The sequence below is a fragment of the Hakea prostrata genome, chromosome 8 (assembly GCF_041222555.1).
Source record: "Hakea prostrata isolate BN-2017 chromosome 8, UWA_Hpros_2, whole genome shotgun sequence".
NCBI classification, from domain to species: Eukaryota; Viridiplantae; Streptophyta; class Magnoliopsida; order Proteales; family Proteaceae; genus Hakea; species Hakea prostrata.
In genome coordinates, this window is record NC_142607.1 from 34,039,427 (window position 1) to 34,100,374 (window position 60,948).

At 38.5% G+C, this 60,948-nt stretch overlaps 1 protein-coding gene and 1 long non-coding RNA gene across 2 annotated transcripts; both read right to left on the reverse strand.

Annotated features, from left to right (window-relative positions):
- Positions 1 to 35,750: 35,750 nt before the first annotated feature.
- Positions 35,751 to 38,770, reverse strand: LOC149007630 (uncharacterized). Its single transcript, XR_016175229.1, has 3 exons — positions 38,650 to 38,770; positions 36,528 to 37,049; positions 35,751 to 36,427 (listed from the first exon to the last, which is right to left on the reverse strand). It is a non-coding gene; the product is annotated as an uncharacterized LOC149007630 (long non-coding RNA).
- A 7,592-nt stretch (positions 38,771 to 46,362) lies between these two features.
- Positions 46,363 to 53,153, reverse strand: LOC149007631 (uncharacterized). Its single transcript, XM_089166164.1, has 2 exons — positions 52,913 to 53,153; positions 46,363 to 52,203 (listed from the first exon to the last, which is right to left on the reverse strand). Exons 1-2 carry the CDS (start codon positions 52,932 to 52,934, stop codon positions 50,666 to 50,668), a joined length of 1,560 nt encoding a protein of 519 aa, XP_089022290.1. The 5' UTR covers positions 52,935 to 53,153; the 3' UTR covers positions 46,363 to 50,665.
- Between the last annotated feature and the right edge of the window lie 7,795 nt (positions 53,154 to 60,948).

Consider the following 60,948-nt stretch of genomic DNA (forward strand, 5'->3'; position numbering starts at 1 on the left):
TCCTCAAAAGGAAAGGAGAGAAAATACTCACAAAATTGTGAGTTTTGTGAGTAGAGAAGCATTAAAGAAAACTAACCTTTCGTAATGATTTTGCGAAGATTCGGATCACAGACACCTTCGGAAGAATGGAAATCGCTCCTCTCTTTTGTTTCTCCTTTTCTCCAAAGCCTCCGCCTCTTTCTAGCCTCCAAAAATGCGTTTACGGATGAGATAAAACATAAATAGGGTTTAAAAATCCGAATTTCCAATTTTGCCCCTAAATAGAAAATAGGGATGGGGGGTTGGTTCACCTAAGCGGCTCAAACTTCTGGCTCATGGTTGGACCCCCAAACGAACTCCGATTTTGATGATTTTTGGCTCGTTGGAAAGGTCTTTCGACGATCTTTGATTTGATATCTTATTTACGTCAATCAGATTCTCCTTCACTGATCTACAAATATTCCAAAATTACCCTTTTTACACTATCGAGACTAAACTTCTCTCTTCACTTAAACTCTAGGAGAGTTTTGAGTCATTATAAGGGTCATCTACCAACATTTGTTTAATTTCCAATCCTTCGGGCTCGAATTGAATGGTCCACAATTGTCGCCGAATCAAGGCCCAGGTTCTCGGTCTTAAAACCACGGGTTAAAGGGGTAGAAATCTAGGGGATTTCACAGCTGCTGTTAGATTGTCATAGGATTGCAAAGTACTGATGCCATAAGATTGATCATCTAACTCATACTTTTTGCAAAAACCCGATTGATGGGTAATCTTCCCACATTTGACACAGAGAACATTGACTTCATATTTAACATCAATATTTAGCTTTACCCAACGATGTGAAGGAGGACAAACCTTGTTGAGGTCTATATAATCCGTACACATTCTCAACTTCCAACTGGCCTTTTTTACCATTACCAAGTTACCTAACCACCTAGGGCATTCAATTGGCAAGATGAACCCAAATTTTGCAAGCTTTTCTGTTTCTATCTGAATTGCTTGCTACTTTTCAGTGGAGAAGTTTCTTCTCTTCTGAATCACTGGGGTTGCCCCCTTGTTGATCCATAAGTGATGCTCAACAATGTTGCAATTGATTCTTGGCATGTTTTCAGTAGACCATGCGAATACATCTGCATTTTGGGTCAAGAAAATTACCAACTCCTTCTTGAAGTCTTCTTGCTACTCCAAACCAATATTGGTTTCTCGCTCTAGTTACATAAGACTCAAAGGAACCTTCTGCAATTTTTCAACCAGTTCTCCTCATTGCATTTGGCTCTCATCCCTGTAGTCACACACTTCAACAGTGAGAGTTATTCCTTCAAGTGGAGTTGCTAGCTGTTTCCTGATGAAATTAAGGTAACATGTCCTAAACTATTTCTGATCAGTCTTATAGACTCCAACGCCTTCGGCTGTTGGGAATTTCATCATCATATGCCTGGGAGAAATTACTGCTCCCATTGCAGTTAGCGTTGGGCGATCGAGGATAATGTTATAAGCTGACAAGTTAAGCACAACCATGAACATGGTGGGCAAAGTCACTTGTTAGGGAAAAGTTCCCATAGTTAAATCCAATTGCATATTCCCTTCTACAATGGTGGAACTTCCCACAAAGCCATAGAGCAAAGCTGCGGTTCGTTTGAGTGCCTCATGATCGATCTTAAGTGGTCGGAAAGCATCCAGAGATAGGATGTCTGCTAATCATCCAGTATCGACCCAGACTGTAGATCATGTAATTTGCCAACCTAACCTTGATCATGATGGCATCCTCACGTGGAGTATAAATATCCACTTGCTCCTTTTCAGCAAAAGTGATTGGTTCACTTTGAACAAAGTGTGTTACTGTTGAGGGTTCAACGGCGCCTATGACATGTGTTCCTTGCTTCATTTGCCTTAAAGACTCAAAAGTGGGCCTCTTGAATATAGTATTTATTCTGGCTCATCCCTTGGTGCCATTGGAGCCTTTCCCCTTGACTCTGTTCTATCTTGGGGTGGGTTCTGCTACGCCTTCTTGACAAAGGTGAGGCTTCACCACTGTAAGTGGCCTTTACATGCTGATTTAGGTGCCCTCTGGCAATCAATTTCTCAATTTCCACCTTCAACATGCGGCAGTCATTAGTATGATGCCCTCTGTCTTTGTGGTATTAACAGTAGTTGGACATTTCAGCCCTATTTTGGGGTGGCGCATGTAATCCAAGGAATCTTCAACAATCCTGAGTCTTCAGAGTCTGGAATCTACATCAGGACAGTAGATTGTGACTTTTTCAGAGGGGTAAATGCTTCTTCATCCTCTTCCTTCACCTACTTGCCACCATTCTTGCTTGGGCTTTGGATCCCTCCTTGGGAAGCGTGGCTTAGAACTTTATTCAGGAGTCTTCCGAATGGTAGGCCTATTCTGATCTTTGAAGTGGCTACGATTTGCTTCCAAAACTTCTTCTACTATGGCCATCTCATACCCCAAGTCCAACAACTCAGCTAAAGTCTTGGATTTCTTCTCAACAATAAAGGTAACCAACTTTTCGTTAGTTACAGCTCTTTTGAAGGCTATAAAAGCCACTTTATCATCTAGGTCCTTGATAAGGATAGAGATGTTGTTGAAGCAGGTGATGAAGTCTCTGATAGACTCTGAACGTCCTTGCTTAAGAGCCAACAAGTTGTCCTTTGTCTTATCCTTCTTAATTCCACTCTTAAATCTGGCCACAAAGGCATAACCCAGTTCTTTAAAATTGTGAATGGAGTGTTTGGGTAACCAGGAGAACCAGATTGTGGCTGGTCCTGTAACAACCCCCGTGTTTCTAACCCGGGATCCGTATTGCAGGTCCAAGAACCCGAAGGTCTAGCTAGGTAAATCTGTGGAGTGTCCAGATAGAAGTCCATGATCCATACCCTGAACCTTGCTTGGTAGTTGGACTTCTGAAAGGCAAGTAATGTCTGGAGATGTCTGGAATGAAGGTAAGACTTCTCCCATGCCTTCATTTGGGTTAGGATTTACTTGGACATCAACCCCCTGAGCAAAGCATCCTTGTATAGCAATATACTTGGGGGCGGTTGCTAGTGGCGGTTGATTAAACCAAGCGACCACCTTGAGCGACCGCCTGATCCTAGTTGCGGGGTTTTGCCCTATTTTGCCCCTTGACTCCTATAAATAGTAACCCTTGCCTATTTTGCCCTATTTTGCCCTATTTTGCCCTATTTTGCCCCTTGACTCCTATAAATAGTAGCCCTTGCCTATTTTACGCATATTATATTCGGGATTACGATTTTTGGAGGTTAGACGGATGTGGAGACGTGCTAGAAGCAGATCTGAAGTGTTGAAGAGTCCAAGAAGGTTCTATTGTCATTCATAGTTGATCTGGTTGAGGTAAGTGATTCCCTGTTCACTCATGCTTCACCACTTGCTATGATAAAAGTAGATTAGTGTTTCCCTTCGGTTGTTCTTGATCCTTCTATTGCACTGCCTACCTTTTTTGATGATCTTGGTGAGATCATATCCAAAAACGAAACCCTACTTTCATGAAAAGGGCTGATCTAATCAAGAGGGAGGATTCTAGATAACCAATTTGATGTCTTTGGTTAGGTTTTGTATCACCCGTGGTTATGGGAGTGATAGATTTGAGATTTGGACTATGATCATTCAAAATTCGGATTGAAATCGGGTGATCGAAGCCCTGAGTTTCGGATTGAAAACTCTCTGTTTTGGGGCGGTCACTAGTGGTGGTCGCTCAACTTAAGAGACCAGCCCGAGCGACCGCCTGGTTTCCAATGACCAAATGACTTTTGGTTTTAATCCGATTTGATTCATTCGACTTATACCTTATTGTAACCCTGTATATAGGTATTCTCTATTTCAAATAAAAGTCTTATAATAGTTTCTGGATTGCAAGTTAGAGGAATTATGCATAACTACAAGTAAGGACATACAATCCTATCTTTATGAAATGACTTAAACATGCTAGTCCAGTGTCTGTTATTACTGTTCTTTCATTTCATATATTGTTGTAACCTTGTTTAGCATACTGATCTTGTTATATGCTTGTTGTTTGTACTGTCATTATACTTTGTTGATCATGAATGTGTTTTACTGATGTTGGATTGGTTTGTGGTTCTGATGGAAGGGGTATTCCATTGGGATATCTTAGCTTGGGATATCAAAGAGTTGTGGTATCGGACACATGCTCGCTGATGTCTCTAGCACTATCATAACTATTGGATGACATACCTAGGTAGAGTCTAAAGTTGCATGGCTAGGTACCCCACATGCTACTACCCTTTCGGTAGGGGAATTGAAGCCGGATGACCCGTGATGACAGTGATGTGATGTTGGTCCATTGTTGGTCATATAAATGGTAGGGTTGCATTTGTTAGGGTTGGGCTCATGGACGTCTAAGGAACGGACTGGGTGTCTTGAGGAGTCATGAGAGCATTCCGCCCCAACAATATGTGGATGACCATAGGGTTATGGAATGGAGTCCAATAACGGTAGCCAGTCCGTGAGGGTTCTCATTCTTAGGTTTAGAAGGATATTGAACCGGGTTGGTTGGTGCCATAGGGGATGTATCTGGACTTCATGTAGTATGTTACCATTATGACCTGCATTGGATTAGAAACCCCGACATGCGCCAGTACTCATGCCAATGGTCATGGTGAGAGAGTGTTGACTTAACCCCAGCCATGGTTTGAGAGCCAGGTGTGGACTTTCCATTTTACCCAGGATCCCTACAGAGGTAACCAGTCCTTGCCGGATTAGAGTGACTAGACCTACCCAGAGGAGGGATGGTGTATATCTTAAAGCATGCCAACTGTTAGAGACTTGCATGGTTAGATCTTAGCAATATTCATATTTTGCATTCATACATATCATATATGCATTTCTGATTGGTTTGACATATGGATGGGAATCATTGTTTGTTCTTACTAAGTTCTCCAGAACTCATTCCTTTATTTGTCTATGTTTTATTAGCTTGTACAGATGGAGGAAATATGCAGGAAGATGGATTGGTTTCCTATGAAGGAACCTTCCCGTATGAAGATGTGGCATCAGCAATGAGAAATGGAGATAGCCTGTGCGGGAGCTCCTACGAGTGCATGGAATGCGCTTATAGCACCCATTGATGGTCGGAGGAGACAGGTTACCAGGCAGTTTGCTCACCGTATGGAGAAGAACTGGAGGACCCCATTTCTAGAAATTCACGAAAAACATTATTTAGCTTTAGAGAAGGAAACTGAAAAGAAAATCATAAAACTCTTTTTGAATTGCTTCCACTGAACTCATTGACATTTTGATTATTTATTATTTCTTTGATTATTTTATTGGAGTATTTGGAATCCTGTAATCCTTTTGTTTAATTATTGAACTATTCTTGATCATGATTGTCTTTACTTGCATTTATTATTATAGATAGACTAGAACCATGGATCTTGTGACGGATCGCTCCCACGGGTTGTTGGGTGGGTAACCGAGACCAGCAGGTGAGGTGTGACCGGTCTAGTTAATGAATATAGAAAGAATCTACACCTGATGGGTTCTCCTCCCCCGCACATAGTCATGACAGATGTGAAGTGACTGAAGTGCGCCATGGGATCTATTGTCCAATTATAAGACGTAAAAACGGGGGTATGGAAACCTACTGATAAAGGTGTTGCCATTATCTCAAGTACAAAGGGACCCTGACTCAACACAAGCTGAACTTTATCAGGGACATTTTTGTCTAGCTGATACAAACGTTCGTTCATGTCCTATACCTAACAATACAGACTCTCATCACGAAATGATATTGAAGCCTTATAGACTAAATCATATTGAAGCCTTATAGACTATATCATCAAGTAATGGACCTTTGGACTCAACCACACGCTCCTTCTGCGTTTGTCGAGGCTTTGAAACATGAGGCAATTTTGTCCCGATTCCAGGAAAAGAGTGTCTGTCTACATGGGCTCCTAATCTATCAAAGACAGATTTGTTTCCACCTTCATCCATTACTTTGGCCTTTCCCTTGATTTGACATTTTTGCCCACTGAGCGTGAAGAGTGTTTGCTTCGTCTCCCTGGGCCCTATCATTGTGATTAACAAGGAAAGGATTTATGGTTCCTAGAAAAACAGTAGCAGGAATGGAAGAAGGTAGGAGCTAACTCCATTGGTCCACCATTGACTGGAAGGAACCCATCATTTCAAACATCTTTTGTTGTAAATCCATCAACTGTACAGGATCTAGGGTGTAAGTGGAGTAACTCCCTATGCAGGGAGATCTACATGCACCTTTGTTGTTGTTGGAAGGCGCTCACGTACTAAAAGAGCTTGCATGTCTTTAGAGGTTCCTCCTTTGCGGTTAATCCCCTTTTTCTTGACGCGGGGATTCTCCTAAAATTCGGAACCATGATCTCCTGAGTTTTCTCCAGCCATATCTCGCACAACTATAAGAAGCACTAAAAGAGAGGAAAAGCTACATAACTTTTTGTTAGTGCTTCCCACAGATGGTTCCAAATGTTGTTACAAAACCTGACTTCGCTCCACCTAGTTCGTTCCAAGAGTGAACCCGGTTCTTCAAATCCTGGGAAAAACAAGGAAAGTGAGAGTAGGCCGCCTCTCAGGACAAAAAACAACCTCCAATGGTTAAGTCAGGTCCTGCTGAACATAAATCCTCACAAGAAGAAGTAAATTCTCTCTGAAGACGAAGGAATGTCTCCTTGGATTGTTCGTCTGAGATTTATGAACCAGAGTAAATGTTCTTGAAAAACTTACTTTTTGTATTGAGTGTTCACATATTTATTCTCCTCATACCTCAGTGATAGTGAAGATGTTGTTCAGCAATTTGATTAGTGGATTCTGAAAGGAGGGTGGCAATCATTTGGAGGCATGGCTTGATTAGCAAGTCAAACCTCAATCTTCCCCAAGAAGCTTTCACAGCTGTACATAATCCCACCAAATAAGGAGGTCAGGTCATCAATGACGTTGAAGTGATGGCAAGAACACCTTTTGGAAAACAAAATGGTATGATGTGGTATTCGAGTAAGAGGTGGGTGAATGAGAAGCTTCCTAGCTATCAATGTCCATTTAATGGGTCTCAACGCATTCAATGTTGAATTTAATGCGACGATTGACGTTTAAGAGATATGTGCAGAGTTCTCTACTAACGTTACTTCATCTGAGAAACGGCTTGTCAGGTGACCACCAAGAGGTTAGTCGAGATGCTTCTCAGGACAACTTGTCACATCCACCCAGCCAGTACCCTATCTGGCATACATGAGTGTGTGATCCACAACCCTAAAGATCAGTATCGAGGAAATCAACCTCCCACATTTACAATAATATAATCAAGAACAAGACTAAATCAATGTTATACTATATTAACTGAAAGATCAAGATACATGTATAACCAAAGTTTGCAAAAATAATGATACCAATATGATAATCCAATGTAGAGTTTGGCGGAAAAATCACTTCACAATACAGCGGAAATGTAGATCGAAATCTAAAAAGAAAGATTACAATTGATTCCCAAATAAAAGGAAAGGAAAAGAAGTAATCAAAACTAAACTAGTGTCTCTTCAAGTCTAAAAATAAAGTATCCATAAATAAAAGAGATGATGTCCCATCGTCGACACACAAGCACTAGAGTCGGACTAATCTTGATAAACTCCAGCTTCGTACTGGTAGTCTTCACCGTCGTAGTCACCGTAGCCAGAACCTTGGGTGTAGTATGCGTCATCCGCTTGGGCTTCATAATACTGGCCTTCATTGTCATCAGTACCTGCAAATAAGTCTAACAAAGATGTTTGCAAAAAGGAGTGAGTTCAAAAGAACTCAGCAAGGCAGTTTATTCCATAATAACATAATAAGACATGATAGCAGATCAATAAAGGATGCAAGATGATATGAAATAGACATATATGTATGATTCTAACACTAGTTATGCTGGTCTCTATGGGTAGACATGATTTAAGTCATAGCACCATACTCCTCTAGGTAAGTCTCAAATCACTCTCCCTCAACCATCTCAGTATCTTGGGCTCTCTAGTGGTAATTGGGTCCTGCATCCCTCTCGAACATTCCTTGGTTGGGGTTTAGGTCACCGCTCTCCCACATCACCATTGTTCTGAGTATTGGCACATATCAAGGTTAAGCCTAGGCCAATGCAAGTCTTCTACTTAGTTATATCAAGTCAGGGTCAGATACTTCCATTCCTTGCCTCTCACGATCCTTTCCGGTATCTTTCTCACTAGATTCAGCGTATCCTATGGCTACAACCAACTCGGGCTACGGACTCATCAACCCTATTGGTCATCCACAAATAGTAAATGGGAAGCTCTCATGTCCTCTCACGAGTTGGTTACCGGTCTTGAATGCCCATAAGTCCAAGTCTACTACTACAACCCTACCAACGAATGGCCCCTCACAATGTGATTCAGCGCCCACAAACCCCCATTGCTGCCACGGGTTACTCGGTTTCAATACCCTTCCGAATCAGGTCTGATATAACAGGGACATCCTAGCTAAACACTGCTAGACAAGCCCTAGGTATGTCAACCAATAATCTAGGAAAGAGTCTAGGGGCACCATAGGAAATATCCCTACCACTTCCACTATGTCCAAAGACAAAAACATCATAAGGACATTCCCCATTCCCAAATTATACTTAAGCAATCACAGACCCAAATCAATCATTCACATGCACAACTGACAATTCAATACATATAAAGATAATCATTCATACATGATCAACTAAATAAAAGAATCACATGAACAAGACCTACTGTAGTTGAAGACATTACAACAGTAATATAATTATAAGAAAACTAACACAATAGTAGTATGATCATGCAAATCCGATTCATAAACCAAAGATCATGCATTCTAGGTTATTAGAGAATCAACTATCCTTACATTAAATAACTTCAAATAATTTCGGAGGAGCAACGAGGGTAGGTCCAAGGTTAGTAAACAAACCCTAAACAAGCATAATTCAATCATTAGGAACAAACCCTAGAAGATTAGAAGTCAAATGAAGCAAGACGGACCAATAACCAATTGATGTCAGCTTGGGCTGATTGGCTGGGTTGATTGGTCCAATCGACCCAAGCAGTCGACCCAATGAACAGTATGCAACAGAATTCTGAATTTTGATTTGAAACTCATCTTCCCGAATTCAAAACACTTTAAAAATTTCAAAGGAACTTTAGGAACAGTAATCTAAGATTAACTAGCATAGATTAGACATCAACAATGATCACAATAGTAGAATTATAAATTGATCAAAAACAAGGTTTTCATAGAAAACAATCTATAGATTCAATGGAGAGGCTAGAGAGAATGAGAACTCACTCTAGAAGAATAAGAATAACAACAGTATATCATTGATGAAAACTAACATAAGAACATATCTAACATGCTTTAGAAATCAACACATTGGAATGATCACACATTAATGAAGATATCACATGATCTCTTCGTAAAATCCAACTGTGTAGATTATAAAAGTATTGGAATGAATGGAGATTCACTCACAACTCTAGAGATTGAAGAAGAGGTGTTTGCTGCAAGGATGCATAACCATCTTCATACTCACAGCAATGAGAATAAATCAATACAAGAGTAAATCAATAGAAGATTAGGAAAGATTACTAACCTTAATGAGGAACAAACAATGAAGAACTTAAGAATTTGCAAATAGATCTTCCACAACACCAAGAGAGGGCTTGAGAGAGGTTCTCCATGTTCTCCAGAGGTTTTAGAAACAAAAGTGGCTGAAAAACACGTAGTCTCATTAAATAAAGCATCAAAACCCTAAATAGAAGATCTCATTCAGATCCTCTCACTGTGGGTCGATTGGTTGGGTCAATTGGCCCAGTCAACCCAAGCAATCGACCCAGGCTGTCAGCAAGCCCAATTCAGGGAATTGAAGCTCCAAACCTTAAAATTTTCAATGGGGCTTCTCCCAACTCAAGAAACAACTCGCCTAGCATTGAGGGATACCTTCAAACAATGTCCAACTAGGCTTTAAGGTTATCAACCAAGCTCTTCTTCATCAAGGTGCAATTTGTTCTCCAACTCTGACAAGGTTTCCAAGTATGGAACTCCATCATCAATCTCCATGGGTTCTAGGTCAAACACCATGTCTTCCATTGAGATGGCCCATAGTTGCCTTCTACCTTCACTTCGGACCTACAAACAATAGGGTTTCCAGGTTAGGATTAGGGCTGGATTTCACACAACTGGCTGCCACTAGAAGGCGTTTTCCTCAACAGCATTCTCTGCTGAGAAGTGTCTCACTAAGAAGTGTTGTATGAGGCCAACAAACCTAGGTTTTTAATGAACCAGGACCAAACCAAGGTGCTGGTTTGGTTGGTCTCCTGGATCCAGGGGTCTGAGCCAAATATCCGTAATAGTATGAAATACCAAGCTTGAACATGTTTGTTTGGTTTCCATTTGAGTTATTTTGTCAACTGATATAGTATCCTGTAATATGACTGGCAATTTCTGTTGTGAGGTTCTAATTCACTTGTTGCACTAAAAGAGCCTCCAACCTCAAAATAAAACATCTGAAGAGTTATTTGTATCCGTATGCATGTTAAACGTAATGAATTGTTGTTTTCAACATAAAATACAGGACATAGGAAAGAATATTTTTAACGGGCATCTAAGGCTGCACATGATCAGATCAGATGAGGCTGATCAACATATGAAATTTCTAACAAATCTGAGCCAAGTGGGAGAAAAGATACTGAAAATTGGGACTGACAAGAAATTGCATGGGACTAGAATGAAGTGATGTAGCAAAAACCAAAAAGTGTGTAAGTCTCTCTCCCTCTAAACATTTGAATCGAATCCATTTGGTTTAGCTAACCTACCTTACCACCTGGGATGAGAAATCCAAGTTAAGGGCTTTTTATTGGAGCCTCTAACTGAGATTTCATTTGACCTATGATTTCGATTAATGGAGCCTCAATTGGAATGTTGGTTTAATGGGAAAGAATGAGATTGGTTGCTGTTGGTTTTTTATATTGCCAGTAATAGAGAATACATAATAGATTGTACACTTGAATCTAATCCATTGCAAGGATTCACCTGATTTCTTTAACAGTATTCTTTTTACTCACAGTTCACCGGCCCCTATATATTCATGCAGATGAGCAAAATAGTATACCCAATTAATGCAAGACGAACAACACTATTTGGAAAAATGGTTCCTTCAGAGGGAGTATAGCCCTAACAAGAAGAAAGTGAAGGCAGATCGCCCAAGTGCCAAATTTGTGTCTTGTTTTTTCCTTCTCTTATTGGTGTTCAATTAACAATGTAACATCAAGTAGAGTACTACATGTAGCTTTTGTATATTTTTACACAACTTGATTTGATTAATATGTATTTTGTATTTATTTTTCTTAAATTTTTTTCTTTGAATACTTTTAGCTTTCTTGGATTTTTTTGTATCCATGTATTTGTATTGTCTTTCAGGAATAAATGTAATAAATGCAACAAATAGGGGATTTTTTCTTTTTTAAATTCACCTAATTGGTGACGGTTTTTTACTAACTATATTAAAATCAATATAGGGTATTATTTTTTAAAAAAGAAAATTCAATCTCACTGGTGGCAGTACCTACTAAACCACCACTAATTGTGAACTAAATTCGTGGCCGATTCAAAAAAACCTTCACTAAATAGGCTTAGTTGACACCTAACATGTTTATTCCTACTTTTAGTGGCGGTTTTTCTAAACCACCACTATTTACACGTTATATGCGCGGTGCCAAAGACCGCCACCAATTAATTAGTGGCATTTTTTTGGCACTATTAGTGGCTGATAAAACCGCCAATAATACTGATTTTTTTTGTAGTGTCACCTCGCAAGCTTAAATGAATAGGGGGAGATTCAATTCAGCAGTGACTCCATGCCTCCTGCACTTTCTGACTTAGGTATAGATGATACAAAGGGGAAAGTCTATTATTTTACGCACCACCCATATGCTATTGGACTTACTCAAATACCCTGGATGTGATTCACAGCCTCACAAGGATCCAGTTTACGGCCAATTCATAGCCACACACAATAACATAATAACAGAGCATGAATTAAGGGTATAATTACTTATTACACTTTTTCATGAGTTAAGAGTCAACATAGTATTAATTATTATAGTTTTCTATGAGTTAGAGTCAACAGAGGGCAATTGCAAGAGTAACAAATGAAAGGTTTAAAGTGTTAAGAAGTGTAATTTGTTCAATTGTTCAATTTCCCAAATTAACTAGATGAAGTTCACAATCAAACTCCATGACGTCCGTAAATATAACCACACGACGATCAAAAGGGTTGAAGGCTATAAGAGCACTCCATGCGTGGACACAAGCTGCAATGTGCCTCCATGTCCTCACTCATCAATATGTCGTATGGCTCTACTAACATCAATTACTCCGGGATGCGGGGGTCCTCATAACTGGTATAAGAATCTTAATTTAAAAATTTTAAAAAATAAAAATAAAAGAGAGAAAGAAAGAAAGAAAGAGATAAATGAACTTAGCAGGATCAGCAATATCATATACCACACATTCAACACAAGTATAAAGCTATGAAATGCAAACAAAATATAAAGGTGTAATGTAGAACACATGTTTCTATGAATCTAACCATGCTAGTCTCTATCTATGTAGATGTACATTAAGATACAACAATAACCTCCTTTGGGAAGTCTCAGACAGACTCCAATGGTTCTAATTGGACTAAGCATGATGACTAAGGTATAGGAATAACAGTCCAATCATCAACCATGGCTGGGGATTAGGGTCACACTCTCTCACCACGACAATTGGCATGAGAACTGGCGCATGTGAAGAAACTTCCTAGCCTAATGCAAGAAAACATCTACTCAATCATGTCATACTAGGTTTGAATATCCTTCCTATGGCACCAACCAACTTGGTTAGTGATGCGTCCAAAATCTGCTCAGCCCTTGATAGTTTACGTCTACCAGTGTGTATGTGAATCTGAGTCCCCCCTTACCTCGTAGGTAAGTAAGGTTTATATAGAGTGTACCTTCAAATCTTCTTCGTTGGATGTACTCGAGCCTTCTTCGGATAGTCGTTGGATCTTAACAGTTAGATCCGTTGAGCGATAGACTTCTACTAGTTTGGACTAGTAGAGGACTCCTGAGATAACCTTTAGGTTATGTGATGATTATCCCCTCAATAATGATAAGCAACAGCCGTTAATTTGTGTCTGCCATCATTAGGGTAATTAACCTAATCCATAAGTTGGATTAGGGCGTGCGTGTAGCTGAATTAGTTTTCTTCCTCAGCAAGCTATCTTCTGAATCCGGTTCGCTCGGGAGCGAGTCGATTCCTTCCGTCTCGACCGGGGTTGAGGGTCAAACCAAGTATGAACCCGGTTCGATCATATTTTCTCCATATCACGAGCCCCCCAGACCAAGTGTTCGGTCAAGCCCGAGGGCTTGGTTTTTAACTGGGTTCTTCGTCAAGCAATAGTCTCTGTGTGTTCCATTAAATGTCATATCGCATTTAATGCGGTGGTCACTTTTCCTCGAGCGTTGTGAGGTCAATGCCACATGTCTCCGCAGTCGATCTGTCGTGGCTCACGTAACCCAAGCGACGGTTTCCGAACGCCTGTTTTGGATTCGTGAGTTCAAACTTTCAAAACGTCTTCTAATCTCGACCGTCGATGTTGAATCCATCTTGATCGTTCGGATTCCCGAACACTAGTGCGGGTGTTTTAAAAGCGGTTCGTTGTCTTCGTAGGTTTCATTCTTCTTGTCTGGAGTTTGAACCTTCGTCGTCTACTTCGCGCCTTCTTGCTCTCGAGCTTTTGCCTCACTGAATCAGTAAGTTTACTGGTTTTTTCTTTTTGTACCTTACTGAAACTAGTAATGGCAGATAATAGGGTTTCTCTGGTACCCAGTGCCAGTAATAGCAGTGGTAACGAAGCTTTTGCTTCCCTTCCTTCCGAACAGTCGGATAGTGATAACAAAACCCTAACTGTCCTCTGGCGCGAATTTGCTGAAGTTTCCCAAAAAAGTTTAGAGAGAAGAACCGAAACTCCTTCTGTCCTTCCTGAGTCTGGATCTTCCAAGACTCCTAGGGTAACTACCGAGTCTTCTAGGCAACCTCAAACTTCCAGGTCTGACGGCGGTCCTGGCTCTGTCCCCTCCGTTTTCAAGGAGGAAACCCTTCTTTCAGCAATCCAAGATTTTGATTTTCCTTCTTCTTATCAGGTTAGGGCTTCCCATCCTGATGAGAGGGTTGATTCAACCCTTTCGGGTGAGTTTTCCCTGTATATAGATGCACTGGAAAGCGGAGTTCGCTTTCCCTTTTTTAATCCTTTGTTCTCAGCCGTTATGAATCACTAGGACATTTGCCCTGGAATGCTCCTTCCCAATAGCTGGCGTCTCATCGTCGGCTTCTTGGGTTTGTGTTTTGAACTTGGCGTTACGCCATCTCTTTCTCTTTTTGTGCACTTTCATATTCTTTCTATCTCCCATCCTCCCATGTGGGTTTTTCTGTCCAAACGCAATAAGGCTGAACTTGATTGGAGGGGCAGCATTCTTGCCAAAGGAACTTGCCCTTCCAACCACAAAAGATGGCGTGAATGATACTTTTTCTGTCGAGCGCCTCCATCAGATCTCAACTTCCCGACCATCTGGAAGCGGTGTACTTCTTATTCTGAGAATAATCGGGGCCTTCCCTTATCCAAAGAAGACAAGGCGGCCATCAGGAAGATCAAATCCATCCCATGGTATCAAGAGATACATGGGCTTGAGGTGAAGTATAATTCCATCCTTCAGTACTGGGGCTTGTCTCATTGTGAGCTTCTAACCATCATCCTTTAATTTTACTGAAGTGATACGTCTTTAATTCTGACTCTTGTTCTTCTTTGTAGTGCCTCCAAGAATGAACCCCTAGAACCTGCGAGTGAAGGCCGCTAGGGCCGTTGTAACAGCTGAGCAACGCTCGCCTAGAGCCTTAACAGTTGACCAAGAGGCTTTTGTTCCCTCTCCCGACCCTTCTTACAGGGGTATCAGGAATATCAGGCCCGTGGCTGATGCTTCAGGTAAAGGGAAGATGCCGATTGTGGAGAGGTCAAATGTCTCCTCCTCCGCTCGAACCAAAAGGAGGCATGATACAGTTGATGCTTCCTCCCATAAAAAATCCAAAAATTCTAAGGATTGTGAGGAGGTCTTTACCCCTCAGTGGACCCTAAAGTTGACCGATAGGGTGACACAAGACCCTGAGAAAGCTGCAGAGTGGAGCTCCCTCAGTCTTATACCTTCTGATCGTCGGGAATTTGAAGCCCTGAATGATGATGCCCTTGTTAGTCAGTCCACAAGGTACCGATCTTCCTGCTTGTTTATTTTTTCATAATCTCTCATGACTTCTTCTGATAATCTCTGCCTTCCCAGGAATGTTGTGTTGAGCTTCTATCAGCACAAGGAAGCATTGAGCCGGGTTGGCCGCAACGGCTCCTTGAGCAGACCTATGAAGAGAATTTGGCCAAGGACAATTCTGAGATAGACCGGCTGACGGCAGCTGCTAAGGAGCTGCAAAGAAAGCATGAAGAGGAGATGAACTCCCTTAAGGAGGCCCTCAATTCTTCAACGGCTCCCGCTGTTGCTGCCGAGTGAGAGGCCAAGAAGCAGAAAGAAGATGCCACGTTGTTCGGTGACAGACTAGAATTTAAGTGTGCGGAGAACGAAAGATACTTGAAGTTGGCGATTCCTAGCAAGCCCGAGCATATCAAGCCAGAGCTTCGAAAGGATTGTGTTTGAAAATATCTGAACAGTGTACTTTCTCCAAACTGGTGGGTGCCTTCAACATCCAAGCTTACCGTTTGGGGCAAAATGATGTTTGGGAAAAATTTCTTGAATCCATCCCTTCCTTCGATAAAGCTCCCTTTCGTGAGGTGTGCCACAAAGAGGTCTTCGGGAAATTAGGCATGGATCTCCCAGACTAGGCCCGGGAAGAGGATGATCCTTTTCCTGCTGACCCAGAATATGAGGAATATCTTGCTGACGAACCGCCACTCCAAGAGGAAAAATCACAAGCCGAGTCACAAGCTGCTGATGAAGAGGACTCTGACAACAACAATCTTGAGAAGAATCCTGAGGAAGGCTCTTCTCAGGATCCTGAGAAAAGTTCTCTTGTACAGGGCTCCTCGGGCAACAATGAGGAAGAGGCTTAGGGAGTTATCTTTTTTTTTTTTGTAAAGATTGACCTCCTTGTTAATAAATAGACACTTCTTCCATGTTTGCCTTACTATTTCCTCGTCTCCTATCGAAATCTTGTCTTGAAAAATATAAATGATAAAACTTATCACTTAACTTCACATTTCTCGACGAATGATAATCTTGTAAAGATATTATGAAGATATGTTTTGGAAAGATGCCTTAATCTTCCCCACTCCTTCATTTATTGCAAAGTCCACACGTTTCCCTTCTGGTACCTGCGAAGTCCAAAAGTTTTCTTGCTTTGGTGTACCATTCACTGTTTCCAATAAATTGGTAATACATCCATTATCACAATGGCGGTGCGACGGTTGGAGGTATTCTCGCATTAGGTGCTCGTTTCCACGTGGCCTCCTTTAGACCGTCGATCTTGCTTGTTGTGGATTTCAAAGCGTCTTTTCGATCTGGGCCATTGGTTGTCTTTGGCTGTCAACCGTCGTCTCAATACCTGAGGCTATTTAAAGCCTTCGTGGGTACTCTCCATCTATCCTACTATCTGCAAGTTAGATTTGCAAAAGTGACATTCCGTCCTCCTGCCTGCGCCCGTATTCCTCGTACTCCAACAATAACTCTATCAGCTTCTGAATCAAGTGAGCTTTTTGTTATCACCCATCTCTTCCCCTTTCCCCCTTTAGTAAACTGCACAATAGTAATACTTGGGGTTTATTTAATGGGTATTTCGAGTATGCATATCTGATAGAGAACTAGGGTTTTTCCTCGTTTCTTTTGTTGTGGCTTTTTTATTGATACGGCTTTTTCTTTGTATACAGTGGCTCCCAGAATCGATCCGAACTTTATCAGAGCGAAATCTTGTAAGAAAATCGTTCCATCGGCGGTGGTTGGGGCCAGTGAGGTGGTTTCAGCTGGTGAATCCTCTAAGCGTAAGGCGACTGCTGTTGGTGAATCTTCAAGTCAGATTCCCACAGTTTCTATTGATGCCACCCCTACGCCTCTTCTGCCTGAAGTGATCACTCGTTCTTCCCAGGAAGATCTTGATCACTCCATTGTTGATGGCGCTGCTGACCCCCCTGCTGCAGAGACTGTTCGTGCATCCTCGAAGGAGACTCTTTGGGCATCTGAGCCAACTATGTTGGCATCTGATGAAGGTGCGGTCCCAGCAGGTGCTGCTTCTATTTCCAACTCTAGAGCTTGTTTGGCATCCTCTTCCTCTCCTTTGGAGTTGGAGGATTTTGCCACCAGGAAGCGTCGTCGGTTGGCAAGTGATGCAGCTCATCCTTCTCTTGATGTAGCTCATCATTCTCATCCTTCGCCTGAATTAGTGTCAAACGAGTTTGACAAAGCGTTGGAATGGTGCACTGCTGCTCGAATGACTTCTGAGAGCGCAGTTCTTTCCAAACTTTCAGACGAGGTCTTTATGAAGTCAATGGTGATGTAAGTCTTTCTTCATTATCTTTTGATTCTGAATATTACTCTTCTGCTCCTTTTTAACTCGGAAGTCGTTTGCAGGAGTCTTACTGGTAACTTCCACAACCAAGTGGAAGCAGCCTCTAGGCTCAGTAGGTTGAGCAATGAAGTTTCCAGGCTTCAAGAAATCTCTGAAGCTAAAGACGCTGAGATTGCTCGCCTTAGAAAGCTAGCTTGGGAGGTTGCAGGAGAAAAGAATTCGGTGATCGATCGTCTCCGGTCAGACTTGGATGATGCCAGGGAGAAGATCCGGCAACTAGAGCAAGGAGTTGGTAAGTCAGGAGCCAAAGGATCTGAAGCGTTACCTCAAAGGCAAGCTGTCATTCCTTTGCCCGAATCCCTTCCAACTGTCGTTCGCAGAGCCTGCGTTTTCAAGTATTTACACAGTAAGCCCTTTGTTGATATGCTGAATGCTTATAACTTGCAGGCGTACCGGGATGGTGAGAACGAAGTATGGGAATCAATACTAAGGAAGGATCCTCATTTTGATACGACTCCCTACAATGCTGTTTGCCATCCTGAAGTATTTTCCAACCTAGGTCTTCCTTCTCCTGACTGGACCAAAAATAAGATTGATCCTCTGCCTTCTGATCCAGATATTATGCATTATCTGGAAGATTCTCCTGTTTATTCTCCCCTGGAAGGATTCAATTATGACGAGCTCGCCTTGAATGCAAGTTTGGTCGAGGACCATACTTCTCCTAGACAAGCTGGACAAAGAGTATGAAATTGCGGAAGATTTTATACATACTGAAATGTTTGTTGTAATCCTCATTTATCCTCTTCTTTTTCTTTAATCCATATCGATGCTTGACTCATGTGTTTGTTCTACCAAAGTTGTGCCGATCTTGTATGACATCTTAATGATCACAAATTATGACTTTCTTTTTTTACCGAAGATTGTATCCAGCTCTTGTAATCTTATGTTTTGATATAAAGACTGGCCTCTTTTGGTCTTTTGAAGAAATAAGAAGTTAACTTCATCTTGAACTTTGCTAGTCACTTGAATCGCTGTGTCTTAATTGTTTAGAACAATGCCTTTACTTTAAGATTTTTGGAGAAATACAATAAGTCTGAGAAGGAACTCACTCGGGTTGTAAACCGATGCCTTGTAGAAGGAACTCACTCGGGTTTTAAACCGATGCCTTTACTTAAGAATATTTCGAAAATTCAATAAGTCTTGAAGGAACATACTCGGGTTTCAAACCAACGCCTTGCGGAAGGAACTCACTCGGATTTTCATCCGATGCCTTGACTTAAGAAATTCCGAAAAAATTCCATAAGTGTTGAAGGACCCACACGAATTTTCATCCGATGCCTTATAGTTGGATCTTGTTCTTGAATGTGGTGTATGATGCCCCCCAATCAAAAGATAATTTGTTGAAAGCCAATAATTGCATTGATTGAGTTGAAAATGTTTACATCACGAACAAAATTGAAATCATCATCAAGGATAAAAAAATTTGAGATGCCTAGCGTTCCACGAACGATCCAACTCTTTCTGGGTGTTGATGTTCTTTAGCCTGTAAGCCCCTGAACCGACTAGTTTTACAACCATATAAGGTCCTTCCCAGGACGGGTCCAATTTTCTTTGGTGGCGTGGGTCTGAAGCTAAGGTGTTTCTCAACACCAAATCTCCGACTAAAGACCGACGATTCTTCACTCGGGTATTATAATGAGACGCTATCCTTCTTTGATAATGTTGAGTTCGTGCTATTGCCTTTGCCCGAACTTCATCCAACAAATCAAGACTATCAAACAGTCCTTGCTCGTTCGCTTTTTCCTCGAACTCTCGATCCCGTAATGTCCCCGCCATTATCTCCACAGGTGCCAATGCTTCGGACCCGTATGCTAACCTGAATGGAGTTTCTCCTGTGGGTGTTCGAACCGTAGTTCTATAAGCCCACAATACATTATGAAGTTCTTCGACCCATAAAGCCTTGTCAGCTTCAAGTCTTCTCTTTATCCCTTCCAGTAGCGTTCGGTTAGTAACTTCTACTTGTCCATTGCTCTGGGGGTATGCCACTGAGGACATACGATGCTCGATCATATAAGTTCCACAAAATTGCTCAAATTGTGGACAGTCAAACTGAATACCATGGTCAGTGACAATAATCTTTGGAATCCCAAAACGATATATGATTGACTCAAGCACGAATTTCTCCACTTTTTTCTCAGTAATTGTTGCCAGGGCGCTGGCTTCAACCCATTTCGTGAAGTAATCAATTGCTACTATCAGATATTCCCGTCCGCCGGACGCCTTGGTGAATTTACCCATGATATCAATTCCCCACATCGCAAAGGGGATGGGATCTAGAATTGAAGTCATGGTTTCCGCTGGGTGCTTCGATACTGTAGCATGAATTTGACAATTGCTACATCAACGAACATACTCCATAGCAGCCTCTTGGATCTTAGGCCAATATAAACCAAGTCTTAGAATTTTGTGTGCCAGGGCTCGTCCACCCATGTGAGCACCACAAATTCCTTCATGAACTTCAGCCAAAGCTGATTTTTCTCCTTCGGGACCTATACATCTCATAAGGGGTCCAGAATAAGATCTTTTGTATAGTCTCCCATTCTGAATGACAAATCTTGCTGATCGTATCTTGATCAATCTTGCCTCTTTCGGATCCTCAGGTAATTTGTCATCTCTCAGATACTCGATTATCGGATCCATCCAGCAACGCTCTGCTTCAATATAAGAAATTTCTTTCTCATGATAACTTGGAAATGTTATCTCTTCAATATAGACCGAAGGGTCTAGATTTTTTTCTTTGGCATTGGCTAATTGGGATAGCTCATCTGCCACTATATTCTCAGTCCTCGGAATCTGAGATATCTTCAAATTCCGAAATTGCTTTTGAAATTCCTGCACAATCTCTTGATACTTCTGCAAGCGCGGTTCTTTAATACCATACTCCCCCTGGACTTGGTTGACTATAAGTTGGGAGTCACTATAAATAGTAACGTCTGCAATAAACAATGCTTTTGACAACCGAAGTCCAGCTATCAGGGCTTCATATTCTGCTTCATTATTACTTGCTTCAAATGCAAATCTCAAAGCATATCGAATAATAAATCATGCTGGACTCTTCAATAGAATTCCAGCTCCTGCTCCATCTTTATTACTCGAACCATCCACATATACCTCCCAAGTGGTTGGTATAATGGGATCTTCAATGGTGGTCTCCATTGGTGCAGTAGTTTCTACTACAAAATCGGCTAATGCCTGAGCTTTGATTGCCGTTCTGGGCTTAAAGCTTACTTGGAACTCACTGAGTTCAACCGACCAGGCCACCATCCTTCCAGACAAATCAGGTTTATTAAGAACTTTATTAAGAGGAAAAGTTGTAAATACCTCTATTGGATGGGCCTAGAAATATGGCCTTAGCTTCCTGGCGGCCATCATGAGAGCCAGAGCCTGCTTCTCAATCTGAGAATATTGTGTCTCCGTATCAAGTAATACGTGACTCACATAGTAAATCGGCCACTGTTTCTTATTTTTCTCACGAACAAGTATTGCACTGACCGCTGAAAGGGACGCCGCTAGATATAGCTGTAAGATTTCCCCCTTCTCTGGTCAGGACAAAATTGGTGGTTGTCCTAGTGCCTCCTTTAACTCCTCGAAAGCTTTCTGGCATTCTTCAGTCCATTTTGCTTCCTTGCTGCCCCTCAAATCTTTGAGTGCCTTGAAGAATGGCAAACACTTCTCTCCAGACTTGGAGATGAATCGATTCAAAGCGGCAATTCTCGCTGTTAAACACTGTACATCACGAACAGTTTTGGGAGCCTCTGTCAATTAGAGCTTGTATTTTGGCAGCATTAGCCTCAATACCTCTCTGTGACACCATGAAGCCCAAAAATTTGCCTGAAGAAACTCCAAAGGCGCACTTTTCTGGGTTCAGCTTCATTTGATACTTTCGCAGCACTGAGAATACCTCAGTTAAATATGCAATATGATTTGCTCTTGTAAAGCTCTTTACTAGCATGTCGTCAACATAAGCTTCAACATTCTTCCCAATTAAGTCCTTGAAAATCTTGTTGACGGCCCTCTGATATGTAGCTCCTGCATTTTTCAGACCAAATGGCATGACTTTGTAATAGTAGCTTTCACGATCAATCATGAAAGCCATGAACTTCTCATCTTCCTTATTCATAAGGATCTGATTATACCCTGAGTAGGCATCCATGAAACTTAGAGTTTTATATCCTGCAGTCGCGTCTATCAAGAGGTCAATCCGAGGTAATGGATAACAATCTTTAGGGCAAGCCTTGTTGAGATCTGTGTAGTCTGTACACATCCTCCACTTCCCATTCGCCTTTTTTACCATTACCACGTTGGCTAACCAAGTTGGGCATTCAATTGGTTCTATGAAACCATAATTCTTCAGTTTTTCAACTTCGCCCCGAACGGCTTCATATTTTTCAATGGAGAAATTTCTCCTTTTCTGGATCACTAGTTTCACCTTCGGATCTATCCAGAGTTTGTGCTCTGCGATCAATTCCTGGACATGTCTTCGGCAGACCATGCGAATACGTCATTATTTTGTTGAAGAAACAACTTCAACTCATCATTGAATTCCTCCAGCTGCTCAGACCCGATATAAGTAATCTTATTCTCATCCTTGGTACACAGTTGGATTTGTTCCAGCTTTTCCACTGGCTCGGGCCTTTGCATTTTTGCTTCTTCCCGATCATCCCGAACTTCTATAGGTAGGGCAGTCACCTTCCTCAGGCCTTCTTTGTCTTTTAAATAGGCAACGTAACATTGCCAAGAGATCCTCTGGTCAAAGGAAACTTGACCAATTCCCATGTCAATCGGGAATTTTATCTTCAGGTGTTTCGTCGAAACAATAGCACCTATCTTGGATAAAGATGGTCGCCCGAGGATAATATTATAAGCTGGCAATTCCCGAACCACCAAAAAATTGATTCGGACGGCCGTTTCCTTAGGAAAACTTCCAATAGATAAGTCCAACTGGACAGATCCTTCCGCCACTGCAGATGATCCTGCAAAACCATATAAATGCGTGGATGAAGGCTCCATCAAGTCCTCATCCACCTTCAGCTTTTGATACACTTCATAAGAAATTAGGTCAGCTGCAGACCCTGTATCAACCAAAACTCTATGCACTTCTCGGCGTGCAATCTCTACCTTGATGACTATGGCATCATCATGAGGTAGACAAACGCCTCTTTCATCCTCCTCGCCAAAGGTGATAGAATCTTCACCGTTTGGCTTCTTCCACTTTTGCGTCTCTCCGGTTCCGATAAATTTGGATTTTGTCTTTAAACTTCAGAGTGATTCGGGCTCTGGTCCTCCGAAAATTGTAAGGATCGGTGATCGAGTAGCATCAATCACCTCCTTGCCTTTCTTAGACTTCGGAGCCTCCTTTGATCGTTCTGAACTAACCGAATGATCCCTTTCAGGGGCAGCCCCACATGGCTCACGTGGCTCCTCCCTTCTTATGCTAACAAAATTGGACAAGTGTCCCTGAGATATTGATCTCTCAATATCTGCTTTTAGATGACGACAGTCATTTGTATAATGACCATAGTCCTTGTGGAATCGGCAATATTTTTCTTGATCCTACTGCGCTCCAAGCTTCAAAGGAATTTTAGGTGGCCACTTCAAAATATTTCGCCTTTTGATGATATTTAGAATATCAGCCCGAGGAGCATTCAATGGAGTATACTCACTTTTACCGGGAGACCTCTGGCACCAAGCCTGAGATTTTCCAACCCGATCGCGAACATTCTTCTTTGGCTTTTGCTTCTGCTCAGGAGCCTTCTGTTCCTTAGTGGAGGCTTTATTGTCTCCTTGGCACGCATCTAAGATCTCCATGACTTCGGCCTGCTTCTAGCATCTCTATACCAACTCAGCATAAGTTGCAGGCATATCCTGTAGTAATAACTCCAGGAGTTTTTGGTTAGTGAGTTTAGTGAATAGAGCAGTTTTGGCTACTTGCTCCTCCAAATTTTCTATCTCCATCGTTACTTTGTTGAATCTTTTCAGAAACTCTCTGATCGATTCGCTCTTTCCTTGTCTGACGGTAAACAAGGTTTCTTTCGTTTTCTTGACCTGTATTCCACTCTGGAATCGCCCTATAAATTTGCACACCAACTCATCAAAGTTTACGATCCTTCCAGATGGGAGGTTCGAAAACCACTTTTGTGCTGCTCCGGTTAAAGATGAACCCAAAACCCTGCATAGAATTTCATCAGAATTACCTGAAACTGCCATGGTCTGTTAGTAATAGCCAATGTGGGTCATTGGGTCTCCGGAGCCATCGAATGTAGAAAAGGTAGGCAAACGGAAGTTGTGGGGAAACTGATATCCCGCAATTGGCTCAGCAAAGGGGGACTTTCGAATAATTGAGTAAATATCCTCAGTTATCCTTTCCTTAGCCAACTGCCCTAATTTTTTATTGATGTTGGCCAATTCCTGACCAATCTGAGTCGGGTGATCTTCAGCAATATGATCACGACCTCGAAAAACACGATCTTCACGAGCTATTCGATCATCACAAACGGCCTGTCCATCATGAATATTCCGCTCATCGCGAACTAGTCGATCATCACGAACGGTTCGTCTGACAGTTGGTGAGTGAGTCCTCACCCCCGTATCCAACCTTGTATTTGAATCGGTTGTACTTTCCTGTGGTCTGTCGAACCGATCGTCCCACCTAGGTTGATCGTCAATTCTCCTAGGCCCTCGGTCACCTTAACAAAAGTTCTGACCGATATTCCGATCTTCAGCCAATCTTTGATCACGTGGCAATGCACGCCTCCCTGAATCGCGATGATCAGGTTCTTGTGGTAATACCACTCGTCTGGTGAGCACGCGAAGTGCTTGACTCACCTCCAAGAGTTGAATTTTCACTTGATTCAATTGGTCTTGGAATGTATCTGGAGGATTATGTCCTCCCTGACCACCATCTACTTCAAGAGGATGTTGGCTTCCCTGGGGAATGTCTGGATTATTCACTCAAGGGATTTGAACACCGGAATCGCGCTGTGCAGCGGCTGCTGCGGCTGCTACGGCTACTACGGCTGCTGCTGATCTAGTCACCATGGCTTTACAAGTCTTTCCCACAAACGGCGCCAAATGATGCGTCCAAAATCTGCTCAGCCCTTGATAGTTTACGTCTACCAGTGTGTATGTGAATCTGAGTCCCCCCTTACCTCGTAGGTAAGTAAGGTTTATATAGAGTGTACCTTCGAATCTTCTTCGTTGGATGTACTCGAGCCTTCTTCGGATAGTCGTTGGATCTTAACAGTTAGATCCGTTGAGCGATAGACTTCTACTAGTTTGGACTAGTAGAGGACTCCTGAGATAACCTTTAGGTTGTGTGATGATTATCCCCTTGATAATGATAAGCAACAGCCGTTAATTTGTGCCTGCCATCATTAGGGTAATTAACCTAATCCATAAGTTGGATTAGGGCGTGCTTGTAGCTGAATTAGTTTTCTTCCTCAGCAAGCTATCTTCTGGATCCAGTTCGCTCGGGAGCAAGTCGATTCCTTCCGTCTAGACCGGGGTCGAGGGTCAAACCAAGTTTGAACCCGGTTCGATCATATTTTCTCCATATCAGTTAAATATCATTTTCTATCTAGAAAAGATTGTGTCATATGGCCCCAACTAACTTGAAACTACACCTCCCTTAACCCTATAGTCATCCACATGTAATAGACAGGCTACCTCATATAATAGGCAAGCTACTTCATATCCCCTTACCTACTCCAATAGGCTATTGGGTGCCCATGAGGCTCTTAATCCTCTTATCATATACAACCCTACCACGAATGTGTTGTGTCCGTACTCACAAGTGCATGAGGCCGCCCAAGTAATAAAGAGGTAAGAGGGATATTGTTCCCATGACGATCAAAAAGAGTAAAAATTATGTACTAGCTTTACGAACACATACAATTATCTAGGTAAACGAATTATGAAGGATTAACTAAGTTATTGACTAAACTAAGAAAACACAATGGAAATAATTAATTGTTAAGGAAAACTCAATGATTGGAATTACTTGGGATTCAATTTCACCAAACATGATATAGATTATTGACTAATTCCCCCATTTCTCATATAACTAATTTAATCTTCACTCTTATCGACGAGATTCCCTAAGTTAGATTATCTCATCTGTTACACCTAAGGATCCCTAACATATTAAACCTCCCTACCAGTTACGCTTAGAGGATCAATTATATATCGCATTAACCTATTACGCTTTAGATGTAATTTTTCATTCTTCAACCCTAGGTCTAGCATGCATTTATCATTATTACGTGATCAAAAACATACCACGAGATTCATGAAGGTTGATTAGGCATTCAAACATTAAGAACAAAATTGAAAAAGAAAAAGAAAAACAAGAGGGAGAATTGAATTATATGAAAGGGGAATAAAATCAATAACTATCTCATGTAAAGATCCATCTTACCCAAGCAAGAAAAACTTAGAACATTACAAGAGAAGAAATAGTTAAGGGAAACATCACTCTGAGGTTGATCAAGAAGAGACTTCTAGAAACTCCAAAATTCATTCCAAAGTAATTCAAACTCTCCAAATCTGTCCTCTACACTCCTCCAAAGACAAAACATTTCTATTTATTTATTTATTTATTTATTTATTTATTTATTTATTTATTTATTTATTTATTTAATTCTATTGTTGGAGTATGTTCCCCTTTTATAGAGTGATTTCTTAGATTACATGGAATATGATTTTTGACACAATTTGAACAAACTCTAAGTTCCTAATTTAACTCAATAAAGAAATTCGTTTGTCTAGGTGGCGTATTAATCACATTGATTCTGAGAGATTAAATGCACAATCCCACCATTGGATTTGAATATCAAGAATTGTGAAGCTCCTATATTAAAATTATCTTGATCGAATGCTGATGACCATCCTATGATGAACTTGATCGAAATTGAATGGAGCACACTCAAAAACGGGATTCTTCTTCTTTTTTTTTTTTTCCCTCTAAATAGGATTCCCCCCCCCCCCCCCTCTTTTTCTCTTCTTTAATCAACCTTTAAATTCCACTAATTGCTCCAAGCAAATTATTGTTGTTGAAAGAATCCAAGTAGTAAGATGATTCTACAAACATAGATAACTTTGAATCAGTATTTACTAGAATAACTATAAATTCCCAAAATTACATAAATTTGGGGAGAGTGCATCTGATGCTCATTTGCATGCGAAAGTACGGTAAAGTGATACAAAATGAGTGTGAATGTATGAAAAAGTATCCAATCAATTACTCAAATTAATATGCATAAAATAAACTTATCAAAATGAGACATGGTCTATTTGTGTCCTCTCGCCTACTCCAATGGGCTATTGGGCGCTCACAACCTAGCACCACTATCAGGGGTCACTTGGCTTCAATACCCTTGCTAAAAGAGTGAAGGCATGATAAATGGATTCCTAACCATGCATCTAAACATCTAAAGCATATGCACATAACGTCTATATGCAGCGCAAGGTACCAAGGGTAGTGGGCAAACCCATAACGATGGATAAAATATACATATCTACATTATCCACTTATTTCCCATCATAGCTATAAGGGTTAATCTGTAATTTTGTAGCTTGGGTGAACCATTGGTTGAACCATCTTGGTTCATGTCATTGTATATATATTTTTAGGTTTGGTTTGAGAGGGGTTGAGAAGTTCATTTGTTGGTTTCATTTTAAGGGTTATGTTCTCTTCTCTTCTCTCTTGTGCATTTCTACTCTGTCGAAGGTGCTGCCGCTGCAACTAGTAGGGGCTTTTTCCGACGATAGTCGTGCATTCTCAGGAAAATGAAGACGTTGGTTGGTTCACCGTGATTAGCCCTTCCTTTATGTGCATTTTACCTTAGATCTGTAAGACTTCTACTTCTCATATTGGAATCAGACTCTGTCTTGAGTCCCGGAGTTCTAGGACACATTGACCAAACTTCGTAATCAATTGTTGTGTTTTCTTGCAATCTTTTTTGCAATTCTTGTGTTTCATCACATCATAGAACAACAATATCAAAATCATAATCATAATTGATGATGAAATAACAAAATGACATATTCAATATAAACGTATGTTATTACCCATGCATTTATGCACTACAACATTAGTCACATAAACACACAAGCAAGCATGATAATACAAGATAGAACATGAAATAAATACATGATTACATAAGATTGTTTTAGTCACTTGTCAATGATTAGTTTGAGAGGCATATGAGCAATAAAATAGGGTTTTCCAAATCAAATCTCATTTTTGCCCTTTTTTGGGTAAGTGGTGGTCTGCCCAATGGACCAACCACCCCTCAAAATGTGCATCGAGGTGGGGTTTCTAGCGAGGTTTGTCTGCAAGACTTACCCAACCTCGCTTGACTTAATGGTATCATTTACTTGGGCATGAGGTCCTTCCAACCTCAATTTCGACGCATGCCAAATCCATCTTCCAAAACCATCTGAGTTGGCATTAGATCTTCTCTCAAAGTCATTTAGAGTGACCGAGTCATCATCCTCATCATTCATGTCCATGAGGCTCAACTCCCGAATCCATGGTCTCGACTCGGATGGCCCATAATTGTCTTCTACTAAAACTATGGTTTTTCGGACCTGCAAGATAGGCTTTCGGGTTAAGATTCTAAGGGATTTCAAAGTATTAACTTTTTAACTTCTAGTTAATATATTAATAATATTCAACTACTTTCCAAAAAAAAGAGTTCTTTACCAGTTGCCCACTTAAGGGGGGATGAAACTCTAGACTCTCTTAAGTGAAAAAAAAAAATTATTGATGACCTAATTCTAGCAAATTTTTACTTCATACCCACTGTTACTGAGTAACTTTCATTCTATTAACCAATTCAAATTTTGTAATTGAAATGACCACTTTTTCCTTATGTGTAGTATTATAAACATAATGCCCCCATCATTGTCATTCTATGCCCAACCCTTAGGTGGGTGAAGGAATTCACAAGACCCGTCTTTTTCCTAGACCTTGATGGAAAATGCCCACCACTATTTGAAACCCCACCCCCACCTTCCCCTACCAGCCACGACTGCCCCCACTGTATATCACCCACCGCCCAATATAATCCTCCTTCACCCCCCCCCCTTCCGATTGCCTAATCACTTTCTTTCATTTAACTGAAAAAGAAGCAAACGAAAACAGTGGTGGTCAATTGGAAAAGGGACATGATCCTGTCCTTTCATGCGACTACTCATCAAAAATCTAGCTCTCAAGATTCCGGTGACTTCTAAGCCTGCTTGTTTAGTGATTCATCCAGTGTTGCCACCGTTCGGTCATTCCTTTGGTTCTGTCAGAGCCAGTCTCCTGACGACTAAGTTCAAACTTTAGCAGCGAGTTTTGAGTCCCTCATATGCTCTCTTGTGGCCAAGGGCAGAGCCAGGATTGAACATTGGGGAGGCCGAATAATGAATCTGGATCACCTCTCTGTTGAACGAGCACTAATGTCTTTTCACCATACATATTATGTGGGCCAATGCGAGGCCCACTGTGGGTCTCACCTCTGAATTATTTTATTACATTCCGACATAGGATTCACATTAAAAATTTAGGTAAATTAATAGGAGAACTAAAATATAGATAACACAATTATAAATAAATTTTAAAAAATATATTGAAATAAAGCATAGAGGCCAAAACTCTGGGAGAAAAAACTTCAAAAAATCGTGAAAGAAAAAGGTGGGAAAGAAATTTTGAAGAAATTGTATGAAAAAAATATAGATTTGAAGTGTATTAACTAAATATAGATTTGAAGTGTATTAACTAAAATATAATATTAATGGTTAAAATTCTAAACAATTAAATATAACTTAAAATTTAAATTGTTATTAGTAAGAATCCAAACTTTAGTAAAAAGTTTAGGGATTCAAAAATAGAAGGGTAAATATCACTTACCTCCCCTCTTAGCTGAATAATAACACTTAGACCCCCTCTTAGTTGGATAATGTCACTTACCTCCCTTCTTACTTAGTAAATATATCAAACACCTCTCCTCTGTTAACTTTCTTGGTTAAATTTAACTTTACCTAGGCTGAAAACATTTTTTTAGTTTAAACCCTAAATTACCGTAATCACCCTAGCAGTTAAAATACTAAATTACCCTCAACTAAAATAATTATTAAAAACCAAAAATACTATAGTTAAAACCCAAATTACCTTTAATTATTAATACCCTACCGTACCCTAATTCTATCAAACAACTAAAAAAATAAGTAATTTTCATATGAACCCCTTGAGGTTTAGTCTATGTCATTTTTAGTCCAGAAAAATTGAGACTTTGCATACGCCTCCCCTGTGCTATAGAAAAAGTCAATTTAAGGACAAATTATTGTTTCTATGACCAATTTGCCCTTATTCTTTCTTCTTTTTTTTTTGGGCAAATTTCATTTTGACCCCCTAAAGTTTAGTTTATGTCATTTTTAATCCAAAAAAGTTGAGACTTTGCATTTGCCTCTCATGTACTATAGAAAATGTCAATTTAAGGACAAATTATAACTTTTATAACCAATTTGCCCTTATTTTTTTTCTAATTTAAATTTTTACATATACATCTTATCTACCATGAAACTCGTGACTCTCCTTTTAGTTCAAAGATATTTAAGCTAAGGGGTACTTGAGTGATTTTAATATATAAAGCTAATTTGGTCATATTTTAAAATTTATTTGAATTTTACATGGCAGGTAAGATGTATATGTAAAAAATTTAAAAAAGAATAAGGGCAAATTGGTCATAAAAGTGATAATTTGTCTTTAAATTGACGTTTTCTATGGTACAAGGGAGGCAAATGTAAAGTCTCAGCTTTTTTGGACTAAAATGACATAAACCAAACATCACAGGGCCCAAATGAAATTTGTCTAAACAAAAAAAATAAAGGCAAATTGATCATAGAAATGATAATTTGTCTTTAAATTGACTTTTTCTATAGCACAGGGGAGGCGCGTATGCAAAGGCTCAATTTTTTTGGACTAAAAATGACATAGACCAAACCTCAGGGGGTCCATATGAAAATTACCCTTAATAACACGTACTACTTGATATCAAAATGCAATTTTAAAAAAAAAAATTGGCCCAATTTAAATTGAGAAGATGAAGCGTCGATTCTCTCTCTCTCTCTTTTTTTTTTTTAATAACATTTAAATTTAAGAATCGAAGTTAATTAAGGGTGTTTTGGGTCTAACCTCAATTGAGGGTGTTTTGGGGCAAAATATCTCAATTTAAATTGTATTTGATATCAAGAAGTATGTGTTTTTTTAGTTGTTTGATAAAATTTAAAAAAAAAAATTAAAAAAAAAAAAAAAAAAGAAGAAGAAGGGTATATTGGGGTTTAATAACTAAAGATAATTTGGGTTTTAACTTTTACCTATGGTATTCTGGTCTTTAATAACTAAAGATAATTTTGTATTTTAACTGTTAGGGTGATTATGGTAATTTAGGGTTTAAACTAAATAATGTTTTCAACCAAGGGTAATTTGGGGTTTTAGAAAAATATTTAACGGTAAAAGTTAATTTTAATCAATAAAGTTAACAGAAGGGAGGTGTTGATATATTTGGGAGGTAAGAGGGGAGGTAAGTGACATTATCCAACTAAGAGGTGGTCTAAGTACTATTTGTTTAGCTAAGAGGGGTGGTAAGTGATATTTACCCAAAATAAAATTAAATGATTACAGATCTAATAAAATTGATGGCTGAAATTTTAAATGAAATTAAAAATTTTATGAATAGAAATTTAAATTTTAGGAGAAAGTTTAGGAATAAGAAAAAAAAATCAATGATTATGATCCCATAAAATCAATGGATGGTTTAAATTGCTATTAGTAGATCCAAAATTTAGGAGAACGAAAGAACAATAAATTAAAAATATATATAATTCAGTTATACTTTCTGAAAAAAAAAATACTTGCAAAATCATGGGTGAGAGAGAGAGGGAAATAATTTGAGAAAGAGAGAGTGAATACCTGATAATTGTGGAGAAGATTTTGAAAACTCCAATGTCTGCTAACTACTCCAATATTTTGTGAGACATGTAAGAAAAAAGAGAAAATAAAATAAAAAATAAAAGAGGAGATTCATGAGAGAATAAATACAAATGAAAGGAAAAGATTTTTGCCAATGATGGGTTAGTAAAGCGGTTAAAGGCCCAACCTCCCTAAGGGAGGTCTTGGGTTTGCACCCGTTCAGCGATGTAGGCCCTTGAGAATGTAATCGAGATGCACGCAAGCTGGCCCGGATGAACCTCATATCCAAAAAAGAAAAACAAATGAAAATATGTGAGAATAAATAAGGAGAAATTCATAGTTTTTAATTAAAATTTAACCTTTCGTTCTTTAAAACTAGGGATTTAATAATAACCATCAAATAATGATTAAGAATGATATCTATATCTATCATTTTATCTTAAACTTTTATTCTTAATTTTAAGGAGGGCTAAATAGTTGTATTTCACATGTGAAGTGAGTGAAATAAGGAAAAAATATAGGTGTGTTTTATATTAAAAAAAATCCGTGGGACCATTCAGCCAAGGGCCATTCAGTCTGCAAGACTTGGCTAAATCAGTTAAGATTCTTGGGTCTTGAAATAAACCCGCACGTGGAAAATATAAATCATCATAATTAAATCTTGTTTATTTTACGTTTTTTTTTTTTTTTTGTTTTTTTCAACCGCGAGTGGTGAAAAAATTAAAATCGTGAATTAGTTAATAACGAACTAGGATTCCAAGTTCTACTGGTACACTAGTACCTTAAGTTGTGATTCCTAGGATTCCAAGTTCTAGTGGTACGTGAACTCTTTTATTTTCATATAAAACGTCACCTATAGTCACCAACATGCAGTAATTGATACATATTTGATGTGTCCAAAATCTGCTCAGCCCTTAGATCTCCTCTTGATGACCTGCAAAACGAAAGCGTCAGATGTGGCCCGACCGCAGGGGTCGGGAGTCCACCTCCGAAGGCTAAGTCAGTTAATGAACTTAATCACAAACGTCTCTGCTAGAAGCACAGAGCTAAGGAATAAAGAACTAGGAAAGGTGATCTAGATCGTAAGCCTCTAATAGTTTACGTCTACCAATATGTATCTGAATCTGAGTCCCTCACCTCGTATGGTAGTGAGGTTTATATAGAGTGTACCTTCGAATCTCCTTCGTTGGATGCACTTGAGCCTTCTTCGGGTAGTCGTTGGATCTTAACAGTTAAATCCATTGAGCGATAGACTTTTACTAGTTTGGACTAGTAGAGGACTCCTGAGATAACCTTTAGGTTATGCAATGATTATCCCTTCGTTAATGATTAGCCGCAGCCGTCAATTTGAGTCTGCCATCATTAGGGTAATTAACCTAATCCATAAGTAGGATTAGGGCGTGCTTGTAGCTGAGTAAGTTTTCTTCTTCATCAAGCCATCGGTTCACTTGGGAGCGAGTCGATTTCATCCGTCTCGACGGGAGTCGAGGATCAAACCAAGTATGAACCCGGTTCGATCATATTTTCTCCATATCAATATTATAGTTGAGGTGATCAGAACTTCGTTTCTCTTATTAGTTTCCTTCAGCTTCACCTAAAAGATCTCAAGTCCTTTCTTCTGGTCCAGTCCTTTCCCAATTTTCCCTCACAAATTTGTGCAATATTCGAAAGATGCAGAGAACAACAATGAAATACAATCTACAGATGCCCGTTGGTTACAGATTTGTTCCCATGGATCAAGAACTTATAATGCATTACCTCCTGAAGAGAAAAATAGATCCTTCTTTCTCAAGCTCCATCATCAATGAAGCTTTCGTGTATGAATCACACCCACAAGATCTAATAAGTGAGTGACCAGTTCTTTTCTGTTTCTTCTTCTTCTTCAAGCAGGTTTATTAATTTTTTTCTCTTCATCTAAATGTTTTAGAATTTTAGCGAAATTTTAGATGGCCAGATACGAGATGTATTGAATCCACCATATTGTTGGGTTTCTAAGCTTAATTAACACTAGTCATTTATCTGGACTCATATTCACTAAGGGTATTATTGACTTTTACTATTGTGGGAATGGTTAAAGGTTAAGGTTTTATATTATAGATAGCTTCTTAGGTCTCATAGCCGTCACGATCAATATTTGAGTTTGAAATTGTTTCCACACACTCAAACGAAGGATTTTAAATAGTTAAAGAGGATCTACAATAAGATCTAGAAGTATTTATTCATCTATGCTTCCATGATAATATAGATATGATAGATCCAATAAGGTAATCCTCTTTATCTAGTTGGACAGTCCATTTAATGTGTAGGACTGAAACAAATTTTATCAACTTACCATCCATTCAAGAAAACACTAAAAATTTACGAATTATAACAGTTTGTTAGATAGTTAAATAAAATATATTGGTGTAGCTAAACTATTTTAATTTAATTTTGTACATGCAGGAAAGTATAAAAAACACGGAGAAAATTGTGAATACTTTTTCTCCACGAGGAAGAGAAAATACCCGAATGGCAGCAGACCCGATCGAAGTGCAGGAGGCGGATTTTGGAAGGCGAGTGGCAAAGATGAAGAAATCAGAGTTGGTAGTGAGCCAGGTGATGTTATTGGCTATAAGAGATCTCTTGTCTTTCATTATAGGAAGCCAGATTCTTCAAACAAAACAAACTGGCTCATGAAAGAATATCTAACCAAAGGAGATCCAAAGATATCCAAGAACGAAAAACTACCCATGCAGGTGCATCCACTACGGATTAGTACTGTTAATCAAATCATAGATTTTAATTTTTATCTGTTCTCGTCTACAAATTATATATTTATTTTGTTATCTTTCTCATTATTTATCTAAATTTTCTTTTTTTCAACTCTTTTTTCAGTTGGATGAGTTGGTTCTTTGTAAAATTTACAAGTCTGGACACCCAACGGAAGAAGATGAAGAAGATGAAGAAGAGGAGGAAAGCATTGAACCACTTAACGGGGAAGTGCTGGTCGCCAGGAGAGGAAGTGGGCATAGTCACTTAAGAAGATGATCTTTCTGAAAAATTATCTGGGTTAGAGAAGTTTTTACTTTCAGATTCTGAAGATGGACTAGAAGAAGATCACATATTCACCAGTGGAAGTGAGGAGCTTCTAGACAAGTTCGAGTATTATTTAAAATTTAAAGAATGTTTACTTCCAGATTCGCAAAGGACTTCTGGTTGTACAATTACAGAAGAGAAAGCACAAGAGGGAAAAAGAAACAAGTGAGAGCAAACAAAGATCACAATGATGAGAGCGACACACCACAATGCACTTCAGGTATTTCTTGGGAGGACAAAATGCAAGAGGGACATAAAATCAGATGTACCTATGACTCCAATGAGTTGTATGCAGTGTCACCAAGAAGGGGAAGAGAGACTAACAAACGTCACAAGATAGATCACGACAGCCAAGCAGAAGAAGGCACAATAATCAGAAAAGAAGACGATCAAATGAGCAAATTCCAACAATGAATGTAGGCTTCCATTAAAGGGGAAATATCTGGAGTATCTAAGTTTGATGACTTTTTATTTTTATTTTTTTAAGTAGAAGATTGAGTCGCCATAGTATGAGATAGATTTCAAGGTTTCGCTCATTCCAATAGCTTCTGAGAGAGACCTTTCTAGATATTATCATGTAATGAATACTGTACCTCAATGAAATTGATAAGATTCAAAATTGATCGAAATTTTTTTTTTCTTATTATTTTTCTTTTAGTGATCAGTGAACCTTGAACATCGGTTGTCTATGATGGGAGGGAACACCTCCAAATCCTCCTTGGAGAACATGGAGAAGGCTCCATAGTTTTTCCGTTCACTTGAATTGAATAACCAGTTAAGAACACTTCGATGATAGCTGCAATCCAAGGGTTAGCAGATGAACTAGGCCATGGTATCTCTGTTTGCTTGGAAATTTTTCATGAATGGTGTTTTGGTGGACAGCATCAGGAGAATAGGAACAACGCTGACCTCAAGGCACGTCTCTACCAATTTGAGGAGGATCCGTCTCGCCGTCGCCTCTCATGTTCTAATCTAAATCCTCTCCACCAGGACAGGTCATCCCATCCCCATTCCCCCACCCTGTGGATTGGGCTGACATATGGCCTTTTTGGATGGAGAGGATCTAGACTCCTCATGTTGGGAATGCAAGCCTTACGTTGGGCGACATGCCGATCCCTCTTCCTTAAATGATGATTCTTGGAATGCATTCAAAGAATGCACAATAAGCATAGACTAAGTACAACCAGAAAATGTTCATTCTGTCATGGAGAGGGCCTTCTCTTCATGATCATCCATTTCAAATTTTTACTCAACCAATAAGAAAAGGAAATGCAAAAGAAATCAGATTCCACATGTGCTTTCCTGCTGAAATCAATCTAACAGTACTACTGACTAAGGCTCCTGGTGAAAAATGTCAGCGACCATGATCTCTATTTAATTTAAATGTAAAACTTAAAATCAAATATTCAGAATCACATCATCTCTACCCATATAGCAATGAAGATATCCAGATGTACTAAAGGGGAGGAGATGGAAAATGCAACAACTAAATCACACATTTATGACCATCATAGGTTCTGTGTCTTTCTCAAGGCTCAAAGCATCAACTTATTCTCTGCAGAATTCTATTTAATGGGGCTGCAACACTTGCCCATTGGTGAGCTGCTGCTGCCTTGAGCCCTCAGCTTCTCCAGCAGGAGTATGTAATCTCCCACAAACACGCAAGATCTGCTATGGTCTGTTTAAGCTCTGTATCAGTAAGGATAGCAAATTTGCATGCACACCTGCTAGAGAAACAAAGATAAAAGGGAGAAAAAGGGAAAAAAAAAAAAAAATTAGAATCCCAAAAAGGAAACTGCAGATATATTTTGGTAGAAACTGAACTACCTAATGTGTGACCAGTGCAAGGTGTCAAGATCACAAAGTGCTTAACAATCAAGGAGTCGTCAGAGGCCAAATTGTCTAACATGCTCAAGACAAAGCCTTTCGGGCCATCTACACAGCTATGCAGTTGATGTCCCTGGGAATATATAAAGAGAGAAGCAATCCTTGAAACAAGTTGAAATAAATCTGATGACTAGGATAAGTTCTCATCAAATCCCAACGAGGATCTGACATGTTGGTGCTGAGCAGGGAGGGTAGTTCTAAGCAATCAAAATGCAGATTCTAGATCTTTAATACTTACTCAAGATGATTTTTACGGTGCAATGATTCATTTGGGTTCGATCAGACTTGTAACTTATAGATGATCTTCTACTTTCTCTACTTTTTTTTGTTGTTTTCTTCCTGAGTTATGTGGATCACATGCCTTCGTATTGCCTCATTCAGGTTAAGATGTAACAGTCCTTCCCACTTGTTTGTTCGTGCAAACCAAATGTGCTCCCTCACATTTTCCCATGTTCCTTTAACCTGTAAGCCGTGTTCAATTGTCAAGAGGATGTACAAAACTGTGTAAAAGGAAGTGCAGGACAATGAAAGAATGTAGGATAGAAGATGAACGTGAAGGAAAAAAAAGACATTTGAAATCATTCTAACAGCCATCTAGATGGAAAATGTGAGGCAGTCATTAAATAGAAAGGTACTAACTCACACATTATCCCAGTCTCTTGTTATTTCTAAACAAACCAACACAGCCTTTATATCAAAACAGACAAGGTATTGAACTTCAGAGCTCCTTATTAACTTCAGCAGGGCATGCACAGAAAGGAGTGGTTCAACATTAAAGGACTAAAGTTTTACATGCATATACTAATCAGATGTGCAATATTCACATACGATATCTCCAGTAATCTTTGAAATTTTGTACAATCATTAATTGTTTCCTCAGTTGAAGCTCGTGTTGTGTATTCTTCTTTCAGTGCTAACAAGCCATGGTCAGTCAAAAAGAAAATGAAAAAGTTATACGAGTAGATTCACAAGTGCAAGGCCTGAATTATGTAAGCCCTAGTGAGAGATGGAGAGGAACCTAACTGTAATACATTGGTAACCCCCTGGAGAGGGAAAATTTCCCAAATTGATGGAGCTACCACATGCGGTTGAAGGATGAAGCATGCAATATCAGGAACACATTTACTAGGTGGAACACAAGGAAGAAATTTCGACAACCAGGAATTCGCCTTGCAAAAGGCAATGCCTTTCGGCGTTTCCTCGCTGGATACTTTTTCGAAAATTAGAACTTCAATTTCGGGCCCATATGGACTCAAAATGATTTGATTCTTGTATACTACCTATTTCAAGCATAATAAACACAATGGACTAGTTTTTGTAAAAACAAAACTATTGAATTTATCATTCAAGTATACTAACAAATGCTGTTCGTGCTGCTACATGCTGATCAACACTCTGTTGTTTGGTGTGGTTACATTCAACAAGTCAACAATAAATGCCGCTCGTCAGTGTGGTGTCTCAAATATATAAGCTAAAGCCTATATAACATATATACATAAATAAAATACATAATTTTAGAAAATAATTATTATAATAAAAAATGAATGGTAGCAAATATAAAGTAAGTTTAACAAAACACAATTATAGATCATAGTCCTAGGCTAAACATATATTAATTTCAAGGCATACAAGATCATTTAAGGCATGACAAACAAAATAAAAAGGGGGGTTTGGTGGGGCTCTGCTTCCTTCTATTATTGTGGGTTTCCTTTGTGCTGTTGTGGCTTGGGGTGTTTGGAGGCTAATGGCGTGGTGTTTGAGGCGAGGGTAGTGTTAGGTGAAAATGGGATAGAAATCACAAAACTAAGGAAAACAGTTGGATCCTGTATGTCGAATTTAGGTCAAATGGTCTTCGGTGGTCGAATGGATCTCCAATTTCGTGATTTGATCTTTTCCGATAATTGATTCGGTTTTTAAAATGCGCTTTCGCTTTCTTTGGCGATTTTCTTCATGGGTGGACATCCGGCCACACCATCTTGTAAAATCAATGCCTTCTTTCCTCGTCTTATTCCCACCAAGCATTCAGTGGAGCAATCATGGCATGATGAAGTTTTTTACATACCTAAAATTCAGAACACCCAGCACAATTCCATTGCCTTCAGAAGAAAATTCTCCAAAGAATTACATTGAGGTACTGTGAGAACCAAATCAGGAAGTTAAATTAGAAATATGAACTAATGCAACACTCAACTTTTTTTTTTTTTTTTTTTTTTTTTTTTTGTGGGGGTTGGGGGGGTGGGGGGACAGGAGATTCTATTATGGGGACTGGGGTATTATATAATGTAAGGAACTGAAAGACTAACTAGTGATTAGAGAGACTTGGAAGGTGATTCCTGAATTGGTTTCAACCATGGTTGACATTGAAAATTAAGCTACTGTGGTATCAAGATAGTCATTGGAAATTATAGCACGATTTAAGTCGTAATTTCTGATCAAACTGGTAAAACACTTGTGGTAGAATGCTGCATCTACAAGGACTTCTAGTGATTAGTGAAAGATAACTTGTTCTGTCAGATAGCGTTTGTTCACAAGCATCATAACTTAATGCAGAAAACAGGTTGAACAATACATAATGGAGCTGTCCAACCTACTACTTGGGGGATTGTTATTAATTGTTAGGATGGGAGTTATATAAAATACAAAGGTCAAAATGCAGGGGCAGAGCTACAATTTAACATTAGGGGGGCTGAATAACGATTACAAAATTTCTACCACTAATATTTAAGGGGAAAAAAACTACCAGGTACTGATTCAAAATCAATATTATTTCTAATAAAAATAAGATCATATGTAAAATTACAAATTACAATGACCTTTCTACCCATTGTCTTTGTCATTAAAAATTTTCTCCAATTGGAGTGGGCAAATGGTGGAATTTCACACGTGGAAAGAGTGTCAAATGGGTCTCTAGGAAAATTTCAAAAAATTGGAGGGATGAGGAAGTTTTAAAAAACCGACGGGGCCAACGGCCCTGGGGAAGCTCCACCCCTGAAAAAATGATCAGAGAAAACATTGGATTGACAGCTTTTTGCTGCTAACTCAGTATACGTTAAATTTGACTTCTCCCATTTAAGAAGATCACAGTAGAATATATTTGGTGATGGATGCAATGCTCATCCATAGTTCCAAATAGGCTCAGCTTCAGGGGGTGGCTAAGTGCTTAGCAACAAGACCTCCACCTACTCATTGTCTAGGCAATCAAGGTGCCTCAGTGTTATTGTGTGTTCCCTCTCTTTTCTAAGATTGTTGAATATGCTACAAATATACCTTGTATCATCAAAATTCAACATTAAGCCACTTCAAGTCATCAAAAAACCATTACCAAGAAAACATCAACTATCAACATTAAGAAAAAAAAAAAAAAAAAAAAAAAAAAAATTAAAAAAAAGAAAAATTTTTAAAATAAAAAAGAAAATTGATACCAAAAAGAGCTAAGCTACATCAAGTCATCAAAATCAGCAAGTAATCAAAGTAATATTAAGCCACATCAAGTCATAAGAAATTGAAGTAGAATTAGAAGACAGCATAACTGAAGAACCAAATTATTGGAAGTTTAAAACATACATTTGCTTTATACCGTTAATGGGATTGGTCCTTGAAGTGGTATATCTCGTCTCTCATTTGGTATTTATTGTTTTCAGAAAATATGATTCTATCCATAATATTAAATTGCTCTCAATTTAGAGATACTATTTGTTATATGAGAAGTTTGACTGCTCAAATGATTTTATTATTGCATGAGACATTTGGTGTTAGATAGAGCATAACACAAATCTAGCTTTCGAACAAATTGTAAGATTTCTTAAATCTGGTTTGTTTTGGAGGAGCTAGGTTCCTGTCAAAACATTATTTCACGAGTGTGGATGCAATCAAAACAAACAAAAATTTTATCACCCTTGGTATTAGCAATATGTCACCATATTAAGACTTATGGGGGTCTTCAGATTTGAGAAAATCCACAGCATTACAAAAGTTGAAAATTTCACCTAGAGCTATAAATCAATTTCTGTTCTTGAACAAGGGGTTGAGTTTTAATGCTTTTGGGATTTGATTTTCTTTTCTTCTTTTCTTTTTTTAAACTATTTTTATTGGATTAGAATAGTAGGTATTTCTTATTTATGAATAATATCTTACATAAATAAGTATATCTGCTTAAGATAATTGGCATAAGGATTGGCAGACTTACACAGACAAGAATTGCCCCAATTTACAACTATAGAAAACACAGAGACCAGTGCTTTATAGAAATTATATCCTCCAATTCCATGTACCAATTCCCATTAACAACAACAGGAATCTCCAACTAAAATTATAGATTATGATTTCTGTGAGATGCAACAATTAGTTGTTTTAATGGAAACCTAATCTGTTAGCCAGACAACTCATCATTAACAAATTCAGTGCCATAACAGACCAACTCATGTCTCTTTGGAGACTTTAATATAAAAAGTGAACCATTAAGATTTGAGGAAATAGACTCAAAGAAATGTATAGTCCTATAGAACATAACATGGTTACACAATAAACCAGTCATCTTTATATATGGACTGGGAATGAGTTCAGTTATACCATAGCTGTGGAGTTATCTTTTCATCAGAAGCACTAGTTTGTAAATTCAATGTATAAACAGAGGTTCTTCTATTAAAGTGTCTTTAAAACAGGAATGGATAGAGCACAAAGGAGCAATATCCCTACTGCCTAAGAAATAAAGGAAAGAAACCTATACCAATCTTTCCCCTATCCTCTTAGGGCATCCGAGTACAACAGAAAGGGCAATGATCATAGGGGCTTACCATCATATAAGTGTACTGAGAAGGAATAACAAACTTCAGACCATGTTCACTCAACATACATTGAATGCGAAGACCTATTAAACCCAATTCCTGCAGAACCTGGACTAAATTTGTCATGTCATAATTCAGTAAACATGTGCACATCATTTATCTCAATTGTGTAGAAAAAATAAAATAGAAGGAAGGAAACTGAACATACAGGATGAACACATGAAGGAATGAATCAAACCAAGATCTACAGCACAGGCCAACATATCTGATGAGTTCAAAAGGACAAGCAGAGTCTCGAAGCATTTTGGCTCTGGAGAGTCTCTTGAAATAGCAATCATAGTATAATCTTTTCACTACATTTTACTGTATCAAAGAACAGCCAATGAGAGACATTTCACTGAAAGTTGATGAAGGGAATGGAGCTCCATATTCCCCCCCCACCCCCAACTGGGGGGAAGAGAAAGGCATGAAATTATGCCTTTTAAACTAAGAAAACATTAGTCCACATCATTTGGCACACATCACCAGATTAAATAATGGTCTCAGAAATGTAAGTCAACAACCTAGAAATTGAGATAATTCCTATGATTCAAATACCTGTGATCATCTAGATCTTTAAAACTTAAAGTATCAACAAGATTAAGACGAGAATAAAATTATTGTTTGTCCATCCATCCCTGATTTTTGGCCTTGTCCTTAACCCTGATTTTAGCCCTGATTTTGTCTCTAATTCTGGCCCTAATTTTGTCCCTGATTTTGGCTCAGATTTTGCCTTTGCTTTTGGCCCCAATTCTAACCCTGATTTTGTCCCTAATTTTGACCTAATTTTGCCGTGATCCTAACCCTAACCCTAACTTTAACCTTGACTTTAACCATGGTTTCACCATAATATTGACCTTTATACTTACCTTGATCCAAGCCCTGATTTTGACCCTAAGTCATTCTAATCCAATGAGTCTACTCAGTTTTATATTATCTTTTATTTCTTTTATTGTTGTCATTTACTAATTTATTTTTAATATGCTACCATAAAAATAGACTAAGTTGTTTGTTACATCCTACATCCTTATTAAATATATATATATATATATATATATATATATATATATATATATATATATATATATATATTGTGTGTGTGTGTGTGTAAATAATTGTTGATTTACTTAGAACCAAGGTTTTAATCCAATTTAATTAAGGTGTTTAGAATTAAAATTCTAAATAAACTAGGGTACAATTAAAGGCCTTAAGTTTAAGGTTACAAATCATTACACTTGACCTAGGCATTTCTATGATTAAAAAATCAATTAAACTATTCTAGGTGTTTTTTAATGATCAAAGCACTAAACAAGTTTAACTGAATGTAAATATGTCTACTAGTGATGAGGACATCAGTGAGCAGTTCCGAGTTTAACGGCGACGCCGACGTAGAGATCATCCCACGACAGCATCTATGTGAATGGATGATGAGTTCGGAGGTTATCGGATTGCTAGGATCCTATGGTTCGATGAGGAACATTGCTTATGATGAGGAACATTGCTCATAAGCAATTTGTCATGTTATTTTCCTTAGTCTTAGTGGGTTGGGTAGTAGTTTACTATTGAAATATTTTAATTTCATGTTTGAGTCTTTATAGGTTGGGCCTAGAGTCTATTTTGGCCCAATTTTGTATTATTTTGGGTTTGGGTTATATTTCAACTTGTGGGGTTATGTTGGGATACATGGGGGTGGGATCAATTTTTTATTTAAACCTTGTATTGAATTCGTTTTTGGCAATCAATTTTTTATCTATCTCTCTCTCTCCCCTGGCGGTACTAGTTCTTCCCCCTCTCTCTGGGTAAACTCTCTTTCAACCTTTCACCCTTGTTTCCCACTAGAAAAATTCCCCTTGCTCTCCTCTACAAAGATCTATTTCTTTTTTTTCTCGAAAAAGACCTACTTTCTTTCCTGGAAATCTTCTTCTTCTTCCCCAAACCCCATGGTTGTTCTGTTATGTTTTTTTTTTTTTTTTTTTTTTCCTCAGAAAAAAATCTTTGTTCTTTTGTTTTCTTCCCTCTTTCCCCTATACGGCAGTCTAATTTTCTTTTGTTAGTCTCCCGTCCCTTCTCTTTGTTTATTTTCTTTCTCTCCCTCTCTCTTATCACCTACTCTCTTTCCTTACTTCAAAATATTTTTTTCTCCTTTCCTAGGATTCACCACTACTTCAAAATATTTTTTCTTTCTCTTATTTTTGTTCCTAAAGGCTTTCTAACCCCCGTTTTGCAACCAGGATCAGGAGGTAACATTATCTCTCCCATAGAGAAATTCACCAAATTGTCGAATTCGAAATGTCGCATTTTTAACCGAACGAATTCAATTATTTCGGTATCAATTTGACCATGGTTCCATCAATTCCCTTTCGCCAAATTCACGCTCCACTGTTTCCTGTTTTGTTGATTTCATCCCATTTCACCTAATTCCTCCCTTCGCCTCACCCCTTTGCTCATTTTTGCCTCCAACCCTCCTGCCCCCCGGACTCCGTTGATGTGGCATGGCCACCCCGCCCTTCCCTTTTTTTTTTGTTTTGTTCTGCCTTTGTCTTGTTTGCCTTGTTTATTGTTTAGCCTAGGACTATGTCTATTTGTGTTTTGTTAACTTATCTTTTATTATTTGCTCCATTTTTCATTTTTTATTATAATAATTATTTTCTAAATTATGTATTTTTATTTTTGTATATATGTTATATGGCTTTAGCTTTATATTTTGGACACCATCCTTGTCGGCCGGTCTTTTATTTTGTTGACTTGTTGTATTGTACCATTCTACCAACAATTCATGTTGTTGTTGTTCTGCTGTTGTGCACTTGTCCCGCTTTGTTGTATCTTGAATGTAATTTTCATGTTTTGTTTTTACAATACTGTTCCATTGTGTTTATTATGCTTGAAATAGGTAGTATCAGTCCATCATTTGAGTCCATATGAGGCCCGTTGGTTCTATTTTCCCAGTTTCTTTCGCCCGTCGCGCGGTCGGATTCAGGTCAAATTTCTTCCTTGATCTCTCCCAAAGTATTTCTTATTTATTCTTTGGCAGTAGTTTTGTTTAAAACAAAAACTTCCCAAGACTCCCTTTACATTGTTAATTGTTGAATTCTTTGTTAGAAATCTGATATTGATTAGGACAGCTCTATTTTCTTTAAGTTTCATAATACCCTTGCATTCAATTTAGTGTCATGATACCAAGATCCCCATCCCCTTGTTTCCCTATTGAGTCTTGTTTAGTTGTGCTTATCAGTAAGACTTATTGTGTTTATTTCTCTACTTTAGCTATCTTACATGCATGATTAATCAGATTTCAAGTACTGCAAATTCATTTCTTTACTATCTTTCAAGATTAGGTGTTTAATTCTAAGAGTCTAGTAACCCACTTTGTAGGTCCCCTAGTTTCTAAGGTTTCTCCTACATCAACTAGCCTCATACCATAAATAATAATTGAAAACCAATCCAAGTCATTCCTGCACCCAAGGGCAATTTATATAGATTGACAATCCTAATTTAGAAAATTTAAGTAAAACTTCAAAATAGAAGGTTCTCAAGAGAATTTTAAATGACATGATCTAGAGATTAACTTTTTCCATATGATATAATGTATTGAATAAATATTTTTAACCATATTAATCGTTGATAAAAAATGATGCATCGGCCTCCAATGATGAGAAGTATCTAATATCTATTGTATATCTTTTTTTATGAAACGAATCAGTCAAATTAACATAAAATCAACTTACAAAGCGATTATTAAATGGATCATTATTAGAATGTAACTCATAGTTTGTTTTTTTTTTTTTTTTTTTTTTTAATAAAATAAGAATCTTATATTTCAATTCGAATTGGCCAAATAGTACTCTTCAAAAAATAATTCAATTTGGAAGAATAAACCATATTAACATTTACTCTAAGGTACATTTTTTTTTGTATTTCTACTTTATTCTAGGTAAAAACAATTCGCTTTTATTAATAGGATAGACTAAATACTTCACGTCATTAGATAGGTTTTTGTCTTTTAAAATGTATTCTATTGTAAATCTATTATACCCTATTAATTAAAACCCAATTGTATCTATTATACCCCTTCACATAAGTTCTTATAATGTCTTATATATTGATTAGGCATATATTAAAATTAGAATATGGAAAGTATAAAATTCTAAACATTAACAACAAATTGTATTTGTAAGTCACTTAACTATATAATAATACTTTTCTAAGAGAAACATTTTTGATATCCTAGATGGTTCAAATTGAACACCAAGTTAGATTTAACAGGTTAGATTATGCATGTTGTCAATTATATATATGATTCAAATTTGAATAGGGATAGCGTCAGTGCAAAATCAGGGACAGGGACAGGGGCAAGGACAAGGTTGGGGCCACCCGGGACAGGGACATGGACAGAACTAATCAAGGACAAAGATGGGTTAAGGCCAATTAGGGATAGGGGGTAATGTAGTACTGTATTTGATTGATCAAAACGGTAGCCAAATAGGGACCTTTCACGGGGAATCAAGTTCAGATTTGATAAACTTAAGATGAAACAGAATTTAGATGTGAAAGAAGGCTGAAACTAGAGTGGTATTATATGGATAGAGTAACAAAATACGGGCTGAATAGATCTTCAAAACATGGGGAACTATGATGAAGAAATCGAAAGGACAATACGAGGGAATTGAGAATAACAATGTAACCCCCAGACTTCACACCGTAAGGTGGATCGATTGGATCGAACCAACCTACCTTGATCAAACACAAGGATTCTCCATAGAGAAGGATTGATGTTGATTTCAATTGATGAGTTGTGTCATCACCTCTTACATAAGTCTCTTTATATAACATTCTTAAGAGACATAAACTTTAATGGTAACATTCAACCACTAATTAACACCACCTACCTATTCATAACTCAACTACTACCTAACTCTTTGATAAAGGAAAACTCCTTTCACAATGAATTTTTTTATTATCAAACCATAGCCCATTTTATTGACTTTTCAAAAATTAGACTTGAGCTAAGGTATAGACTATGAAGTTCAACATATGTGGACTAACTTTAACCCACTAAAACAGTCCTAGCCCATGAAAGCATGGGCTGATTCAGGTGATAGCTTTAGGCCTTTGATGGGCCTAACCCAATGGGTTTTTTCTTTCTTAAATATGTCTTTAATTCTGCATCCGGGGGGACAATTAGCGGCATGGATAAAGACAAGGCCAACCCATCCTGACGCTCCCTAATCAGAGGCAATTAGGGCAGGAATGGGTTTGGCTTGGCCCCTAGGGCTTAGGTCAGGGACAAGAATTCTATGCCCTAAATTATGGTCAAGGTGGAAATGGGCCTATTTAAAAACATATAGGACTGGGATTGGGATTGAAAAAGCCCAGCCCAGTCCGTCCCTGTTGCAGCCCCACTTGAAAATCAGCCATTAAATCAGGAGCAACTCAAAACCCATAGAGAAATACAAGTTTAACAGTCAACCCTGATACCCTGCAGAAGATCAAAGAGATCACATTATATCTTATCTTCTCCCTCTGACCATAAGGACCTTTCAGCATGTGATCGAAGTTTTGAAGCAATCTTCTTCTGTGTTCCAGTCATCCTTGAAGACTCTTACCCAACCAACCATAGAAACTACACCATTCTTTGGCGCAATTGCTCACTCACCCACTGGAAACTTGACCCAAGTTTTGATTAATTCTAACCATGGTGGGAGATCTCGCTCTCGAGCGAGATCTCGCCACTCCAAAATAGAGAGATCGCGACCGAGATGGCGAGATCTCGGTCGAGATCTACCAAAATTTTGGCGTAATCTAGGTAACCCATCTCGGTGAGTTTTATGGCCCCGGTTGGGCTGAAATTTGGTATTTAGTCTATTTAAAGCCTTTTGAACACATTGGTGGCGTTAGAATTATGAGAAAACAACCCTAACTACGTCTTCTAAGTCAACCCTATGTGTAAAACCAAAATCTAGAGATATTAAGTAATTCATGTTATCAACTATAAAGTATTAAATACATTACACATCAAACTATCAAAGAACTTAAATGGCTTCAAAGTTTTACAACCATAAGTTTTAGACTTTTAGTAAGTCATAAATCATAATCCATAAGTTCACAATCACAATCACAAGAGTATGTGAGTAATAAGATTACAAGACTACAAGACAGCAAGAGTATCACTCAGCATTCTGCATCAACTGATTCTGAACGGTGGCCACATATGACTCCCAAGTCAACTCATCACTATAGTATGTCACATATAGGTTTAAATGTCACATTAAATTAGTTTCCATGAAAGTTAGATCAAAGCTTGTGGATCAACATATATTTACACTAAACTCACACACCCATTGTAGAATATCCTATTTGAAAATTTTCAAATTTGGGGGAAAACCTTACCTTTGTTGTAGATCTAGTTGAAATAGGCTTGAATGATGATAACTTGATGTTGTAGATGTCTTAAAGATGTTTAGAAGTTGAATCCCCAACACATTCCGACAAAAAATCAAGTTTTTAGCAATTTTTGATGGTTGCAGCGAGAGAGAGGCGAGTTCTCAACGAGATATGGCGAGATCTCGGCGAGATATGGCGAGATCTTGGCGAGATGTGGCGAGATCTCCCATCTCGCAAATCTCGCCTCTCCTCTCGTCTCGCTATGTCAAAATAGTGAGATCTCCCACCATGATTCTAACCATCCAAAGCCCAGTATCTCCATTCCCCTCCCCCTCAAAGCCTAACTCTAACTTCCATTCATTCGCTGCTGAAACAGTTACCACTAATTTTTAAGTTCCATTAACATAACCCTCACTGAGAGACTTCCAAACATTGTCTAATGTTACTATTAACATCCATTAACCCTATCACAAAATTAACCTTTTTCCATTATTTTAACCCCTAACAGATCCACATTTGGAAGCAGATATTGGGTGTTTGGTTCCGACTTTAAGCAATTCAAATCTAGAAGACTAGAACTACATTATATTTAATTCTGTTCCTTCTATAGAAGTCTCCATGACATGCTAGAAAGGTGAATCAATTTAGAAATGGAACCTCACATGTTTAGAGTCTTACAATTCAACAGTAGAGCCACCTTGCTAAAGTGTTTTGAATTTTTTACATCATTCTTTTAAATTTTCATAACTTTTTTACAGCGAGATTTCAGTTGTATAGGGTAGCTGCAGAGTCATTCCTATTTTGTTTCTCTTATTTTGAGTATTTGAACTCTTTATATACTGTATGGAATGCAATTTGAATATTAGATTTTGATTTTGAAATCTTCAGTTCGGAAGCCAGACGCTATTCTCTTAGGGATGACAATGATCATCCCATTTCTTATCTGGTCAGTATCTTCTAGCAAAAGAGAGAACTTGCTTCCCTAGTCTATGATTAACATTTGCTTCTTTTACTGCTATTCTGGCGTGACTGTCATGTGTCATCATATAATTAATCATACCTAATCTTCACCAGTTATCTGTAAAACACAGTTGTTAAGCAATTCACAGTGAGACCAGGCATCCTTTGCTGGATGGGCACTTTGATTGCCCAGGCAGTTGGTACCCTGCTCCCACCAGACTCTCCTACATTACTTTCTTCTTGCTCTTCCTCTTCCTTCTCCTCCATCTTCTGCGGCATTACTGTTCAAAACCTCAAAAAGAGGCCTAATTCTTGCAGAACATTGGAAAAAATAAAAACCTATGCCTGTCCTGCATTACCCCCAGGCTCCAGCAACAAAGCAGATGTCTAGGAGGAATTCTGAGGAACCCAACTTTGGAACCAGAATGGGTGAATCTCATGTATTTTTGTGGGTAGCTAGGCATCGAATATCTTGCATCAGAAGCCAACCCATGCGTGATTTTCTAACCCTGATCACATAATTATAAACTCATGGGACAATGTTAATGGAACATTCTTCGCAAAAATAAACGAACTCTTAGACATCTATATTGCTCCTCAAAAGCACCCATTGAGAATGAAACAACTAACCTTGACTGGATATTTTATCTCCCCCTGAACATCAGTTGTCTTAACAGCTTGAACTACATTTACAACCTGGAGAAGGAAGAAAAAAACAAATAAGGATGAAATGACCATGAAACTACACTTATGGCTTCAAACAGAGGAGATACTTAATGACCAATTTAACCCATTTGGTAGCATCCTTCACAAAAACTCCCAGATAAATTTCTATATATTCCTGAAATAAGGCAGGTAGCTCCAATTATTTTAGATAAGATCAGTAGTTAATTTATCAGTAAAAATATCAGAAATATTATTATTACACCTCTAGAAGAGAACAATAATTTCCTATGGTCAAAGATTACAAATAACACCTGCAAATACACCTATACACCTGAAGGGGCTTGGAAGTGTCAACTGAGGAAAGGATGAAAAATAGAAATGATAAATTGATAACTAATTCTCTAAATAAATAAACAAATAAAATAAATAAATAAAGATCGACAAAGAGAGAAGATTTGCCGTTTTCAAAAGATACAAAATACAGTAACAAAAATATTTATGATTTCACCTAACAAAAGCTTTGGGATAAGGAATTTACTAAGAATAATATCAGCAATATGGTCAACTTGCTGCATGAAAGGGAATTCAAACATGTGTGGAGAGAACAGGACCAACCAGCAGTATAAATATGAATAATGGGCAGCTACTGTGGACACCTGACGAGCTGCCTGGTGAGCTCTTCAACATGGTCCAAAAGGATGTAAACTCACATGTGTCTTATAGGGTGTAACTGAGTGTTTTTACCTGTTTCTGACACTGGTTAGGAGGGGAAGTCCCCCTTGGGTGGAGATCTTTCTCATTTTCACCCCTCTTACAGATATATTTTCAGGTTATTAAAGGACCAAGTCAATCAACCATTAACATCTTATGGTGAGTCAATGAGTTATGTTATTTACTTCCATTGCTAATACTTAATAAACATTGATATCGAGTTAGATTCTCATCATCCTTTGCATCTGTGAACCAATAACTCATTGTTCCAATTTCAAAAAAGGGTAATAATGCAAACAGGATAGCCAAAGCACCTTAAGTACGGTATAAAAAGGCAACTTGAAAAAGAGGTTCTTTTCGTAAGTGTTGATACTACATCCAGATTGGAAAAACCCAGCTCCAAAAACTCACTTGCATTCAGAAAGCTGATTAGGGCAAAAACAGTTAAACTTTACTAAAAAGATGCTACATTGACTGACAAATAATCCCCATTAAAAGTAAATAAATAAAAGAAAACAGACCCAAACAGACCATAGATCACTCCCTCATGCTTTCATTTAAATTTTCATCAGCATTTATATCAAGATCAGCAAGCAATTCTTCCACTGATATAGAAGGAAAATCTTCAGCATCAGCCGTCGACGCCATCTCTGATGGTTGGTACTCATCATTATGGTATAATGATATATTAAACCTCAACTCTGGGTTCTCCTCCAAATCTTTCAAGAATTCTTCATACTCGTGATTCATCTTCTCCTCATCCATTCTACCTTTGGAAGTGTTGTCTACCTCCATATTAAGGGATTTAAGCTTCCAGTTACGAGGCTTCCCACGTCGCTTTTGACGCTTCTCTTCATAGCTCTTCTTTATTAAAATGGCCTCCGGTATAATAAGGCTTCTGTATTTATCAAGTTGAACATCATTAGTGTTAGCCCCATAGAGGTCATAACCAAGAGCATTATCCCCAGGGTTCAAAATATGGCCAAGATGTGTTCGTATATTGAAAATCTTGTCATTTTTCCCAAAGTCAGATACTCGGGCCACTTGTGCATCAGCCAAAGCATATCTTGTGCCTCCAATATTGACTTCAGATGACACAGGCTCCACATCCAACACTATATATTCCACAAGCTGCCTACTTGAAAGTAAAGATGCAAAGGAGGTCCTCCAATACTGGTCTGCATCCATGAAACAATGCCTTAGAGTAAAAGGATCCACTAAAGTCAAGTTGTTGCTCACCTTCGTGCACAATACAAGTGGACCCAAATTTCCCAAACCATTAGCTACTCTTGGTGGAAGGCAGATCAGATCTTCTCGACAAATTGGGCAGATCTCAACAGAAAATGTGTATTTGTAGTTGTAGTTGTTGCTCTTAATATCATGGGAAACAAGTTGTTTATCACTTCGACTCCTGATAGGGGTAACTTTTCCCAAAAACTCAACAAATTTTACAGCATGGCTCCTATTAGCGAAAAAGAAGTCAACCCCCTGATCCATCTGGGTAATTTTTATGCAAGAAGCAGCAGCGTCATGCCGAAGAATAACCTGTTCCAAATAGAAGAAGGTTCTCCTGTGTGAAACATGCTGCCTGAGTTGGACAGCAGCCACCCACTGGTCAGGATTTGCCTGAGCCCTAGAACAGGACTCACACATGTGATCTTGCTGAACATACTCAACTACATATGCTTGTTCAAGTATTGCCCCATTCAGGACCTCCTTTTGAATCCGCAGTCTCACCTTGATCCTCTTAGAGTGAGGCTCAGTCCAAACGAACTCTGCATGTACCAACCTAACCTTGTTCAAGTTCTTCAATCTCTTCACACAAAATGTCAACAGTTCCTTTGATTCTAATTGGGCCTTTATCCAAGTTCTAGGAGGCTGCAAGTAACTCTCACACTCAGGGCAATACATTATGATCACATGCTTTTGAAGACCCTCTGTAATGTCAACTTCAGAACGCAAACACTTAACACACATATTTGCAGCATTTGGAGCCATCGGGATGCCACATTTGCAGCACAGAACACTTCCAATTGTCTGATGTACTCGAAACATACCTGCTTCTCCAGCCATGGCTGGTAATCCAAACAAGGAATTCACAAATTCAATTAGACTGAGATATAAATGCATCAACAAACCCACAATCTAATTCACAAAAAGACATTCATATTTAGCTCAAAGGCCAAAGATGGATTAATTAAAACAGCAACTAAGCAAAATGAATTGTCACATTCGTTTCAAACAAAATACCACTCTATCAAGAGATAAGACAGAGAATCAGATCCCTCCAACCATCCTATGCCACCACTCAAACTGAATTTTTCTTGTAAATGAAACGACTAACTTAATCCCCAACTAAAGAATCAGTATAACACAAAAACATAGAAATTTGCATTCAATCTGTTCAGAACTAGAAACTCAATCCTAACAGTATCTTTTACTAAATCCAATAAACGACGACGACGACAATAACAAGCCTAATCCCAACTAAATCGGTTGGGATAAATCGAATATATACGTTAAAAAGAAAAAGAACCAAAGAATCAGAGTTCAATAAATCAAAAATTAATTGAGGAACAACGGAGTAGCGTGAAAGCCAGTTGGGTCCATTCTGAGGGTGAAATAACTGAAGTTTTGCAGAAGAAATCTAGAAGACCGGTTTTTCCGAGTCGATTCAATGGAAAAACAAGTTAGGCTTCTGGGTTGTTGAATTCAGATATGTTTGTATCCGTTTGTTGAAAAGATCTAGATCTAGAAAAGAGCAAAAGAGAGGGAGGCCCTTACCCGATTCATCCATGTGAGCCATTAGCTTTAATGTTTCGATCTTCGAAATTTTTCTGATTCTTATCTGCAGAAGCAACCAAGTAATATCAATTACTTCTAGGTTTAACAGAGGCGTAGCTGCGCTTAAGAGGCGCAATCACGTTAGCCGAAACTAGAAGGGCAGAAGGCAGAGGCAGAGGCGGTCACATTAGGTTAAGAGGCGGCCATTAACCATTTCCAGTGCAAACACTGCAAAAACGTGCTGCCGTGGCGGAGTCAGCCTCACCTCCCCGTCCGACAGTCTTGAACCATGCAAAAGGGTAGGCCCCACATGGGGTCCATCGAAATTTTATTTTTATTTTTTAATTTAATACTTGCATGTGGGCCATACCTTAGCTTAAAATCGCAGTGGGCCCAATGTGGGTCTATCCCCATCGTATGGTTTCGGACTCATTGTGGCGTTGTTTGAGTGTGTTTTTAATTTTTCCCATTAGGAAACTTTCAGCGCCACTTGCTCAAGTACCAAAATTATTACCATCCTGTGAGTTATCGAATTTATTAATTTGAAACTATCTTTGGAATCAAAGTTAAATACTAATGTAAGTATCATAAATTTTTGAAAAAACAAAATTGCCGTTGATAAAAAATTCAAACATTGCGTAGTGGGGGCGCTAAATCGCCACTACTGCATCCCCTTTTTTTTCTACCAAAAATAAATAAAAATTGCCCTTGATAGGAAAAACTCTATGTTTGATCGAGTGTTAGTCTTCCTCTACTCTTTGGAACAACTTGCTCCTTTTTATTCTCCTACTAATGTTTTTAATTTTCTTCTCCTTGTCCATCATCTTCCCTTCAATTATATTCTTGAAAAATCCTAATATAGTGTAGAAAATCTTTAAAACTTAGAGTCATGAGGCCGCCTTCCCTTGGAAATCTTAGACAGGCTTTGATAGAGAGGCTACACGTTGTCAATGTTAGGCCTCCACCTCGTGAAGCACATCAAACCTTCAAGATGAACGAAGAGGTTGATGCCTTCTGTGATGATAGCTGGTGGGAAGATGTTATCACCTCGCGAGGTTCATGGTAGTGACTAGTGATAGGTTTTTAGTTCACTTTAGGGGTACCAAAGATCAACGCGTTTCCCCTGCATCTGTCCTTCGTCTCTGTCGTGAATAGGTTAGCGACAGTCGGGTTCCTCCTCTTGAAGAAGAAAGTACTCAGTTGGAGATGAAAATTCTGTTGAAGATGTTGACTAGTTACAGAGTACTGGAGTTCAAGCTCTTCTTGGGGTTTTCCCTATAACTACTACCTACTTTCCTTCTCTATCCTCTTTATTGGTTTCTCTGTTGTTGCTTTTGTTTTCCCCTTTCTCCATTTCTTTTTGTATCTCTTAAATGTAACTCTTCTACTGTAGCTTTATTATCAATTTGAACTGTCTTGTGATCGATTTGCAATCCTAGGTTAACAAAATCAAAATAAATTTGTCTATCAAGCAAGTGTAGGATCTGAAGCATCCCTAGTGAGCATTTCTGGAAAGAAGGTGCTATCAGTTGTGAAGGTCATTCAATGGTCTGCACCGATTTGTTTAGGAATCATTGGAGAAGGTGCTACCCATTAATAATTCATCAAGATATGGGTCATCGACCTTAAAAGATGTAAAACAAGAAGACGAAACGTAGTTTACTCTGTTTGTTGGATCCTCCCAAAGTCATCTTGTTTTCCATTTAGACTTAGTTGCCGGTAACTGGATGCATCGATAACGATCTTGGCCGGCGAGGGAAGAGGGTAGAGACGTGGGTTTTCTCCTCGCAAGTGTGTCGTTTCAGGTTGGATCGGTGAGATGGTTTATTAGACTGGTTTAAAAACGTAATATGAAGGCTTAAACAGTTGACGGTTAAGATTTTCAATGGTCCACGTGGCGCTCATTCAGTATCAGCTGCTGGATGGCCGCTGGAATGAGTGCCGCAGACGATCTCAACCCACCCCATAACACCTCCCATACCCAGCCACCCTGTGGAAAATCACCCATCACAAAAACTAGGGAAAAAAAATAAAAAATAAAAATAAAACCACCACCTCCCTCCATCAAATTTAACTTTTTTTGTAATAAAAATTGGATCCTCAACATGAATAAAAATCGTGGAATTGAACAACTAGTGGATAAAAATCGTGAATTAGTGGAGTCTTGATTTTCAAATTTTCATATTCATATAAAAGGTCAGCAGTGAGGTTGTCAACATGCAGTATGTGATCGAGAGATCTGTTGGCTGAGGTGAACTGAACTTGGATCCTCTTCATCGTTTCCCTTAGTTTTTCTTTTTCAGATCTTCAAGCCGTTTTTCCCGATTCCTAATTTTTGCAGAGAACAACAATGAAAAGCCAACTACAATGTACGGATGTTCATGGATCAAGAGCTTATAGATTATATTAATTACCTCCTGACGAATAAAAAAGATCCTACGTTCTCATCCCCCATTATCAGTGAAGCTTCAGTGTATAAATCACACCTAGAAGATCTAATAAGTGAGTGTAACCAATTTCTTGTTTCTTCTTTATTTTTTTCTGTTCTTCTTCTTTTACATTTAGTAGTTTCCTTTTACATGCAAACTGTCAACCTACCATTCAAGAAACTAAAGGAAAAAACCAAATTGTATTCTTGTTTTCTTGTTTTCTCGGGTGAAGCCAAAGTGCCAGCAACGAACAATCCCTTCTATAATCTGCAATCACCCTTTCCGCCTTCAAAAACTTTCTGCACCTGACTTTCTTACTAAACTATATTGGTAATTTGCTGATTATATCTTAATTTAATTTGTGCATGCAAAAAAATACAACAAAGGAGCTAGAATTGGAAATAATTGCTAATACTTCTTCCAAAGGATGGAGAAATACCCGAATAGCAGCAGATCAATACGAAGTGCGGGAGGTGGATTTTGGAAGGTCAATGGCAAAGAAGAAGAAATCATCAGAGTGGGTAGTAGCCCAGGTGGTGTTATTGGGTATATGAGATCTCTTAGCTTCCAAAATGGCAAGTCAGGTTCTTCAAGCAAAACAAACTGGCGCATGCAAGAATTTCTAACCAAAGGAGATTCGAAGATTTCCGATGAAGCAAAAGAACCCATGAAGGTCTACATTAATAATTTTCATAAAGATTTCATAGATCTTTTTCTTTCTTTCCTCTACAATTTTATACATTTATCTTGCTATCTTAATTTCTGAATTATTTTTCCGTTGTTTTTAGTTAGATGAGTGGGTTCTTTGTAAAATTTTCAACGGAATAACAAATAAACCAAGCAGTGGTTTACAGGTTGAAGCAGAAGCAGAACCAGAAGATCGGGAACAAACAGTCGGTATAAGCAGCGAACCACTTACAAGGACAGAGGAAGCTTGGTTAGAATGGGCAGAGAAATGTCTACTTTCAGATTCTCAAGCTGGAGAAGATGATCACCTATTCACCAAAGGAAGTGATGAGTTTAAAGAAAAGTTCAAACGATATCATTCAGAATTGGAAGAATGTTTAGTTTCAGATTCACAAAAGACCTCTGTTTCTACCTTTCCAGAAGAGAAAACACAAGCAGGAAAAGGAGGAGAAGAAGTGAGAGAGCAAACAAAGAAGTCAGAAGACAATGGTGAGAGTGACATAGAATCAGATGTACCAAGTAGGGGAAGAGAAAGACTAACAAAAGCCAAGACAGAAAATGCAACAGACAAGGAGGAGAAGAAGGCACAGTAATTTTGAGCTTGGATTTTATGGATAATGAATACGAAATGGTGAAATTGATAAGATTCAAAATTGATTCTGAAAATCATACGTTGTTTTTTGTTTAGTGAATCAGTGAACCTTAAATATTGGTTGTGTCTATGATTGGAGAGCAACAACACCAAACCCACCTTGGGAAGGACATGGAGAACAAGAGAAGGCTCCAAATTTTAATCGGTCGACTGGGAATTGAATTGAATTGACTAAGAATGCAACGCTTTGATGATAGCTGCAATTCAAGTGTTAGTAGGTGGACTAATTTATCCTCGTGTCCTCTAATAAATTTATTTCCAGAACAGAAGACTGATATGAAGGTTGATGAGCACATTTATGTGTGAAATCTTAGAGCATAAAGCATGTATTTTGTACACTTAAAAGTGGAGTTACCTTAGGTTTTATGTTGTTTTTGCAGATTTTAGGATTTTTTAAGATTTAAGCAAATATTTGGAGTTTTGGGTATGAAACATGCAATTTAACATACAAGAGGTCCGTTCAAATTCTCAAATGTGAAAATGGGCCTGACCTGGAGCATGATGGGTTAGAGATGTGATTATGGGCCAACTCCAAAGTATTTTAGAGATAAAGAAGCAAATTTTTATCGAAAACTCATATTAGAAATTATCAATCAAATCTACAGAGATATTATTGAGAGATTTCTAATGGAGAGAAAGAGTCTTTGCATACTTCAATATCTTATTTCCTATTTAGGACTTTCTCAAAGAAAGAAAAAGAGGAAAAAGAATTATATTCAGAGAAGAGGCAAAAATCCCGTTTTTGAATGTCTCTGTCCAGTTTCGATCAAACCCTTCATCAATCAGTCAAAGGTCATATTCAGAATTTGTAGGAAAGGTTGGAAAGGTTTGGTTAAAATGTTTTGTTTTGACCATTTCTTGAATCCAGATGTAATAGTAAATGAAACGATAGAATTGCAATGCCAAGTGGCTGGACTCCTGGTTTAAGGTATCTCACAATACGATAGGATACTAATGATACATATGTCTTTTCTTCTTTAAAGGGCACGGATTGGGATGTATCAAAATGTGTAGGCTAGTACAATACCATAGATACTAGCCAATATGTATCCATATTGGATACAAATGATGCGACACATGTCTTTCTTTTTTGAAGGGCATGTATTGCGTTGTACCAAAATGTGTTGGCGAGTACAATATCATACTCTGATATGACACGATACATCTCTTAAAATCACTTAACCAATATAATACTCGATACTAATACTTTAAACATCAACTAGACTTTAAGTCAAGGGGCTCATCTCTATAAAAAGTTCGGTGCTTGAAATTACACAAAATTGGAGCTAGGATGGATGGTAGGTTTAATCTATGTATTCTTCAGCATAATTATGTATTAGATCCCACTCTCTCTCTCTCCACATCTTCATAGGAAATAGATAAAGAAGTCATGAATCCATCTGATACTACGTCTCAGCTACATTGTCTGGCCCCGATTCCATTAGTGAAAGCTCAAGGGTTGGGTAAGATTGGGGTTTAAGGTAAGTCGGCCTTAGGATAAGATTGAAGTCTAGGCTGGCTCAAAGAGTTAACCGCGCTCCCTCAAAGAAGACACAAACAATATCAGTTTAATGAATTCATCTTTGAAGCTGCAAAATGATTTCCTAAACGCCATGGAATGCAAGCTTTATGTTAACCACAAAATGTTCATCCAGTCATGGAGAGGGCCTTTTCTTCGTGATCAACCATTCAAAATTTTTGATCTCACAGTTTTAATGACTAATTAAGCGTCCTGGTGAAAAATGCTAGAGACCATGATCTGTATTTAAATGTAAAACTTAGAGATGGAATATTTCAGAATCACGTAACCTCACTCCTACCCATACAGCAATGAAGTTATACAGGTGCACTAAAGGGGAGGAGATGAAACATGCAAAAAGTAATTCATCCATTTATGACTGATCATATGTTTTATGTTTTTCTCAGGGCTCACAGCAATACAGCATTAATATATCCTCCGGGGATTCTATTTAATGGGGGCTGCTACAGTTGCCCATTGGTGAGCTGCTGCTTCTTTGAGCCATCAGCTCCTTCAACAGAGGGATCTGATCTCCCACTACCATGCACAAGATCCAATATGGTCTTTTTAAGCTCTGTATCTTTCAGCAAGGACTGCAAAGTCACATGCGCACCTGTAAGAGAAAGAGCCGAAGTGAGAAGGGGGAAAGAAACAGAATAGAATCTCAGAAAGGAGTCTGCAGACATAGTTTGGTAGAAACTGAACTAATTAATGTGTGAACAGTACAAAGGTATCAAGTTCGCTAAGTGCTTACCAATCAATGAGCGGATCAAGGTCAAATTGTCTCACATGCACAAGACAAAGCCTTTCAGGCCAAATAATCAGCTATGCTGTTAATATCCCTGGGAACACATAAAGAAAGGAGAAATCCTTGAAACAAGTTTATATGAATCTGATGTCTAGGACAGTGCAAATCAAATCCCAAGGAGGATCTGAAATATTGGTGCTGAGCAAGGAGGGTAGTTCTTTACAATCAAAATACTTATTTAGACAATTCGTATGATGCAATGACTCATTTGGGTTCGATCACAGACTTGTAACTTATAGATGATCTTCTAATTCCACTACTTATTTGTGTCGTTTTTTGTTCCTCGGTTATCTGGATGACATGCTTTCGTGTTGCATCATTCAGATTAAAATGTAACACTGCTCCAATGTTCATGCAAATCAAATGTGTTCCCTCACATTTTCCCATGTTCCTACAACCTGTAGGCTGTGTTCAGTTGTCAAGAGGATGTACAGAACTTTGTGAAAAAAATAAGTGTGGGACAACAAAAGAATGTAGGACAGTAGATGAAGGTGAAAGATAAGCAAAAGAAAGAATGACATTTGAAAAACTTCTCAGAACAGCCTCTAGTTGGAAAATGTGAGAAGTTGTTAAACCAAATCTGAGTCTCTTGTATTTATAAAGGAACCAACACAGTCAGCATACCCAAACAGACAATATATTGAACTTCAGAGCTCATTAACTTTTGCAAGGAATGAACAAAAAGGAGTGGCTCAACATAGAAGGATTAAAAGGTTTTACGTGCATGAATGAAATATACTAAAACAAATCAAACGTGCAATTTTTACGTACGATATCTCCAGTAATGTTTGGGATTTGTAGGATCATTAATTGTTTCCTCGCTTGCAGGTCGTGTTGTGTATTCTTCTTTCAGTGCTAACAAGTCCTGGTCAGTTAAAAAAGAAATTGAAAAAGTTACACAAGTTCAAGGCCTGAATTCTACAATTAGTCTATCCCATGCCTACCCACTTATGCTGTCCAGGAGAGAAAATGGAGAGAAACGTTGCTGTTGAAGAGATGAAGTATGCAATATCAGGAACACATTTACTAGGTGGAACATCATCAGATCCCACAACAGTCTTGTAAAACTGACGCCTTCTTTCATCAACTTCTTCCCACCAAGCACGCAATGTGGAGCAATCATGGCATGATGGAGCACAAACCTAGAATTCAAACCACCAGCACAGTTCCATTGCCTTCAGAAGAAAATTCTCTAAAGAATTACATCTATGTACTGTATGAACCAAATTAGGAAGTTAACTTAGATATATGAACTAACTGTTGGGTTTAGTGATGAAAATCACTTCATCTTTTTGTTTGAATTCAAATTTGAATTTGGTGGGTCCCACTTAGTGTTAAACATGGGTAGGTGTTTGGTATCATTAAGAGGGCCTTGGGAGAGGTAAATGGAGAGAGAAAAAGTGAGTTTCTAGTGACTTCTAAAATGGGTTTTGTGCAAAAACAGGATTGAGTCTTTAGAGTCTTCTTCTTCTTGTGGTTTTGCAAGAAAAGGGTTCTCTTCTCTCTTGTATTCTCTCCATTGCAACTCCATTGAAGCTTGAGCTTGGATTGAAGGGTTTTCTTCAAGAGCTTAAGGTGGAAGGGTATTCTAAGGAGGTTTGAGAGGTTATGTGACCGGTTGAGGTAACATTGTATCACACTCAAATCTTGTACTATTTTTGAAGATTAAAATAGTGAAATCCCTCCACGTGGATGTAGCTAATCTCGATTATTTCGGTTAGTGAACCACGTAAAATTCTTGTGTGTTGTTTGCATTTCCCTTTTCATTCTTGTGGTGATTTGTTGTTTATTTGCTTTGTGATTGTCTTTCAATTTATATTGCACAAGATCCTTGGTTTATTTTGTTCATTTGGGTGATTTGTTTAATCATCCGGTTCCGTGGATTGGGTCTTGGCTTCTACACTAACAACGCTCATATTATATCATGAATAATTGGAACTG

Excerpts from the sequence above, each read along its gene's own strand:
- LOC149007631 (XM_089166164.1), bottom strand. The coding sequence starts at position 52,934 with ATGGCTCACATGGATGAATCGG. Across the intron at positions 52,204-52,912 it reads GGCTCACATGGATGAATCGG|CCATGGCTGGAGAAGCAGGT; the intron begins GTAAGGGCCTCC and ends TTGGATTACCAG.